Raw genomic sequence first — 71,007 nt, forward strand, 5'->3', positions numbered from 1 at the left:
CTGTCCTAGCTCTGTGGTGTTGTTTGTTGTTTTGTATTGTACTAGTAGTTGTATGTTTATGTAGCACCAGGTCCTGGAGAAACGTTGTTTCATTTCACTATGTACTGCGCCAGCTATATGTGGTTGAAATGACAATAAAAGCTTCTTGAATCTTGAATCTTGAATCTTGATTTGAGCGAGTTTGACAAGGACCAAATTGTGATGGCTAGACCACTGGATCAGAGTATCTCCAAAACTGCAGCTCTTGTAGGGTGTTCCCGGTCTGCAGTGGTCAGTATCTATCAAAAGTGGTCCAAGAAAGGAACAGTGGTGAAATGGTGACAGGGTCATGGGCGGCCAAGGCAGATTGATGTACATGAATAGCGAAGGCTGGCCCGTGTGATCCGATCCAACAGACGAGCTACTGTTGCTCAAATTGCTGTACAGTATATATTTATAAATAGTAAGGGGCTGGCCAAGGATAAAACAGCAAAGAAATAAGTCTAACAGCATGTCAACACAAAAGACAGTGACATTCTTATTTAATTTAGTCATACTTGAATATTAACATGTTAAATATAACATATCAGCATCTAAAACAGTATAAAACAGCAACATGGACAAAAGAATGACAGATTCAGTGACTTTATATTTATAGAATGAATAGCAGCCATATTGTATTAGTTACTGTGTTAGAGCAGCCATATTGTGTTAGTAATGTACTCTAATAATAAGCTGTGGAAAAAAATTTGCCAGTGTGTGGATGAACAAAACGGCATTCAGAAGCTGATACACGGAAAATAAATAAACTGTGTTTACGTCAATAAAGTATAATTTATATCAGTATAAACACCAAGATCAATTCAAAGGGAACGATTTAAAATGAAAGGAATTATTTAATATTATGAATTATTTTTTATTATATTAATTTTATTTATTTATTTATTTATTTATTTTTATTATTTTGTTTTTGGAAAACACACAAACTTTAACTTTGCCCATGCCATTGTTATGTGAAACCGCGGGGAAAATTTCACAAAAGACGGTGTCCTTTATACAACATCCAATCAAATTTCTTGACCCTTTGAGTGACATACATTCCAACCAATCACCTTTAGGCACCAACCATTGCAACCAATGTTCAGTCGCGTTTACTTTTAAGGCGTTGCTTACTGTTCAGGAAGTTTTCCCCTCCACTGCTGCAACTGCGTGGTAAAGTATCCGAGTGTAATTTATTTACGTAAATAAAGGCGATCAAAGCAAACTGACGGTCCTTAAATTTTACACTGTGGCATGTTTTCACGTCTTTCATGATTTGTTTTTAGAAGTCGAAATGGTCAGAGTTTAGGATCTAGCTAAAGAGCTAGCCCTGCTCGTGCTGCAGCTGCTACATTTTATCTGACTTTTTCCCCCACCAGTTTCTTTATGATCGCGGTGCACGTGCATTAAGTCAGGGTTTTAAAAAAGCTACGCTGTTGCCATGGATATGGCGATCTGTCTTTTCGTGATAGTTTCTTACTTCCCTGACTTTCTCGGCCTGCTTTAGAGATCAGTGCTCAGCTGTGAGTCGTGATTTGTTCCTGCACCTGCAGCTTTGGATAACGCAAAAAAGGTCCAAAATGCCTGATGAGTGTCCTTGTCTTGTCCGCAGGTCTGCATGGACGCGACCCAGCAGATCGAGGACTCTTTCTTCGGAGAGGAGGATGACTCGGGTGATGAACATGATCTGGCAGAGCTAAAGAGTCAGAGAGAGCCACTAGCTGTACTGAAAGTCTTCAAAAACAACCACATCCCAGAGACAGGTGAGTGAGTGAGCAGAGTGGTATTAAACTGACCCACAGAATCTTGTGGACCCTTTGCTTTGCAGTGTTCATGTCCTACGTTTCATATGCAAATGAGTGCCTTTAAGCTGTTACTCAAAGTAAAACTCCACTCTGAAATATGTTTGTGTTGAAATGTATTTTCTGATCGTGGTGCAGATTGGCGGTTGTGTATCGCTCTGACGTCACAGAGTGGCATTGCTAGTGCAGTTAAAGTGGTGTTTAATAGGAGAGAGCAGAGGTGGACGAAGTACACAACTTCCTTACTTGAGTGAAAGTACAAATACTACTGGTCTAACATTACTCCATTACAAGTAAAAGATGTAAAGACAGATTTTTACGTAAGTAAAAGTACAGAAGTACTTGTTTTTAAAAGTACTTAAGTATCAAAAGTAAATGTCAACGCATTGTTTTATTATTGTTGTATGCAATACTTACAGTACCTCTTGTAGCAACCTAGTGAATATACTGACCAGTTTGTAGTATCTATCTGTGGAATTAAGAGCTTTTAAAATGTTACCAAACCTATAGAAATTAAACAACTGAATTGACAAAAAAAGACAGGTATAATCATTTTCATTTTTAATTTCACACTCCTACCACCCCCAACAAAAAAGTACAGGTACATCTCAAAAAATTAGAATATGAAAAAGGTAAATATTTTGTCACTCAGTTCAGAAGGTGAAACCCATATATTATATAGATTCATCACACAGAGTGAAATATTTCAAGCCTTTATTTCTTGAAATTGTGATGATTATGGCTTACAGATAAGGAAAACCCAAAATTCTGTGTCTCAGAAAATTAGAATATTACATAAGATAAATAAAAAAAGGATATTTCAAAGAGAAATGTCAGACTTCTGAAAAGTATGTTCGTTTCTATGCACTCAATACTTGGTTGGGCCTCCTTTTGCATCAATACGGCGTGGCATGGAGGCAATCAGCCTGTGGCACTGCTCAGGTGTAATGGAAGCCCAGGTTGCTTTGATAGCGGCCTTCAGGTCATCTGCATTGTTGGGTCTGGGGTGTCTCATCTTCCTCTTGACAATACCCCATAGATTCTCTATGGGGTTCAGGTCAGGAGAGTTTGCTGGCCAATCAAGCACAGTAACACCATGGTCATTGAACCAGCTTATGGTACCTTTAGCAGTGTGGGCAGGTGCCAAGTCCTGCTGGAAAATGAAATCAGCATCTCCATAAAGCTTGTCAGCAGAAGGAAGCATGAAGTGCTCTAAAATTTCCTGGTAGATGGCTGCGTTGACTGTGGACTTCAGAAAACACAGTGGACCAACACCAGCAGATAACATGGCAGCCCAAATCATCACTGACTGTGGACACTTCACACTGGACTTCAAGCAACATGGATTCTGTGCCTCTCCACTCTTACTCCAGACTCTGGGACCTTGATTTCCAAATGAAATGCAAAACTTACTTTCATCTGAAAAGAGGACTTTGGACCACTGAGCAACAGTCCAGTTCTTTTTCTCCACAGCCCAGGTAAGACGCTTCTGACGTTGTCTCTGGTTCAGGAGTGGCTTGACACGAGGAATGCGACATTTGTAGGCCATGTCTAGGATTCATCTGAAGCTCCCCCAAATTCTTGAATGGATTTTGCCTGACAATCCTCTCAAGGCTGCAGTTATCCCTTTTGCTGCTGCACCTTTTCCTACCACACTTTTTCCTTCCCCTCAACTTTCTATGAATATGTTTGGATACAGCACTCTGTGAACAACCAGCTTCTTTAGCAATGACCTTTTGTGGCTTACCCTCCTTGTGGAGGGTGTCAGTGACTGTCTTCTGGACAACTGTCAAGTCAGCAGTCTTCCCCATGATTGTGTAGCCTACTGACCCAGACTGAGAGACCATTTAAAATCTCAGGAAACCTTTGCAGGTGTTTTGAGGTAATTAGCTGATTAGGGTGCGACACCATGACTTTCCAATATTGAACTTTTTCACAATATTCTAATTTTCTGAGACACAGAATGTTGGGGTTTTCCTTATCTGTAAGCCATAATCATCACAATTTTAAGAAATAAATGCTTGAAATATTTCACTCTATGTGCAAATGGGTTTCACTTTCTGAACTGAGCAACAAAAAATATTGACCTTTTTCATTATATTCAAAATTTTGAGATGTACCTGTACACATCTATGTGTATCCACTCATGCACATTTCAATCAAATGGTCTGTAAATGAAGACTGCTCAGAAAAAAAATCTAACCTGCTTTAAAACCCAGCTACACAACTGTAGCTGTACAACCACCCAACAGCAACACGGCTTTAACAAAGAGTTATATATATTTCCACCATTCATTTACACCGTTTTAATATGCATTTACACCATTGTCCAGGATCCTTCCTCCTGTGTGCAATACACAGCATACGTTTTTGTGTGTTAACTAACATCATTACCATTATCATTATACCTGGTGTATAATATACAAAGCATATAAACATCATTACCATTATCATTATACATGGTGTATAATATACAAAGCATATATTCGTCCATTTTGTCAGCAATTGATCAATTGAGCAATTGAGTTCAAAAAATTATGGAAAACCACTGAACTTTACATGTCATGCTACAAGAGTGAAAAAAATCATCCTATGATTAATGTAACTACTTTCTACTCAATGACCTTGATAGAAATGTAATGGAGTAAAAAGTAGAGTATTTGTCTTTCAAATGTAGTGAAGTTAAAGTAAAAAGTATCCAGAAAAAATAATACTCAAGTAAAGTACAGATACTCAAAAAGTGTACTTAAGTACAGTACTCAAGTAAATGTACTTCTTTACTGTCCACCTCTGGGAGAGAGATAACACATCAATCATAAGGGATAGTGATGGCTACAAACGGAAGCACTCACATAGATTATGTAAGGCAGGGGTGTCCGATCTTATCCACAAAGGGCCTGTGTGGGTGCAGGTTTTCATTCCCACCAAGCCGGAGAGACGCCTCAGGAGAAGTGGTACATCAGTGGTGTCCAATCATATCCTTACATCAGTGCTACTACTTTGCAGGAACACAAGCTGGACTCCTGCCATAAATGTTAAAGAAATGTCTCCTTCAAAAAAAAATGACCATATCAACGATAATACGTCTTACTCTGTTAGCCTTGGATTTGTTGGAGCATCAATCATACAGTCTACTGTTTATGAGCTGTTACTATAGAAACGATAACACACAGATGGAGTACATTAATATTATCCTATTGTACATGTTACAGTCAGAACTACTGCCCGAGTCGTGAGGTTACACAATAAAAGGCGCACCTTCAACCATGCTGTAGTAGAAACAGTTATATATAAAAAAAAAAGTCTGTTGCTTATTAAATTGAAGCATTACATTTAATTGTTTGATTACATGTGCCAGCATTCAGTAAGCAGCTTTGTTTGCCTGTGTACTAGTCATACTAGTTTAGTGAGTAGTGAGTTCCAACAGATGGAAGTGAACCCGGATGTTGTACTTATACACCCAAAAAAGCACTGGACGGTTCATGCACTCAACGCACTCAGCTTTGAAAACATAGTGGAAGAGGGTGGGACTTTGGAAGAGAAATAATTTTTCTCTTGATAAGATGGACGAGAAATTTTATAAAATGTCTTTTATATTAGCACAGGTTGTGTGATTTTATTTTATTTTTCAACATTTTAAAAATTCACTGTACTCTGCTAAAGCTTGTGCTGTTGTATTACATGCGTCTGATGTCATTTGGCTTCAACTAGGAAAAGGCTTATACTTTTGTTTAGGAAAAACGTGCAAGTTATCCATTTGAGATGATACGACCTTTCTAAATTCATACACTAGGTGCTAGAGTGCATAGTGTAAGTTCATAGTGGGTAGTATGTCATTTGGGACACGACTTATAACATAGTGGCAATGGTAGCTCAAGTGGTTGTTGATTGGAAGGGCTCTGGGTTGTTGATTGGAAGATAAGCATTCAAGCCTGCCAAGCTGCCACCATTGGGCCCTTGAGCAAGGCTCCCTCCTACAGGGGAGCTGCATCATGACTGACCTTGCGCTCTGACCTCAAGCCTCCAAAGATGGGATATGCGAAGAAAGAATTTCACTGTGCAGTAATGTATATGTGACAAGTAAAGACTAACATCAGCAATTCATGATACATTTGAAAAAGTTTTAGTAGTCAGTGAAAATTTGCCTTGGATTTCTTATACCATGTGAAGGCAACAGCAAGTTCAATATGCCATGTTAACTAGTTCAAAAACTGTGAATTATATATTTTAGTGTTTAAGTTTCTCTCTCCATCATGTATCCACAGAGGTGCCTCTCTACCAAGGAGAGAACATTTTGGGGAGAGACCCTACATCTTGCTCTGTGCCTCTCCAAGCCCGTTCCATATCAGGCCGCCATGCCATCATATCCATCTCTGTGTTTGGTCCTAATGACCGTCGAGGTCACAGTGAAGAAACAGAGGCCCTGCTGTGGGACCTGGGCAGTTTAAACGGCACCAGGAAGGGACGGCTTAAACTGAATCCACACGTACGCTACGCCCTGACTGAGGGAGACAGTGTGGTGTTCGCTGATCTCCCCTGCCAGTACGTCAGCCTGAAGAACACAGAGAAGAACACACACACATCCACCACTGAGAAAACCAAGCGTCCGACATCATCTAGCAGTAGCGCAGAAGGAGAGACTGAGAAAAGAGTGGAGAATGGCAGGAAGAAGAGTGCGCTTCCTCCTGTGCCAGTGTGGAGTGATGAAGAGAAAAGACTTCAGACGGCTCCCAAACAGCCAGAGACGACCCTGGTGCCTGAGTCTGACTCGGACTCTGATGGAGAGAAGCATGGAAGAAAAGAGAGGAGGAGGATTGTGGGTAGGTGAAGAGATTAGCAAACATGTATACTAGAGCTGGGCGATTAATCGTTATTATCGATTAATTCGAATTTATGGTTTATGTCGATGTTGAAAAAACGAAAATCGATTTTCCGATTTCACTTTGGTCTGGCAGAGCGAGCTTCCGTAGTTCTGCGACGCAAAGAGCTTGTTTCTAAGAGAGGCGCGGTTTCTTCAGTCGGATTGAAGAACGCTCTGAAAGACGGGGAGGAGCCGAAAGTCTGCCGCCGTTTTCATATGAGATTTAAAGGGGACTGAAGCGATCACGAATTTGTATAGAGTTTATGGAGAATCGCAGAATTCTTAGGGTGGCTGAATAGAAATGTTAAAAATGGCCTAGCAACGAATACGGCGGCAGACTTCGGCTCCTCCCCGTCTTTCAGCACGTTCTTCAATCCGACTGAAGAAACCGCGGCGTCGCAGAGCGAGGATCAGAGGACAAGTGTGTGTGTTTGTGTGTGTGTGTGATCAGGAAGACTCGTATTTGGCTTGTTCAGTACTCAAATGTTATAAAACACATTTATGCAATACAGCTACAATAAGTTTACCATCATACCCTTTAGTCAAACCTTTATTTTATTTTATTTTATTTATTTATATGTTTTACTATTATACCCTCATTGGGGGCATCTGAACCCCCCTTAAATGAAAATTCTAGACTCGCCCCTGATTGTGCCCATATACACACACAAACTGCTGTCTGGCTCCTGTTTGATTTTATTTAGCGTGTTAGTTGCATTTTGGTTTTATTTAGCGTGTTAGTTGCATTTTGGTTTTATTTAGCGCGTTAGTTGCATGTTGGTTTTATTTAGCGTGTTAGTTGCATTTTGGTTTTATTTAGCGTGTTAGTTGCATGTTGGTTTTATTTAGCGTGTTAGTTTCATGTTGGTTTTATGTTGCATGTTGGTTTTATGTAGCGTGTTAGTTGCATGTTGGTTTTATTTAGCGTGTTAGTTGCATGTTGGTTTTATTTAGCGTGTTAGTTGCATGTTGGTTTTATTTAGCGTGTTAGTTGCATGTTGGTTTTATTTAGCGTGTTAGTTGCATGTTGGTTTTATTTAGCGTGTTAGTTGCATGTTGGTTTTATTTAGCGTGTTAGTTGCATGTTGGTTTTATTTAGCGTGTTAGTTGCATGTTGGTTTTATTTAGCGTGTTAGTTGCATGTTGGTTTTATTTAGCGTGTTAGTTGCGTGTTGAACTGATTTACAAAATTGTTTTTCTTCAGGGATTTTTTTTTCAGGTGACAATTATTTATTTTATAAAAAGTGATTTAAGTTAACTCCGCAGTTTGCACTTTACAAATCCCTCATATTTGGTTATATTACTTTATTTTACTAGAATAATTAGAACTTGTAAAGACTGGTGAAAGTTTGCATTTTATAAATCCCCCAAAAAGGTATTTATGTTGTTGTACTGATTATTGTTTTTCTAAAATAACAAAAAAAAAAACTTGTTAGCGAAAGTAATTTTGCACTTTGCACTTTTAGTCCAAATTAGCGGTTCATATGTTTGGTTATATTGTTTTTGCTCAAATTAAAAAAAAATCTATTCTATAGTCTCTAGTGTTAAATTTTTTTAAAGAAAAAAAATCGAATTTTGTTTTTAAAAAATCGGAGATTCAATTTTTTGGCCATATCGCCCAGCTCTAATGTATAATGTACTGTAAACATACATGCACTCAGAGCACTTTTGACTCTCTCTATCTCTCTCATTCTGTTTTCACCATCCCCTTTTCATTTCAGCCTCAGAATCCGCATCTTCGGACCTTTCCAGCCCGACGAGTTCAACATTCCTGACCCCAGCAAACAAAATCATTCCAGAGAGGTAACTAGCAGATCAGACACTATATTTGCTGCAAACACATGTTCTCACTGTGTGTGTGTGTGTGTGTGTGTGTGCACGCTTATCTACATAAGGGCTTTTCACACTTGAAATAGTTAACTCTGGATGATTGTAAACAGAATCCTGGGTTATCTTGTTTCATGATTCACACCCTGCTCATACTTCACCCAGGATTAACAAGTAATCCTGGCTCTTCATAATCTGACGTTTCACCCTGTACATTCCTAAACTCTGGCTTAACCTTCTTATTTACATATTCACTGTGTCAACAACCAGTGGTGTCACTATCGATTTAAATAACGGCACATCTGTGAGAACTAAAACACTTGGCCTATCTTTAAGAACTGGGTCTAAAATGAGAAAATAAATTACAGGTCTGTTAGTGCAAAAAGCTGTAATTAAACATCTGTATAAAATATCTGTAAAAATAAACATTTGTATAAAATGTATCTGTAAATATATATAAACAATTTAAACATAAAAATAGGTACTGCTTAATAGCCGAAGCAAAAGAAGAGGAAGAAGAAGAAAGTAGAAGAAGGTGAAATGGAATAGAATAGAAATATAATTCTGTATTTTCAATCAGAATTCCTTAAATAAGAGATGAACATTCCTTAAAAACTCTTATATTATTTTTGTCTTCTTGTCTCTCTAATTCACTGTGTTTTATTTTTTTATTTTTTGCCAAACACTAAACAACACAAAGGGTTTCTGTGATCTGTGATCACTAACTGGGGTTAAAAGCAGGGTTTGGAACGATGATAACCTCAGATTAAGTGGAGTGTGTAAGGTTTTTTATGACATCGTACTGTATGGACAATGAGTGATGAGCTGCAACAACCGAATTCTCTCATCTTCACTCTTTTTATTCACAGTGAGGATGAGAGCTCTATTACTCCATCCCCAGCACTGAAGGGTAGATTTCAAAAAACAGGGAATGACACTGAAGTCTCGTCAGATTCCTCTAAACCTGATCCACTGCACTTCAACATAGACAGTGATACAGACGACGAGGACGACGATGTGGGAATGACGAAGGCTACGCCAGCGATCGAGGCTGCCGTCACGGCGGAAATGGCCGCTGTGAATCCTGCTGATCTGAACATGGACAGCGACACTGATGTAGAGGAGGAAGGTGTGGAGAAGGTCAAGAGTGATCCTGATGCACCTGCAAAACAAGACCTGGTAAATCCAGCTGCTCTGACCATGGACAGCGATACAGATGTGGAGGAGAATGAGCCTGTTAAAGCGGACACTGCTTCGCTTTCTGGACCCGTGGATGCTTTAGAGGTGAAAAAAGACACAGCAAGTTCTGCACAGATCCACTTGGAGAGCGATACCGATGTTGAGGATGAGGATGTTCCTCATATCCAAGACTCCAGACCTCCAAGCAGCCGTGTAGCCGAGCTCAACATGAACAGCGATACTGATGTAGAGGAAGACGAGGAATTGACAAAAGCGATCGAGCCGGTTTGTGACACTGACCGCAAGCATCTAGTGAAACAAGCCGGCGATTTTCCAGATGCCAAAACGTTACGTCATGAGTCAGACAGCGATACAGATGTGGAGGATGATTTCACCAAGATCAGAACTCCTACTGTAGTGAAGGAGACAGGGAAGGAGGGTCAAACCGCTGGGGAATACAGACCGGACACACAGCACGACAGTCCTGTTCGAGTTCAGCCTCCTGTTGAAGCTCTGAGGGATGACTTCAGGCTGGACAGTGACACGGACGTGGAGGAGGATGAAGATGAGACGCAGGAGAAAGAGCAGAAGTGTGCAGAAGGAGCAGTACAGATTGTCCAGTCGTCTACACCAATAGGAGCAGGTGGGTTTGGTTTATTATTATTTGCGTTAGCCTTCAGTTATGTGGCTCATCTGCCATACGAGTGCCTGTAAATGAACCTTTGCTATAGAAACACATTCTTATCAACCTTTACCTAGAAAATCAGTCACCAGATTCTGACCAGATGGATTTGTGAATTCAACATCCACTATGGTTTTAATTGTGTAGCGTGTGTGTGTTTCTCTCTTCTATAGGCTTGTCTGAAGAGGAGAAGGAAACACAAGTATTCCTCAATCCATCTCAACTGTTCAAACGTGAGTCGTTTATGTTCATCTCGGCCGATTGGACCGCATGCTGGCCGTGTTAATTTCAGGTCTGAAAGTGAGGACAACAGTGTCACGTGACCTTTTATTCACAAATCTGGCATTTTCTGTGGTAATGATAAAATGTTTCCACAAATCAAAAGTCGCTAGTGTTGAAAGATTTGTTACTTTAATGCGAAGAGTGGAAGTTATTAATGCCAAAGTGGAAGTTATTATAAAGGCAAAGTGGGGAAAAGCTTAGTGTTAACGGTATTAAATGGATCAACAAGCACAAGGGTGATCAGATGTCCATATACTGCTGGACATGTAGTGTCTTTAAGAAAAAGTGGGCGTGGTTTTAGATTGCTTCATTATAAACTACTGCATGAGAGAAGGCTTGAACACTAAAACATAATACAGTGATGGTCTTGATGTTAGTTTACAAGGTGTGGAATTGTCAGAGTGTATGCTCAGTGTCAGGGGGGTGTATGTTCAGGGTCGGGAGGTGTGTATGTTCAGTATTGGGGTGTATGTTCAGCTGACTCTGATATAGGAAGCTGTAGAACTTGAGATGTGTGAAGGCTCTTCAGACAGACTATTTTTCCAACTCTGTATGTGCACATGTGTGTGTGTCTGTGTGTGTGCACCTGTGTGTATGCGTGCATGCCTGTGTGTATGTGCATTCCTGTTTGTGTGTGTGTGTGCGCCTGTGTGTGTGCACTTGTACACCTGTGTGTATATGTGTGTCTGAGTGTGTGTGCCATCGTGTGCGCATGTGTGTATTGTGCACACGTGTAGGTCTGTGTGTGTGTCAAGTCTGTCCCTCTCTCTCGTCCACGGCATTGAGAATCCTCCAGTTTAAACCCTCAGTCACAGCTGACACTTGACCTTTTCCCCCACTGCCTATTTTGCACCACTGTTGTGAATTGTTCGATTATATACATCCCCTCTCTCTGTTTCTTTGGTCTCTCTCACTCTTCAGGCCCAGGTCTCCCCTCTCTTCTCCACCCTTCTGTCTCTCCTGGAGGTGTCAGTCTCACGGATGATGACTTTACTGTTGCAGAAACTCAGTCTTTCGTGTGTGATGCTGCTCGAGCTGATGCTACACTAGACGAGACTCCACAGTTGCTGGATGACCCCGAACCTCAGCGCTCAGCCGGAGCCTCATCTTTCCAGCTGGACCTTTCAGACAGCAGCCATCAACCTGCAGAAGCTGAAGAACACAATCAGGAGCCTGGAGAGGAGGACTGGCAACTGCAGGCAACTCAGTTATACGGTAACTACCACCATCATGCCATGCAGCTGCCATGGAAAACAGTACTGAAGCCAACTCTTCAGGCTTTTACTCAATTCTTTAAGCAGTTTTTTACATTTAACTTGCATAAACCTGCATTATACACAACATTTAAATTTCTGCCATGACGTACAAATGTGCTTTGGATACGATCGGCCTAAATACAGTATTGTGTTCAGAGGATTTTTTAAAAATATGTACAACGTCTGAAACAAACAGAAAGCTAATTTAAGTGTTTGAGGAAAAGGTAGGTTTGAAGATAGCCAACTGTTCGGACATCTAGGGACAGTTCATTCCACCACCTTGATGCCAAAAGAGAAAAGAGCCAAATCATGCACTTGACAACACATAATTCATTCATTTCAGCTCCATTTTTTTGTATAGTGCAGTTTAGCAATGGATTTTGTCACAAAGCAGCTTTACCTGAATTTAATTTATCTACTAGATAAATCTAGATGTGTTTTATAGAAGTAATATCTTCATTAGTAATCTAAAATAGAAGTAGAATAAAGAAATCCTTTAATTACTTTATTAATCATAAAGCCCAGTTTTCACACACCAGAGATTTGATCATAGGTAAATATTCAGCATTTTACTGGAAGGTAAATATTCCCTCGTACCAAGAAAGTCTCATCCTACCATGGATTTTAACATAAATTTGTTCAGCACATGCAGTTTCTCTCTACTTGTGCTGAATTCTTGGACTCTGATGGTGATTGGCATTTTAAAGCTGCATCCTGGAGTGTGGTATTTAATTAACAGCCACCGGTTTCCTCAACATAAACCGCCAAGAGCTCTTTCATTTCTCTGTTGCTCCAGTTTCCAGACATTTTCCTTGTTTGTTATTTGTTCTTTGTTGTTCCTCCTGCTGGTGCATCACTGTGCCAAAGTTTGTAACGCCTAGTCAAACAGTTAACTCTTGGTGACTCTGCTAAACAGAATCCTGGGTTAGATGTTTCAGGTAGCACACTGCTCATATTTTACCTGGGGATAACAATAAATTCTGTATCTTTTATAATCTGACGTTAAACACTGTATATTCCTAAACCCTGGATTAATCCTCTTGCAGCATCAACAACCATATAAATACAGCATGAGACCGCTTTAAATGACGACTTGTCTCATGTAGCAGTGAGAAAACTGGGTCTAAAATTAAAAAAATAATAATTACAGGTCTGTTTTTCTGCCCCTAAGCATGTATTGTCTTGTATTATCTTTCACAGTTTACTAATCCAGCCTTAATCCTGAAATTAATAAGTTCATATCCAACTGCTTTTTTAGTCCTTAAATACTCTTATCATTATCTCTGATTGTTTGCCTCGAACAGACTTTTCTGACCATAACTGTCAAATTAAACTGCCTCCTCTTCTCTCTTTAATTGATATTATTTTATTATATTTTTCCCCTCAAACGCGGCAACTACTGTAATACACAGGGTTTCTGTGACTGTACAGAGCACATGATATGAGGCACACACTGTGTCTGTTGCTGAGCATGTAGCCGTGACATTCTAACACCACATCATTTCACGCTGTAGACCTTTGTCACCACAATGTGGTATAAACACTGTAAAAGCACTTCAGAGCAGTGTTTCATAACCCTGTGTGAAAAGTGGTACTGACATCATTCTAAATTACCAGTGTGAAATGTTCCTCTACTCAGGGTTAAAAGCGAGGGGCAGAACAATGATAATCCGGGGTTAAGTGCAGTGTGAAAAGCTGCGATACATTTTCCTAATAATTGGACAATGGATGGGAATGTGGTAGCTTAGTGGTTAAGGTGTTGGGCTGATCAGAAGGTTTGAGTTTGAATCCCAGGTCCATCAAGCTGTCACTGCTGGGCCCCTGAGAAAGGCCCTTAACCCTTAAATAAATTTTAATTTTAAATTTTAAGTCACTCTGAATAAGTCTGCCAAATGCCAGAAATGTAAATGTAAATAATTCAATACAATTTGTTTTCATAAATTTCTCACCAAGTCGGCAGTAAAGTCAGCTAGTACTCTAGCCCTTTCTTGATAAAGCAGAGCTGTTCTTCTTATCTGTGTGTTACAGCAATGAAAAATTCAGAAGGCAGTACTAAAGCTGGGCAAACACAGCTGGATCTGGATGCCACACAGGCCTACACTGATTCCATAAGCCATGAGGAGGTGAAAGATGAAGGAAAAGATGAGGAAGAAGATGAAACGCAGCCCCGAGCTGCACCATGTTACTCCAACATCCACATTGCTGAAACACAGCTCATCGAACCCGGAGCCCAGAATGAAGATCCTAATGATCGTGACTCTAATGAGAAGGTTAGTGCTGGTGAACCAGAAAGAAAGGAAGAAGAGGAGGTACAAGCGGATTCGCATCTCTCTACCGCAGACACTCTGCTGATCATCAGGAGCCCGAGGCAGGAGGAGCAGACGCAACCCTATGCTTTCCTCGCTGAGATAATTCAGAAAGAACGAGAGAGCAAGGATGAAGAAAGAGACGAGGGACAAGGGGCTCAGAATGAAACGAACGATAGTGTGGGACAAGAGAATGACGGAAGAGAGATCAAAGGAACTGGGAGAATGGTGATGGAAACGAAGAATGGAGTCACTGGAGACTCTGCTGAAGATGTGAAGAAGGAAGGAGATGAGAATCAAATAGGAGGAAATGATAATGAAGTAGATGAAGTGCAAATGCAGCCTGCTGAGGCTGATACTATTATTGAAACACTGCCCATCTGTGAGGAGGAAGAAGAGAAGGGAAATGAGGATGAACCCAGCTCGAGCAGAGGAACACAGTCTGCTCAGTCAACACAGTGCATCGAGTCTGATCATCACACTAATGCTGCTGTCGCTATTGCTGAAACACTGCCTATGTGTGAGGAGGAGGAAGAGAAGGGAGATGAGGAAGAGCATGAGGTTAAACCCAGCTCGAGCAGAGGAACACAGTCTGCTCAGTCAACACAGCGCCTTGAGTCTGATCATCACACACATGCTGCTCTCGCTATTGCCGAAACGCTGCCTATGTGTGAGGAGGAAGAAGAGAACGCACATGAGGAAGAGCATGAGGATGAACCTAGCTCCAGCAGAGGAACACAGTCTGCTCAGTCAACACAGCGCCTTGAGTCTGATCATCACACTAACGCTGCTCTCGCTATTGCCGAAACACTGCCTATGTGTGAGGAGGAAGAGGGACGGGAGGAAGAGGAGAATGAAAACAGGACACAAAAGGAGGAGGCGCCGAAACAGTCTGTCGAGTCTGATAAAGTCACATGTGCGGCGGTTGCTGAGACGTTACCGTTGTGTGCGGAGGATAATGAGGGACAGGAGGAAGAGGAAGAGCAACTGAATGAAGTCATGTCTATCAAGAGATCCAGTAGGAGGAGACAAAATCCTAAGACAAAGCCAACCAAGCTTGTCATGGGTCATGTCGCCATTCCTGAAACCTCACTGATGTGTGATGAAGAGGAAGGACAAGAGGAAAAGCCACAAAGTGAAGTCAAGCCTGTTAGAAAATCCCACAGAGGAAGGCGGACTACTAATGTCGAGGCCACACAACCTCTGGAGGCCGATTCTACAGCTGAAGCTACAAAGATGGAAGAGGAAGAACAAGACACTAGAAGGAGCCTGAGAGGAAAAAGAGGGAGAGAAACATCTGTCAAGGGTAAAGGCAGAGGAAGAGCTCCTGTAGAGAAAGATAGGAGAGGAAAGAGAGGAAAAATAGAGCAAGACGAGGACAGGGATGAAGAGCTAGATGGCGGGAACAGAGAAAGAGGTCAAAAGAACCTGAGGCAAAAATCCAAAGATGACGAAAAAGCCAGACTCGAGGAGAAGGAGAAGAATGAAGAAGCTAGAGATCAACTAGAAAGAGAAGAGAGCATACGACTGGAGAAGGAGAGGAAGGAGAGAGAAGAACGTGAAAAGCAGGAGCAAGAAGAAAAGGACAGATTGGAGAGAGAAAAGAAGGAAAGAGAAGAGAAAGAACAGGCTGAAAGGGAGATGAAAGAAAAAGAGGAAAAAGAAAGGGTTGAAAGAGAGAAACAGCTGGAAAAGGAAAGGAGAGAAAAAGACAGGTTAGAGCAAGAGAGGATAGAGAGAGAAAATAAGGAAAAGGAGGAAAAAGAGAAACTTGAAAAGGAGACAAGGAAAAGACGAGAGCTTGAGGAAAAACTTGAGCGTGAAAGGAAAGAACAAGAAGAAAAATATAGATTAGAAAGAGAGAAAAGGGAGAGAGAAGAGAAGGAAAAAATGGAACAGAAGGAGAAAGAGAGTAAAGACAATAATGAGGGCGTGGAAAAAGAAAAGAGACAAGCACCAGGAAGACGGAAAGCAGAAAGAAAGGGGAAAAAGAGCAAGAAAGAGGAGGAGACAGAATTAGAAGAAGGAACGGAAGAAAGACTGGATAGCGAACAACAAAAAAAAGAATGTGAAGAAAGCAGCAGCAAAAAGCAAGAGAATGAACAAGCTGAGAGCGACTCCAAACCCAGACGAGGCCGACGCACTGCCAGGAAATCTCTCGCTCCTCCTGCTGACATGGAGGATGAAGGCGGTCCAGCTAAAAGAACTCGCTCGCGCTCCAACTCCTCCAACTCGGTATGTTCGGAGCAGTCCACTCAGGATAGCATGAACGAAGGAATAAGAAGAGGGAGAAGAAGAACTATCACAGCACCCTCTAGTCAGAAGGAGGACACAAAGCAAGCTGTTCACTCTCGCTCCAACTCCAGGAGTTCGGACAGATCCAGCGACAGTGTGGCCACTCAGAGCCGAGGCAGGGGAGCGAAGAGGAGGAAGAGCGTGAAAGCCGAAGAGCAGGAGGAGAAGGTGGAGGAGAGAAAACCGTCAGCAGCTGTGGGGAGAGGAAGAGGAAGAGGTGGGAAACGTCCTGGTGCAAATGACATTAAAGCAGAAGCAGCTTGTGAGGCAGAGGAGGAGGAGGAGGAGTCTGTACCTGCTGAGGACAGTTTTACGAGCCAAAGCAGCAGCAGGGGGCGGAAAAGAGGCGCTGATGTTTCTAAGACAGAAACTCCTCAGCCGACCCCTAAAACCCCTCGCCGCTCTTTAACTGGGCCGACACACAAGGTATATTTATTCTCATTACACTGAAGACAGAAAAACAAATTTGCCAACATTTCAGTCTATGATTTTATCAATTAGAAATTATAGATGAGCAAAAACATCATATAAGAATTGACACAATAGTAGAACTCTCGCTTGAGTAACAGTTCTGTCACACTTCCTGTCAGGTTCTGTTTACAGGAGTCGTGGTTGAGGACGGAGAGAAGGTGGTGATGCATCTAGGTGGAGGGCTGGCTAAAGGCGTGGCTGATATGACTCACCTAGTGACCGATAAAGTTCGTCGTACCGTTAAGTTCCTGTGCGCCGTGGCCCGGGGCGTGCCGATCGTTACCCCTGACTGGCTGAGCAAGGTGAGAAGTTTCAGCTTTAAAGTTAAGGTTTGTATTCAGTAGTCTACAGCAGAGTATTAGACTGCTTTAGAGGAGTTTCAGAAAGCTGATGGACATTAAATTTGGCAAAGCTTAGATTTTTCTGTGCTTGGAAAGATTTTCAGGCTCCACTGCAGCATAATGAATGAGCCTTGATGAACGGCTTCAAATGTGCAAGCAGGAACGAATATAAAGAAGCAAAACATCCTCACTCTCACCCACCAGAATCACAAGATCACTTTACTTCACTTTCACATAACTCACTTTTTCCTGGTTTGCCCCGTCACTCGCCCCACCCACTTTCGTTACAGCTCGTTACTTCACTGGGAAATTGCTAGCTCACAGCGAAAATAAATGACACGCAGCTGCTTTGTTGCAATGCACCACTGCTGGTGTGAACACAGCTCAGCATAATGCTTCATTTCAGACTGCTACTTCACAATGCTCACAGACGCCCACAGTTGTCCAGTGTTGCTTCAGTCCATCCCACCCAGAGATCAGGGCCACTTTATGTAGGACTACCAGCAAAGGAGGGCTGTGACATCATCACTATTCCAACTCGTGATCTCCTGAGGGTCATATGAGATATTCTCTTGTGGCATTTTGGTGTCCCAAGTTTAGAAATCAGATATGCCACAGTCATGCCACAAATATTCAACATGGTGGTAAAAACTGATAGAAGTGACACTGTCGCAGCAGAGAACGTGATTGGTCGTGCTCACCAGCATTGGGAACAGCATCCAGTTTCTGTTTAGATGACCTCAATAACATGCCTGCATATTGTAAATATAAATAGCCTCATGTTTCATCTATACAGTCAAGTCAAATTGTTGACTTGTATTGTTGCTTTACAATAAGAAATCATATCATATCTAATTGTACATATATAATTAAAAGTCTTAAGACTAGCTTTTAAATCATTTTGTGTTGAAGAGCCCTGATGTTTAGGAACAGCTACAGAAAAAGCTCTTAGTTCTTTTCACTCAGTTTTACAGCATGAAAGAGGAATCGATAAAAGAAGCTTGACTACTAAATAACTAATAGCAAAATAAGGTTTTGTTTTAGCTGGAATTGAATTGCACAGATCCACAACAACAGTGGTTTTAACAGTTATCTAAACAGTTCTCTCACTCTCTCTCTCTCTCTCTCTGACCCTTTATAGTGTGGTAAAGCCGGAAGCTTCCTCTCTCCTAATGGATTCTTAGTAAAAGATGTAGAGCAAGAGAAGAGATTTAACTTCAGTCTTCAGGATGCTCTGAGAGTAGCCAACTCTCAGCCGCTATTGCAGGTACTTTCTCTCTTTCTCTCATCTTCAACCTTCAGGCATAAATGAGTGTTGTGAACCATTTACACCACAAAGCTAGAACACACTAACATGGCAGTGTTTCATTTCATTTTCATTTCAGTGTGTGTTATGATGAAACTAGTGTATCAGATTTTTACACAGTGTATACTTACTGGCCACTTTCAAGCTGTTCATTTGCACCATTTCTTATATAAACCCTGATCAGCCATAACATTTAATATTGTGTAGGCTCCCTTGTGCCACCAAAACAGCTCTGACCTGTCGAGACATGGACTTCACACGTCCTCTGAAAGTATTCTGTGCTATCTGGGACCAAGATGTTAGCAGCAGATCCTCCTGGTGCTTCCATGGATCAGACTTGTTTGTCCAACACATCCTACAGATACTTCTATTAGATTGAGATCTCTAGGCCAAGTTAGGACCTTGAACTCATTGTCATATTCCTCAAATCATTCCTGAACAACCTTTGTAGGGTGCATTATCCAGCTGAATGATGTCATTATGGAATACTGTACTTGGTCTGCAGCAATGTTTATGTGGGTGGTGTGTGTCAATGTCACATCCACATGAATGCCAGGACCCAAAGTTTCCCAGCAGAACTGCCCAGAGTATTACACTGCCTCCACCAGCTTGCCTTCTTTCCATAGTGCTTTCTGGTGCCAAAAAAACATGATTCATCAGACGTGATTCTTCTTTTTCTATTGATCCATAATCCAGTTCTGATGCTCCCATACACATTATAGGTGCTTTCACCATTAGACAGAAGTCAGCATGGTCATTGTGAGCAGTCTGTGGCTACACAGTGACCATACACAACCAGCTGTGATGTACTGTGTGTTCTGACTCTTTCTATCACAGCCAGCATTCGCTTTATCAGTAGTGGCTCTTCTGTAGGATCAGATCAGGCAAGCTTGCCTTCACTCTCCAAATGCATCAGTGAGCCTTGGAAGTCCATGACCCTGTCACTCGTTCAATGGTTGTTCTTCGTTGGACCACTTTTGGTAGGTACTAACCACCAAACCTGGAAAACCCCACAAGACCGGACATGCGCTAGCCATCACTATTTGACCCTTGTCTGAGTAACTCAGATTCCTACACTTGCACATTTTTCCTGCTTCCTACACATCAATTTTGAGAACTGACCATCACTTGCTGTTTAATATATCCCACCCCTTGACAGGTGCTACTGTACCGAGATAATCAGTGTAACTCACTTCATCCTTAGTTTTAATGTTAAGGCTGATGGTGTATGGAACTTACTAATATGATATAGTGGTCATAATGTACATATTTCCCAACAGGGTTATGAAATCCATGTAACACCCTCTGTGAAGCCTGAGCCGGCTCAGATGAAGGAGATCATTACCTGCTGTGGGGCACGTTTCCTTCCCAAAATACCCTCGGCTGTCAAGGTAACATCACACACATGCATTTACTAACCCTGTACACACACACACACACACACACACAGCTATTTACAATTCATTCTGATATTTTATCCTCACTGTGGTTATTATTTTGGGTAAAGCTTTTGAGCTCCTCCCAACTGGCTGCATCTGGTAACCATCACAGCCATATTTCTCTTATTAAGCTTCTCTGGGTCTGTCTCAGTTTCTGGATTGTTTTCCATGAGACATTGAACCATATGCCTCTCTCTGTCTATGGCAGGCTCAGACAGTGGTGGTGGTGTCATGTGAAGAGGACAGAGCACTGTGTGAAAGAGCTCGGAGTTTGTCTTTTCCTGTGGTTAGCGCCGAGTTCCTACTGACTGGCATTCTGCAGCAAAAAGTGGACTTGCAAGCACATAGTCTTCCCCTTTCGCCCGCTGCTGCTGCAGCGCCCAAACCTAACGCCCGCACACGGGGGAAGTAGTTCCTGGGCATAAAAGAAAGACAGAGATTTCTTCTGAGTCTGCTTCTGTGAGGATTGGCGTGCGATGTGATTCCTTCAGCGCACTTTGGGGCCTTATTAAAAGCTGCTAAGAACTGTGAGACGTCAAGCAATCCTTCATACATCCGTCAAGAACTCTGTCTAGTCATTTTTAAGCTACACTCTTAGAAAAAAACTTGTATTTATCTGCACCTTTCCTAGTCGTTGGGTTGGTAGCCTTAAGTGTACATCTTTTGTTCAATTGATATGCAGCCTTCACTTGTGGAAATAGTGTACCTTTAAACATGAGTAAGCACATAAATGGACTGTGTTTTGTTTTTAGGATAAAGCTTTGAAGGTGCACTATTGGCATCCCTGGTAGGAATCTGATGCTGGCCATTTTACTGAACTAAGGTTGGGTGCCAGGGTCGACGATCACCTTTAAATCCACCTTGCCAACTTTTGGCCAGTTACATTTTAAAATCCACGTTATGAAAAGTATGCCTTCGCTAACAATGGAAGAAAGTCAGCAAGGTTGTTATGAAAACTGATCCATCAACCAGCAATGCCAATGTTCCTACCACACTTTTCCAGTGAAGAGACTTTTTTTTTTTTTTTTTTAATTCAGTGTGTGAAAAACAAACAATAACAACTGTCAACATTTTCAAGCCATAACAATACAGTCCATAACAATTCAGTCTATCAGTCCTTCAGTCCAAAGGAAGTGCAAAGTCCTTTAGCAAAGCCATCTTTTTATTGCTTTTAAGTTCTTAGAGAGCTCAATAGATTCAAAATACATTTTCAATTCAAGTTTAAATCTTATAAAAAGAGGTTTGCATTTAGAAAATTTACATTTATGAATATGATATTTAGCAAACAGGAAAATAAGGTTTATGAGATAAGTATCACCCTTTTTTCCACTTTCGTGAAAGCCAAAAATTACATTTCTGTAAGTAAACTCAAAATTAGCATTCACATAACATTTGACAAATTCAAGAATGTCACACCAAAATGTAAGAGCAATTCCAGAACAAATGTAAAGAAGTTTCAGGGATATCTAAACAGAAAGAACAGTTGGTATTAATATCATTCTTAAGTCGTTTAAGAGAGCACTTATCCGGGTAAATTCTATGAATCAACTTAAAGGCAATTTCTCTCATTTTCTTAGTAATTAAATATTTGTGAGGTAATGACCAAACTTTCTTCCATGGAATATCACTTACTAAACCATTCCAATACGAGATTACATAAGGCACAGAAATGGACTCCGTCTGAAATAACACTCAAATTTTCTTATTGTTTTTTGACTTGGATGATGAAAGGCACTGCTGAGATTGGAAAAGAAAGACCTCTAAAAAGCATGACAACTCCATGTGGCACTGCATCAGCAACAATTGCACTCTTTCAGACTAACAGGAATTCCACGCTTAACTAAAAACTCAGAGTAATTACAGATCGAACCATTTTGATTGAAAAGTTGAGACACGAAAACAATACCATTTTTAAACCAAATTTCAAAAAAGATAGATTTGTGTTTATACAGTAGATTCTTATTGTTCCAGATTAGATATGAGTGAGGTGTAAAATTGTGTTTAAAAATGAGGGACCAAGCTAATAACATTTGCCTATGAAAAAGAGAGAATTTGACAGGGATTTTCATGATGTTATAGTTACAAATTAATAAAAAAATGTAAACCACCTACTTTGGAAAAAAACAGCATTAGGGATCAGATTCCATATAGATGAGGGCATATTGATACAGATTCTTATCCAATTAATTTTAAAGGTGTTGTTTAAAGTGGAGAAATCAAGAAAGTTCAACCCGCCTTTCTCAGTGGTGTTCATAAGTACAGACTTTGTAATAAAATGAGTTTTATTCGTCCAAACAAAGTTGAGAAGCATTGTATCAATTTTTTTAAGAATGGCAGTGTCAACATTCAAAGAGAGAGAGCAGTATATGTTAATCTTGACAAACCTTCAGCTTTGGCTAGTAAGATTCTTCCCTTCAATGAGAGATCACGTTGGAGCCACATATTCAGTCTTTTCTGAGTACTTTCAATTAATGGATTAAAATTTAAGGAGCATCTTTCCAAATCATTTTTTGTTATAAGAACACCTAAATAAGATTACCTGATCTGTGATTTGAATATTACAAATTTCTGACAAATTACATTCTTTGATGGACATCAATTTGCACTTTGAGAGGTTCAAAAACAGGCCTGATGCTTTGGAAAATTGCTGAATATACTTTAGTGCTAAAGGAACTTGTTTAGCATCTTGCAAAAAAAAGTGTGGTATCATCAGCCAGTTGACTGATAAGTATTTGTTTGTCAGCAATAGAAACACCATGAAGACCACTATTAGAAATATAAGAAGCGAATATCTGGGGAAACTAGTAAAAATAAATAAGGGGATAATGGACACCCTTGTCTAATACCACGTGACAAGCAAAATCTAGGAGAAGTACCATATTTTAATTTAATTGTGCTACTACAGTTGTGATATAGAGTTCTCACTGCCTTACAAAAATATTCACCAAAACCAAATTTTTCCACTGATTTAAATATAAATTTATGTTCAACTGAATCAAAGGCTTTATAAAAATCCAGGAAGAAGAATGAAACTTATGTTCAAGCAAATCATTATAATCTAGTAAGTCTAAAACTAATCTAATATTATTCATTATGTGTCGGTCCCTCATAAATCCAGAGTCTCATCTATAACAGTATCCAAACAAACTTTAAGTCTTTTAGCAAATATTATAGCGCAAATTTTATAGTCATTATTAAGGAGTGTGATGGGTCACCAGTTGTCTAAATTGGTAAGCTCTTTCTTAGGTTTAGGAATTAATGTTATGATACCTTGCATCAGTGTAGGAGGTAAAGCCTCTTTTTCAATACTTTCTCTAAAAACCTGAGTTAAGAAAGGAGTAAGTTCATCAGCAAATACTTTGTACAGCTCAGTTGTAAGTCCATCACACCCTGGGGATTTATTGTTTTTCAAATTCTTGATTGCTCTTTGTACTTCCTCAGGAGTAACAATGCTATCACAAAAAAATCTATCCGTTTCAGAAATAACTTTAACATAATTAACTGAGTCTAGAAATGAGGACGTTGTCTGCTCTGAGTACTTGGAACTATAAAGATTCTTTATAGAAAAAACTGGCACTGTAATTTGCTATTTCCTTTGGATCTTTAACAATTTTCCATCAACACATAGTTGTTCAATTGTTGAGAGGGCAAAATTACGCTTTTCCAGCTTAAAAAAAAATATGCGGAATTGAGTTCTCCCTCTTCGAGCCATTTTTTCCTGGATCTTATATAAGCGCCCCTAGCTTTAGATATGTATAATTCATCCAATTTCATTTGCAAATCTGCAATTTCAGATTTTTCCTGCAGCGACAAGCAATCAAAATGATTAAACTGAGATAATTTCATGATTAGGTTGTCTTCAGGAACCCTTCTTTTTCTGGCTAAACGTGTTCCAACTTTTCTTAAATAAACACCTGTCTCAAACTTAAAAAGGTCCCAAATGATACCAAAAGAATTTTGAATTGTGGCTGCTTTCCAATTAATTCTTTAATTTTATCCTTTACATCTGGTAATTCTAGCAGTGAACTGTTAAGTTTCCACAAAGAAGCTCTGCATTGGGCTGTTACATAATCTGCCATTAAAGGGGTATTAATGAAGATAGTCTTGTGGTCGGTTAACGGGGTACATTGAATGCCGACACTCAGATCAAAATTTGACATACTTTTTGATATGAGCCAATAGTCAATACGAGATTGTCTTGATCCACTTTTATTGGCCCAAGTAAACTCTAAATTATTAGGGAATCTTTCCCTCCAAATGTCCACCATTTCAAACTTGTCTATTAGGTCTAAAAGTGCAAGGCTAGAACAAACGGTACTTTTTGGAGGATATCTGTCCAAAGAATTATTAAATGACACATTAAAGTCTCCTCCTAGAATGAAAAATGCATTAGGAAATTTATTAGACCAATATGTAAACTTCTCATCTAATTTGTTAAAAAAAGTTCATTATCCAAAGAATTATTGTACCCATATATATTTCCAAGAATTACAATTTGTGGGTTAAGTGAGATCACTAGTAAATGAAAATGACCCAAACTATCTGATTCTGACCCTAATATATCCCCACCAAATTTGTTTCTCAGGATACTTACACCAGCTGAGTGTTCAGTGCCATGTGAACTCCAAATATCGTTACCCCACTGAGATTTCCACCATTTGTAATCATCAATAGTCGAATGACATTCCTGAAGAAAACAGAAATCTGATTTGTGTTTTTTTAGCAAACAAAAAAAGAGCTTTTCGTTTCACACTTCATCCCTGAGGCCCCTGGCATTAAAGGATATTAATGACAATGACATGAACTACGAACAATAAAGAAAGGAACAGAACAAAGTTTAAGTAAATGAGTGAACCAGAAGAGTACACTCGTTCAATCACTATCCTCCAAAAAGAGCAAACAACCACAACAACAGCTCAACCGGGAATAAGGTGTTCTAATTTAAGTTCAGATAATAACAAAGACTACACTTAAACTTCTGCTTTCAAATAAAGATTTAAAGCCCAAAGAAAAGAGAGAGGAGGAAAAAAAAAATATATATATATGTACACACACACACACACACATACATACATACATACACATATATACATACACATACATACACTATATTGCCAAAAGTATTCGCTCACCCATCCAAATAATCAGAATCAGGTGTTCCAATCACTTCCATGGCCACAGGTGTATAAAATCAAGCACCTAGGCATGCAGACTGTTTTTACAAACATTTGTGAAAGAATGGGTCACTCTCAGGAGCTCAGTGAATTCCAGCGTGGAACTGTGATAGGATGCCACCTGTGCAACAAATCCAGTCGTGAAATTTCCTCGCTCCTAAATATTCCACAGTCAACTGTCAGCTGTATTATAAGAACATGGAAGTGTTTGGGAACGACAGCAACTCAGCCACGAAGTGGTAGGCCACGTAAACTGACGGAGCGGGGTCAACGGACGCTGAGGTGCATAGTGCGAAGAGGTCGCCAACTTTCTTCAGAGTCAATCGCTACAGACCTCCAAACTTCATGTGGCCTTCAGATTAGCTCAAGAACAGTGTGCAGAGAGCTTCATGGAATGGGTTTCCATGGCCGAGCAGCTGCATCCAAGCCATACATCACCAAGTGCAATGCAAAGCGTCGGATGCAGTGGTGTAAAGCACGCCGCCACTGGACTCTAGAGCAGTGGAGACGCATTCTCTGGAGTGACGAATCGCGCTTCTCCATCTGGCAATCTGATGGACGAGTCTGGGTTTGGCGATTGCCAGGAGAACGGTACTTGTCTGACTGCATTGTGCCAAGTGTAAAGTTTGGTGGAGGGGGGATTATGGTGTGGGGTTGTTTTTCAGGAGCTGGGCTTGGCCCCTTAGTTCCAGTGAAAGGAACTCTGAATGCTTCAGCATACCAAGACATTTTGGACAATTCCATGCTCCCAACTTTGTGGGAACAGTTTGGAGCTGGCCCCTTCCTCTTCCAACATGACTGTGCACCAGTGACCAAAGCAAGGTCCATAAAGACATGGATGACAGAGTCTGGTGTGGATGAACTTGACTGGCCTGCACAGAGTCCTGACCTCAACCCGATAGAACACCTTTGGGATGAATTAGAGTGGAGACTGAGAGCCAGGCCTTCTCGTCCAACATCAGTGTGTGACCTCACAAATGTTCTTCTGGAAGAATGGTCAAAAATTCCCATAAACACACTCCTAAACCTTGTGGACAGCCTTCCCAGAAGAGTTGAAGCTGTTATAGCTGCAAAGGGCGGACCGACGTCATATTGAACCCTGTGGACTAGGAATGGGATGTCACTTAAGTTCATATGTGAGTCAAGGCAGGTGAGCGAATACTTTTGGCAATATAGTGTATATATATATAATCATCAAGCATATCACTTTATACACTTTATATCAAGCTAGTCACTTAGAGGAAACAGCTGCTAGTTGAATAGGTATGGTATGAATAGGAAAGGTACATCTTTAACAGTCACTCTTTTACCCTCAATCACAGCAAATGGACCGTGAAAGCCAGCTCGCTTTCCTTCCCGTCTCGCCTTCTCCACTGTCGGCCACAGGAGAGACCTTGCATCCTTTTCTTTCTGCGAAAGATCCTCGAAGATCTTGATCTTCTTTTCCCTGAGAGGGACGGATGTTTGGCATCTTTCCACACTTTGTCCCGCCGGGACCGGGAAGAAAATAGGACAATTATTCGACGAGAGGATTTTTCCGCAGCAGAACGAGGTCCCAGCCTATGAGCGATGTCAACTCCACGGGGCAGATCTGCAGCGATGCTCGGGGAAACCTGGTTGCAAAGGTCGATGATCTGCTTTACATTCTCTCCTGCTTTCTCCGGAATACCAGCGACGCGAAGATTCCATCTTCTTTTGTAAGCCTCCAGATCACTGTACTTATCACGAAGTTTGACGTTGTCCTTCCCCAATCTTACAATTTTCTTTTCCAGTTCCTCATATTTTTCATTCAGATGCTTCACCTGTTCACCGTGGAATTCGAGGGAGCTGATTAACTGTTTAATAGAGTTTGAGTTTTCAAGTACCGTCTTTCCAACTCCTTGAATTCGGTGCAAAGTTTCTTCGTGCATGGCCTCCATTCGCTGCATGAATCTCATCAGCATAGCATCACTCACTGAAGGACTGTCAGAACTCGGTTTGCTTTTTTTTTTTTTTGCAGGGTTCGGTTCAGGTGAATCGGGTAAAGGTGCGAACTCAGGATGTCCAACAACTGCATCCAATTCAGCATTTAGAGTTCTCCTTGCATAGCTGTGCATAGCAAGGAGAGTTTCTTCTTTTTCGTCCATATTCAACACAGCGACTCGTAGCAAAAGCACGTGGAATATTATTGTTAGCGACTAGCTGGCAAAAGCTTCAGAAGTAGAGTTCAATTAACAAAAATACGCAAAGGAAAAAAAGATAATTAAAGGAGGCTACTTAATTCATAATATAAACAGTATCTTCCAGTTCTGAACATGAACTGTTTTAGAAAACCCGCGATCTGAGCAGATTTTCCCGTCTTGCTACGACGCCATCTTGGCCGCCCCGTGAAGAGACATATTACAAAATTTACAAAAGATTTTACGCATAAAGTCACCATCCCAATCAATACCATCCAATGTGAATAAACTTTTGATAGCTACCCAGCATGCTTTGTGTGACATTTCTTTGAGGCAGAAAAACATTTCACCAGAATCAATTTAAACGCTAAATTAATTCGGTGCTGTTTTTTTTTTTCCATAATTAATAATATAAACGTCAAAAAAAATTTTCCGTCAAATTGGTGCTGGGGGGCGGGAAATCCGGGCTCTTCCGACCTTGCGCGAGCTTCTCCGAGAAGGCGCGACGCGTGCCGAACGTCTCGCCAATGTGAGCGCGCGCTCCCTTCACTCCTCAAGTGGCTTTTCTCGTCGCGGGAGGCGGAGAAAAAAAGAGGAGGGAAAAAAATCGAAGAAGAAGGAGCGAGAATAAAACGATTAGAGCAGAAAAATTACAGCGTGCTTCACCTATCACGCTCACCGGACACGCACTCTTCATTAATGTGGATCTATTTACTGCAGTCACGGTAAGGAGAGGAGGGAAAAAACCGCCTAGGCATGCGGCACGTGAGGGGTTAAATTTTGCAGGGTTTTTTCCCCTCTTGCACCGTCTGGTAAATTTTAAGGGCGAGAATATGATTATTAGTTATAAGTTAGATGGGGGTTTTGAATTTTATGATTTCCCTTTTTTTGCATGGAGTGAGGCTGTGCAGATTTGCGCCGGTGCTGAGAGCCGCTTAATAACGCAGAGCATCACGCAAAACGCAGCGTCAGCACCAGCTCACGCCGGTGTGAAGTGCGGCGTTAATAAAGCGACATTTTTTGTTAAAACGAGTAGTTTTAAATAACACGGATACAGAGGTATAAACAGTGCTTGTACGCTTTGAACAGGATGAAAGCTTAGAATTAAGTGCAATAAGATAATGTGATTGTAATGTTAATGTGCACTGGTCAATGCCGGTTATTTTCTTCGTGCTATGTGGGCGCGCTCTCATTCATTTTCCTCTCACTGTGTCACTGTGTAGAAATGTGTAGGAATGGCAAATATTTCTAGCACAAGGAGGAGAAATTGTTCTGGTTCTGGTGAAAAAGAAACACCTCGCCTGCGCAGTGATAGATAGAGAGAGAGAGAGAGAGAGAGACGTGATACAGCACCTGACCGCAGATTAGCTGGAAGATGAGACGATGCCTGTTATACTATATTGTATTGTATTATTTTATGTACTGTCTATCACAGTAATGGCGATGTGCTTTGTATTTATATTTCTATTATATCAGAACTGATATCATCAGTGATAGCCGACATCATGCAGCATTTCAGAGCGCGAGGTTTGCTTGGAACGCTTCGATTCATCAGTACACCCACCTACAGGCCCCACCCATCGGCCCCACCCACCGGCTTCATTTTCATATTGTGCATAGACTTCTGATAGAACAATATCGCTGTAACGATTAAGAAGACGATAAATCAGGCTGCTCGTGCAACGGTGACGTCAGAGAGTCAATCACATCTCTGCAGTGACAGGCCGGCTGTCACGTTCAGGAGAGATCGCAGTGCGATTTATATGGAAAAAGTGCATTTATTTTTAATCTCTGCTTCGAGTTGAATGCTGGCCTGCGGTTCACACTCTTGTGCTTTGTGTTTCAGACATGCTTATAGAGCAGAGCGCACTGTGTGTGTGTGTCCGTCCTTCTGGATGGAGGGTGTCACCATGCCTTTAGTATATTATGGGATGTTGAGCGTTACATAAGGAGAAGTCTTATAGGGTGGACAGGTGGAAAAGGAGGTGGGGGGGATCATTCAGAAAGGAAGTAGAATTAGACAGAAGGGATCCAGACAATCACATCAGTGTATGTTTGTGGTCCGGAGAGCAAGACGGTATAAGTGCACATGCATGCTGTGTTTCATGTCTACATACCTGAGTACATTCCAAGAGGATTTGATGTCTGAAAGGCCAAAACAGAATTATATCACTGTATCAGATGGCTTCTAGACTTCTAGTCTCGCATGCCAACCGCTCTGACTCACTCTTATTTTGTCTTCCTATGGAAACCCACTTTAATGATATTAGGCATAAAGTATGTGTCTGGCTTCTGTTTTTTCATGTGTGTGTGTGTGTGTGTGTGTGTGTGTGTGTGTGTGTGTGTAGCCTGGAAAAGAGTGAAAAAGGAAATGAGAGCGACTCACTCTGCAGCTGCTACCACGAGCAGGTCTTCATCAGACTGTGGTCAGATGGTGCAATCTGTCACCTTGTACAACCTTATTCTGGGAAATAGCAAATAAGTATTCCCATGTTAAGCTGCAAATATTCCATGAATAGAAAGAAAGTGTGAGTGAGTGAGTGAGAGAGAGAGAGAGAGAGAGAGAGAGAGAGAGAGAGAGAGAGGGAGGAGAAGGAACATATTGGGTTTTATGCTCCTCACATTATTTAACAGCAGCAATGTTTAGATCTGATAAAGACCTAGAAAAAGCTAAAATATCATTGTAGTTAATAACTATTAGTTTTTCACTTGGGGAGCATCAAATCCTTCTTATTACAAAACCCTAACAAGCAAGAAATTACACGCAATATAACGCAAAAATTGTGTTGGTTTTTTTTTTTGCACTCTTCTCTCACATAAGACCCCCTTCTTGCTGTGAGGCAACAGTGCTAACCACTAAGCCACCATGCTGCCCTGCTGTACGACTAGCATATAAAAAAATACATATAACAATAAAACACAAATTTTATAGGTTATTAACTCTTTTACTACAGTTCAACTAGTTTTTCTTCCACATGGAGTGTATTACAGAACTTAACACCCAGGTGGAACGTTAACCTACCTTCAAAAATCTGCCAGAATAAAACGTTAAATAAATTCTTCGCCTACACTTCATTGGTCTGGATGAGAGGAGGATGAGATGAGATATCCTCCTCTTCATTTTTTCCATTACTCAGTGTCTGGCATAGCGGCTTATTGATAGTAGATAGATCATGATAATAAAGATGATCCAGTCAAGTTTATTGGCATGAAAACAAACCAAAGTGTATTCATGCAATAAATGAAAGGTAATGAGAAATATATTATGCTGATATGGGCATTTTTACATGACTGAATGAATGTTCCTCAACATGCAGAACAGTTCAAGCTCCTGTACATTTTAGGGGTTTGCATATGGTCTTTTTTTTTTTTTTTTTTTTTTCAATTCGCATTTTAGTTTATATTTCAGTTTAGAGTTCAAACCCTGAGACTGAGAAACTGCTTAAAAATAGTGATTTTTGTGTAGATGTATTTCTCTGATTTTTATGTTTTATTTTTGTAAGGCCCATTTACAGCAAATCTGTAACCTTCTGGCAGAGGCAACCTGGTGCAGGACTAAAATATCATAGTGCGTAGGGGAATTCATGACAGCCTTCTATAAAGACTGCTTCTCAAGAGCCCTGAAACAATAGTGGTTGTTTTTCTCCCCAGCCTTAAGTTTGAGATTACTGCAAAAAAAGGCCCAAATCCTATATTGTGATTGAATTACTTCATAAAGTAAATTAAACACGTTAATAAACCCTTGACGATCAGTTGCAGACATACAGGTTCATAGCATTATGTTACACATTCAGCAATATCTCTGAACATTGATTTTTTTGGACTTGGACATTGGACTTAAAAAGGAATTGGAAGATGTAAGATATATATATATATATATATCCGTGAAGTGGAGGATCCTCAAGAACATTTTTCAGCACGGACCACACCATAAACCATTTCTCATAAACCTTTCCATGTATGCTTTAATGGTTTTGCCTTATAAATCCCCATCTATCAACCCATTTAGCTGCAATGTAATAAAAGCAAGTCTGAGGCAGGCAATACGTCATGTAGCAAAACGGCTTTCCATGTAATGCTTCAGCTGTCAAGCCACACCTGAGTCCTATTTTTGGCACCGAATTCCTGCATTTTTAATCCCTCTCCTCCTTTATCTTTCTTCTTGTCTACTTCGTATTGTTTCTGTACCATTTCACCCTGCTCCACAACTCGTTTCTAGCACAGCGGTAATGATTCAATCCATCCATTTTCTGTACCGCTTATCCTACAGAGGGAACATGGAGCCTATCCCAGGGGACTTGGAGTGCCAACCTATTGCAGAGCACACACACACACATACTCATGCACTACAGACAGTTTAGAGATGCTAAACAGCATGTCTTTGTATTGGAGGAGGAAACCCTCTGTGGGATGTAGTGGCTTAGTGGTTAAGGCCTTGGACTACTGTGAGGTTAAATCCCAGGTCCACCAAGCTGCCACTTAAGGCTCTAACTTAACCTTAAATTGCTCAGTTGTATAAAAAAAATTAGCTAAATTGTAAGTCGCTCTAGATAAGGGCATCTGCCATGCACGCAGGGTGGTGGAAGGTATCAAACCCCCAGAGCCAGGCAAATCCACTAAGCGACCATATTGATGATTCTGTATTACTAAAAAGAAGGTTATAAGCTAAAATCCCCTGGTGAGCCACTGATAAACCATTGAACAAAAATTATTAACTATTCATTCTTGAGTTTCCACAAAAGCATCATAGCACAAACATAATTGTGCTGCCAAATGCAGTAAATGTAACTGTTCAATGCATCACACTGACCACTCTTCCCAGTTCGTAACATTGCAATGCTTTTGAGAAAGTCATCCTGAACAAGCAAACCAGAGGAAACCAGAGTAAGGGAAAAACTCCATGAGATGACATGAGGAAGAAACCAGAGGGAACCAGAATGAGGAAAAACTCTCAGAGACAACACGAGGAAGAAACCAGAGGGAACCAGAATGAAGAAAAACTCCCATAGATGACACGAAGAAGAAACCAGAATGAGGAAAAACTCTGAGATGACATGAGGAAGAAACCAGAGGGAACCAGAATGAGGAAAAATTCTCAGAGATGACATGGGGAAGGAACCAGAATGAGGAAAAACTCCCAGACATGACATGAGGAAGAAACCAGCATGAGGAAAAACTCCCATAGATGACATGAGGAAGAAACCAGAATGAGGAAAAACTCCCATAGATGACATGAGGAAGAAACCAGCATGAGGAAAAACTCCCATAGATGACATGAGGAAGAAACCAGAATGAGGAAAAACTCCCATAGATGACATGAGGAAGAAACCAGAATGAGGAAAAACTCCCATAGATGACATGAGGAAGAAACCAGAATGAGGAAAAACTCCCATAGATGACATGAGGAAGAAACCAGAATGAGGAAAAACTCCCATAGATGACATGAGGAAGAAACCAGAATGAGGAAAAACTCCCATAGATGACATGAGGAAGAAACCAGAATGAGGAAAAACTCCCATAGATGACGAGGAAGAAACCAGAATGAGGAAAAACTCTCAGAGACAACATGAGGAAGAAACCAGAGGGAATCAGAATGAGGAAAAACTCCCTAAGATGACATGAGGAAGAAACCAGAGGGAACCAGAGTGAGGAAAAACTCCCTAAGATGGCATGAGGAAGAAACCAGAGGGAACCAGAGTGAGGAAAAACTCCCTAAGATGGCATGAGGGAGAAACCTGAATGAGGAAAAACTCTCAGAGATGACAAAAGGAAGAAACCTTGAGAGGAACCAGGCTCAAGCAGGAACCCAGCTTCTTCAGAGTCAAAACAGATAGCGGGATTATAAATCATTACTCCTCCATTCTAGTGTATTATGAAGTCAAACGGGTCTAAGTGAGAATATTATGTTTTCGGAACCTGTCTCTTTAGAGTATTCTTGTAGAAGCATCCACAGCAGAAGGAAAGTTAGTCATGATTTTGTAAAACTCTTGATTAAAGTATGAGCTAAATTAATGAATGTTTAGTTTATCTTTTACATTTCCTGTTTCTACTCTTTCCACTACTTTGCTTATAGCTATATATCATGATCCTACTGCATCCTCAGTGGATCATCATGTCTTCCTCAGACTCCTTGTTTATAACTTTTAGCCCCTGTGATTGGTAAATAAAATCTCATACCAATCTCCTGACCCCAGCAGTTTGCTCTTTGCCTCACATTCACATGCTTGACATTTCCAGGAGACTCCCGTCTATTCAGAGTCGTAGATGCTTATGTAGGCGCTAATGACGCTCCGATTGCACAAGCTGAGTTTTTGGATGGCTGTGTAATAAAAATAAAACAAATGTTGGCTTTGTTATTTTTTCTTAAATAGCTAAATCACTAGGGTTTGTACTATTCTTTGCCAAATTTACCATTCTTTTTCCACAAAACATTATTAAATAAAAATAATTTACATTTTTAAACATTACATACAATTGTTAATACTGTAATATGTCCTTTATGATGTTACTCAAGTGATAGATGGTTATTTAAATCCTGCTTTCATATGTTTTGAGATCCTGAAAAGGAGTTAAAATCTAACCTTATAAGCTATAGAGCAAAGATGCCGGAAGATATTCACCAAATCGCAGCCTGAGAGTTAAAGATAGATGTTTTAAAAAGGAGTGGGAAAGCTGAATGTGGGTGATGTAGAGAAATTACTGGAAAATATATATGTATTTTTTTTAGCCCTGAGTTTTTAAGGCATTTTATCAAAGATAATACAGTATCAGAATAGAACAGTGTTGTAGATAAAATCAAATCTATGTAAATGAATCAGTTCTTTGGGGTTTCGTTAATATAATGTACGATTTAAAATGAAGTAGTGTTTGTTTATGACTATTTTAAATTCAAGACGCTAGAGAATTATATAAGCAAATAATATTCCGACATACATTTTTATAGCTTTTCAGTCCATTTGCTCATTTATAAAGTTTACACATGATATAAAGACTTTTAAACAACTTTAATACCTGTGCAACATATAACAAATAAATGAGTGCATACATTCAGATAGAGTGCAATATTTTCTATTTTTCTGCCAGTCATTTGTGGCAGCAAATAAACGATGTCATTTCAGTTTTATTTGGCATTTTAGTTTCTCTCTAGACATCATTGCTCAGAAAGGAGCATTTACAGAAATGTAGCCTTATATGTACATCCCTAACGAGCAAACCAGAGGCAACTACAGTGAGGAAAAACTCTCTGAGATGACACAAGGAAGGAAACCCTGAGAGCAACCTGACTCAAACAGGAACCCAGCTTCTTCAGGGTGAAAACAGATAGCAGGATTATAAATCATTACTCCTCTACTGTAGTGTACTATAAAGTCAAACAGGAGTAAGTGGAAATAATATGTTTTGGGCCGTTAATCTTTAGAGTATTCGTGTAGGAGCATACACAGCAGCAGAGGGTGAATCAGGATGATTGAGTCAGGATCCGGCAGCAAAATCACATCAGGAGGAAGGAATGTGTGCATCGCTCAGCAGAGAGAGCGAGAGAGAGTGGATTATTAGGTATGCACTTTATTCAATGCCCTATTGTTAAAAGCTCTGTCAAAGGTATTTGTTATGGTCTCAGATCTGTTCATTTCTTATTTTTATTTCCCTTACATTTGTCTGCACACCCTTTACATATGATTTGATTCGTGTCATTTCACACCAAAAAAACGTTCCCAGTATTTTCCCGATAGTGTATCGACGTTACACTTCGATCCTCTTCTAAGACCCATGATGATTTTATGCTCCTGTTAGCAGTGGGTGTGGCTGAAACATCTGAACTCAAGTATAAGGACGGGTGTTCACATACTTTTGACTTTTCAGATAGTGTAAGTGGAAGATAGGTGAATACTGTGAATATGGCAATAAAGGGCATTTTAACATTATCACTGAAGAATGAACCCTTCTTCATTTTACATACGTTACAATTCACACCTTCGATTGATTGATCAATTGATTGACTTGGCACTCTCATTGTTAATAAAAAAACCCTTCTCATTGTTAATATCAAACAGCATTAAAAACCAATCTGACAAATCGACTACGAACAAATTCGTTATTCTTCCTTAATCTCCGTGTCCTACACAGATGGCCGAATCGATATACAACCCCGGATCAGCAATAAATGCAGTGAGGCTCGGACTGCCATGACTCCACACATGCAGTATTGAGTTTTTTAATGAGCTATAAATCAGCAGCACTGCCCTTAAGCAACCATTACTGATCTCTAATTATGCAAACGGAACAAATTAGCTGTCTGTTTCAATGAAAAAGGGAAGAGAGAGGACAAACCTGCACCGGCGTACGTTTAACAACGGATGTGTTAACTGATTCGGGTGTGATCGCAGGATACTAATACAGTACATCTGTTCTCTTTGTATGATTATGTTTAAATTACACTTCTGTTCTTGTGTGCAGATCCAACATGGAGAGCCTGAGAATCGTGGGCTTCAGCATGCTGCTGTGTGTGGGTGAGAAATGCAGGATTATTGATTATGATAGCAAAATGATCGATCCATAGCAATGAAAAGTTTGGCTGTGCTGTGCTGAATATATATTTTTAATCATCTTCAATATATTTTGATAAACGTTTATGGTTAGAATGTTTCTCGAAGACATCGATAAACGGGAATGTTGAATGTCATTCAGAATTAAACTAATAAGAAGTTATAAGTCTCCTGATGGTTCAGAAAATGGCAGGATGTGCAAATCTGAAATCCTGTTATTAGTTACAATACAAACATTTTAGTTGTCTTCATTGTTATTCTAAACAGTAGGAAAATAGTGATGAAGAAAACCCTTCTGTGAGCATGCGTTCGAACATTTGATTGATTATTTAATAATGTAATTAAATGATTGATTCGGTCAGATTTGAGTAATAACTAACTCATTTATCTCACCTTTCAGCTTTCTCTGAGATTCTGAATGGTAAGCTTTCTGCCATAATAAACACTTTCTTATCAATCCTAAGCGAAATCACTACAATACACAGTATAATCCATCAACCTCCATGCGTTTTTTTCTCAGTGAAAGAGGAGATGGTGTTCCTGGGTGAGGATTATAACATCTTGTTGCCATCAGGCAGCGCTAGTGTGACCTTTAAGCCCAGTATCGGTCCAGCCCGGGATATAGAGCTGATCAAGGACGGGAAAGCGCTGAGCCCGCGCGCCACACTGAACGATGCTCATACTCACCTGATTCTGGAGAACGTAGGAGAAACCGATGAAGGAGCGTACATCATCAAATCTGAGCAAAACCCAGACGACGTCAGACAGCTCAATCTCATCGTCAGAGGTGACGCTCAGCTCGGCTTAATCACCTTCTTTCACTGTTTTCTTTCACAGTGGATGCTCTGTCCATCCCTTTTGATTTTTATAGCACTACATTTTGTGGAAAATAAATATTTCAAAAACATTCAACGTATCTATTAATACCTAACAGTGTAAGAAATATGTTTAAGGATGGATGGAACATGATGGGAACGAAAATCAACTTTTTAATGTATTTTTTTACTCAAAAAATTGTATAGAGCGTTACAGTCTTTTTTAGTGCCAAAATCTTTGGCAACTAAATTCTTTTAACAATTTTAATAACTTTTGTCTTGTAGGTTTCTTTTTTGGCATCCGCACTCTTCAAAAAATAATTTTTTTGATTTTCATATATTACATTTAAAAAAAAGAAAAGAAAAAAAAAAAGAAATATTACAAGTGTACCAGTCAGAGGGTGCGTCTCAATCAGCTCTCTAGCTCCCTTGGTAGTGATTCAGTGTATAGTGTACATGAGTTCACGCACTGGTCAGGTGACATGTCTACGTCCTCATGCTGTAAAACGTCATCACTGACATTTATCAACAACGGACACAACCCATATCTTTAACATAATTTTTTTTTCATGAAAGTCGTTAGACTCAAACAAACTGTATAACGTCAAATAAAGTTCAGACTCACAAGTAATTGTGTGAGAGTGACCTAGGGACTACTGACCTAGGGAGCTGTTAGAGAAGAACTGTGGAAGAATCTAGACGTGGCCTGGAAAAATCTGACAAGGTGACTTGTGGAAAAGTGTACCTGAGATTTCAGGTTTGTCACATCAAATATTACTGTTTACTGTCTTTATAGTTATAGTTCTTTATTTCCAGCATTTCATTACATTTGCCTAAAACCTTTGCACAGTACTGTATTTTTTACAAGAGAAACCATTTTTTGTTTTTGAAATGGATTATTTTTATCCAAACGCAAAGGCATAGTGTAGTATACAAGTATTGTGTAACATCCATGAATTGTATCCTGCTACACAATTGTAGTACATCTTATGTACAGTGTGCTGCAGTCACCCAGAAACACATCCAGCATGAGCCGTGAATAGTTCTCATTATTACAGGGTGCATGGAGTTAACAACATGGGGGTGTAATGATGCAGAAGCTAATTGCAGCTCTGTCAAACCACCCTTGGTGCTTTCCGTTTTTTCCTTTTTTTTTCCCCCTCTCCCCACATTTCTCTTCCTCTCATTCTCACCCTCTTCTCTTCTCTCCCTTCAGATTGCACAATGGAATCGAACGTGATATACGGAGGCGACTTCCACATTTCGTTGGTTGACTCCACTACCCCAGTAACCGTGGGCTTCCGTCCCAGTGCCGTGGAGGCCAATCAGACGTCTCTTCCCGCCACAGAGCTGCTGATGACCGATGGAAGTCTCAAGGAGGGTTACGAAGGTCGCCTCACCAGTAATGAGCAGCGGTTCATCCTGAAAGCCGTAACCAGGGCTGATGAAGGCAGTTACACCATCACTGACGCCGCTGGCAAAGAGAGCAAGAAGATCTGCCTTAATGTGAAAGGTGAGGAATAGAGGACGGTGGAACGGGGCAATCGTGTGCCTTGTATTATGTCCTGGAAGTAATATAGTTTGCCTAAAAAGGTCTTGATCGTTAACATAAGCGTAAGTGTGTAAGTTTCAGAGGTTAAATTAAGCACCACACACTACACAACATTCTGAAATTAGTGACCAGTAATGAATTAGTGTCCAGTAGTTGGAGTTCCTGCACATGTGGTTAATGCAGCTTGGCTTTTTTTCCACAGACACTTAATAGCTATAATAGGTTCCTTGGATGACTTAATCCTTGGCTTTGAAGTACCCATTATCACAGGCGTAATGATCATATAACATTAATCCAGCCCCAGTTGAGTTTTGTATTGCTTTTGTCTTTTTAGAGGGTAAGTCAGAGACACAGAAAGTCAGGGGGGTGATGTGGCACTGCGAGAATCGATTCTGGGTTTTATAGCACAGCCTGATGAGAAGCTAGGACAAGCGTAAGAATGACAGAAGATGCGGCACAAGGGAGTCAGGCAGGATTTAAAGCAGGGAACAGAGGGATGAGATCTTTTGCATCCATTTGAAGAAAGAGAAACAGAGCGCATGGCTGCAGTGAGATATTGAACAATGTAGTGAACTGTTTAGAATTACTCCTATCCTGACTGCACTATCAGTCTTATAAAATATTCATGCTCTCTCTCTCCTCCTTTCCTCCATTGACTTCATTCCCACTCTCGTATGCTTTGTTCACCAAACTCTCTCGCTTCTCTTCTCTCCAGTGATCAGTGATATTTCTGTTACCATTGAAGAACAATAACGTAATGTTAGGCTTTTTCTTTTTCTTTCTTTCTTTCTTTCTTTCTTTCTTTCTTTCTTTCTTTCTTTCTTTCTTCCTTCCTTCCTTTTTTCTGTCTGTTCTCTCTCTCTTGCTCTCTTTCTCTTTTTCCTTTCTTTCTTTCTTTCTTTCTTTCTTTCTTTCTTTCTTTCTTTTTTCCAACCACCCCTCCATTCTGTCTCTCTTTCTCTCTCTCACTTTCTCTCTGTCTATCTCTCTCTTTCTTTCTTTTGTAAATGCAGAGCATCACAACTTTGTCACAGTGCCATATGGAGGCAAGTTTAAGCTGAACCTGCACATGAACAGCTCCTCCGCCCGCCTGATCTACTCATCCGACTCCAGCGGCTCTAACAACCTCAGCTTCGTGATTATGGAGAAGGGCGAGGTAAACCTGCCGCCTGAGCGCAACCTGGAGGGCCGATTCACTCTGGAGGACTCAGTGTGTATTCTGGAGCAACTGACACCCAGTGACTCAGGACTGTATCAGGTCACTGATCTACAAGGCTTCCCCGTGACCAAAATCCATTTGGTGGTTGAACGTAAGGAAATCAAAGCATTCATATTAATTAAATTATGTGAAATGTTATTCTATATAGACAATACTATATGGGCAAATGTTTGTGGACATCTGAACATCAGACCTGTATGTACTGGTAAAACATCCCAGAACATCCAGATTAATCCCTCTCTGTTGTTACAATAAGCTCCACTCTTCTGAGGAGGCTTTCCACTAGATTATATAGCTTGTCTGTGGGGATTTGTGTTCATTCAGCCACAAGAGCATTAATGAAGTCAGGCAGTGATGTTGGATGAGGAGCACAGGTGTGCAGTCAATGATCCAGTTCACCTAAAAGGTGTTCAGTGCAGTTGAGATGAGTGGCAACAGTTTGGGGAAGAACCAGTACCTTCCGGATATGCAACTGAACACAAAATCAAGCACAATTTATGATATTTGGAGGAAGCTTGCAATTTTTCAAGATTTTCTGCAGATTTGGGCCATGAAGTGACATCATCACAACATACATTCAGCCAAAGCCCTCTGCCATTTACGTGCATCAAAGATATGTACAGCTATCGTAGAAAGTAATTACATACTGTATGTGTCATCACTGGTAAGAGTTTAATCCTGTTTTTGCCAATTCAATAGTTTTCTGGGAAAAAAGCACAAAAACCTTTGGCCACAACAATCACAAAAAACTCCTAAAATCCTGGCGGGACTAAAGAACTACATGTGTTTGATGGTCATTAATACATGGTCATAGGTACAATGCATGATCTGTGTATGAACAAGCCAAAAGGCAATTCCATACTTATAATCCAAACAACATGCAAAGGTTGGAATGAAAATCAGAATAAAAATTCCAGATTTACAGTCTCCTTCAAAATTATTGGAACAGAAAGACCAATTCTATTGTGTTTGCTACAAACTGAAGACATTTGGCTTTGCGATCAAAAGACGATAGATCCGAATTTTAGCTTTTGTTTCCTCATATTTCCATCCAGACATCCAACTTGGCACTTTTTGTTTGAACCCACCCATTTTTATGTGACCAAAAATATTGGGACATGTGACCGACAGGTATTTCTTGTTAGATTGATTGTTTAAATAGTTATTAATAATGATAGTTCTGAATGTCGGCTCTTTGTTTGAGCACTGGGCTTTGCCTGTGAAAACTATAATATGGTGTAAACCAACATAAAGGCCAGAGATCTGTTTATAGGAGAAAAGCAGACCATTCTGAAGATCTGGAACAATCTGGAATGTCCTGAAAAAAGAAAGCAAGCACTAATATACTAACAACCAGACCAAACAGCTTGAAAACAAGGAAAACAGAAGCTGAAAGAAACATTGTAAGAGCTGAGAAGAAAAACCGCAAAACAAATATCAGTGACATCACCAGCGACCTCCACAGGGCAGCGGTCAAAGTGTCACAATCGGCCATCAGTAAAAATCTAAAGCAGAGTGGTTTGGAGTAGAAAAAACTAAAAAGAGAGACTGTAATAATCAAACTAAAAACTTGTATGTATTGTTTCTGTTAGTAATGGATCTCTGTCTCTGTCTCTCTCTCTGTCTGTTTCTCTGTATTTCTCTCTCTCTCTGTCTGTCTGTTTCTCTGTGTTTCTCTCTCTCTCTCTCTCTCTCTCTCTCTCTCTGTGTCTCTCTTTCTCTGTCTCTCTCTCTCTCTCTGTGTTTCTCTCTGTCACTTTCTCTCTCTCTCTCTTTCTCTCTCTCTCTCTCTGTTTCTCGGTATCTCAGAGTACACGCTGCCTAGAGTCTTTGTGGCAGTGATTTCTCTTGTGGCTTTGCTGGTGGTGCTGCTGCTGGTGTGTTTGGTGTCGTGTTTGGTGAAGGTGCGCAAAAGGGCAGCAAAAGCCAGAGCCATCGAGAAGATTGCGAAAAACGCAGGCAAAGAAGAAGGAGATGCCTTTAGACAGGTAACCTAACATGAAATCCACACATTAAACATTCATACAAAGATATTAAGTGAAAAGCCTTCATGACTCCATGACTTGTATTAACCTCACTGACAAGAACATCAATGACTCGAATACGGATATATAGGAATATAATCTAGTAATGAGCCACATTAGTGCCTGGAGATCAGCGTGTTAGACAGTGATGTGCTGTGAATTTTAGCTCCAGTCCTTCAGTGTAACATTATAATATGATAGATCACATTGTAGACCTCACATGGTATACCAGTCAGGCTCTACAAGCAACTGGTGTAAAATAAAACAAGGTCTTTATTAACCTTTATTACCAGTACACTGGAGTTTCAGTGCGCCAACAGAATACCAGTACATTTTCAATCAGCATAAAAGAATGAATTATTTTATCACTGTAAGTCTGCTATAAAATGAGTCAGGACTCTGTGGGCTTTCAGTGCGAGATGTTGACGATAACACCTTTAATTTTTAGATGCTTATTAACAAGTACTTAATCTCAAAGAAAAGAAATAGTTTTGGTTTGATATCACCATTTACTTTGACGATAGAAACATTTGTGTTGAAAATAAATCATTTCTGTTTTTTTTCCTATGAATATATTGCCCCTAGTAGGGTAGGTAAATATAGAAATGCTTACGAATTACAAATTCTTAAAGCCCTTAGTGTCTGCTTTCATATGAGTCATTAAGCACTGCTGTGGAGTGTGACATGTTAAAGAAATTAGATGCTGAACTCCTCCAAATTCCATTTTTTTGGCCTCTGGGAAAAAGCTATTCATAAAATCATTTTATTTGAAAATTGGGCTTTGTGGTGAGACTCATGGAACATGGAAAAGTTTTTCCCCAGTAGCATTATGTAGGAACGTTAAACGACGCATGACTCAGCAATATTGACCCTCCAATGGGTCGATGCTTTTTCCCTCCCTCCCACTATGGGTCATCATTGTCAGTTCCTATCACCTAGCTAGTTTCTGCCCTATCACATGACAGCTATTAGCCCAGGAGGGTGATCTGATTCCTTATGCATCCTCACACATCTTTTCAAACTGCTTCTCATGCTGTTACAGTCCAGCTGAACACAAGTGTTAACTGCCCTCTTCCACATACATGATCAGTTATGCTCTCATGGACCCATTGGCCACTCGAGAGTCAAATAATTATTAACGGAAAATCCACAAACAAATCAAACTAAACTTCCCCTGCCAACACTTTGATAAAAATGATCGATATCGTTTTGATTTAATGGACACACACTACGGTTAATAGCTGACCTACTTTCTGAATCTCAAGACTCCTGCTCTCGTGTATTGATTATGTGATTGTTGTGTGAACCACATATTGATTTACCTCTAATGAATGCAAGTTGCATAAACCAAAGTTTTGAATTGTTTCTAATTAATTGTTTTTTTTATATATTTAAATTGAAATCAATTACTAATAAAATCTAAGAGCACCCTTTGCATTTAGCTAAGAGGAAATCATCCCATTCGACCATGCGGGCAGAAAATGCCAGACTTATGAACATATTGCTGACCATTAAATTGTATCTAATGAAGTATGTTTGCAGGTGGTAAAGGAAGCATGCTCTCGTCACAATGACGAGGCTCCGGCTCTCTCACAAAAAGAAGATATTACAGAGAAATCCCAGAGCACTGAAATCAGCATTAAGGTTTGTACCATAAAGATTAAGCCTAGAAATATTTCAGAATATCTACAGTATTTTTATGTGGACATTGTCAATTATGTATAATGTTTAGGGTCTGGAAGTTTCTGCCAAGGATACAAGCCTTCATGATAAGAACCTGGAGACCAGTGACTCAGGAGTAGGCTTCACCACCGCTGGCCTCCCACTGGACAGTGATACTGAGGCTCCAACAGTGCCCATTGCAGATTCTGATATTCTAAACTCCTCTGTTGCTTCTGATACCAAACCTACTGCCAAGCAAGAGTCCAAACTCACTGCGTCTTCATCTCCCAAACCAGCAACCACCCCTGAGGCTAAGCCAGCATCTGACACATCTCTGAAACCAGCACCATCTCCCGAACCCAAACTCTCTGTAACACCGACACAAGAAACAAAAACGACCCTCTCACCCACTCCCGAGTCCAAACCGAGCTTGAGTCCGACTCCAGACCCTAAGCTCGCAGTGACACCCGAGTTGAAACCTGCAGTTAGCCCTATTCCTAATGCCACACCGATCATAGAAGTCAAACCAACTTCCACTTCTGAAATCAAACCACCCCCAAGTCCTGAACCACCAAAAGCGGTGACTCCAACACCCGACTCCGAACTAGCTCCGACTAAATCCGCAGTCTCTCCAGCTTCTGATCTCACAGCAACCAAACCTGACGCCACACCATCTGCCGTGAGTCCATCAGCAGCAGCTACAATTGATGCTCCGGATAAAAAGCTTGGCCTCTCTCCATCTCCAGAACCCAAAGCGGCTCTCTCACCAACCCCCGATGCAAAACCCACCACCAATGGTACCCTTGAGCCCACCCCAGATATAGGATCTTCTGACGCAAGTGAAATCCCTGCAAAAACCCCAGAGACTGAGAAAAGCTCCGTCAAAGTTCCTGAGGTAATCTCGACCGGGGATCCAGCTCCAGACGCCAGCAAGCCAGACTCCGCCAGTGACGGTGCTCCTGCCTCAGGAGTGGCGGAAACGTCCTCCACCTGAGGTCCAAACCACTGCCTGATGGCTGCTCCCTCCACACGTCTTTTAACACCGCTGACAATCGAGATCTAACAACAAGCAAAAACTCAACAACTTATTATCAAAGGAGGGCAACTTTAGTCGACTAAATCTCACTCTTTACGTACGCATAACTAACGTCCACTGTATATTTAACCCGAATGAATTCCTAGTTAATCACTTTGTAAAAACACAGAGACGTACCACTACAGGAACCACTACAGGTATTCCATCGACTGTTTATCTAATGCAGGCTGAGAAAGGCTGCCTCTTACATGCAAACAAGCTGTACAGATGCAACATCCATATGATAACTAAATATAATTCCACTGCATGCAAAAAAAAAAATCAAGAGAATGAACTAACTTCAATTAATCTTTGATGTATCTGGAGATTGTGGTAGTGAACTGGGTGACGGTGACCATAGAACCCAAAAGAACTCTCTTCTTCTTCTCCTTCTTCTTGTTCATACCCCAGAGACATCAGCTCCGTAAGTTTCTTTTCAAGCATTAACGAATAACATCCACATCGATAGGAATATCAACATCAGTGCATTTAAGAAAAATAATCACTGAAGGTTATAAGGTATACAGATCTAAACATGTTTACCGAGCTGAAAAGATGAAATCGTTTACTGGGACTTGATGCCACTCGACAAATCCCACAACCTGGAACTTTCTGATGGACCTGTTTTCTGAGTCATTCCACTGAAAACAAAAAAAAATCCTGTTTCACAGACACCGTTTCATTGGATTCTTCTCTCCCAACGTCTACACACAATGCCACAAAGCTTTTCAACACGGGACTGACTTTAAAAAGGTAATCGAAAAAGAACAAAAAAAACATACTCTAATGTCATAACATTCCCTCCCTTGGAGTTATTTCTAGTGTTAGATACTTTCAATAATATAGGCAAAAAATATATATATTTAGATTTAGATCTATCTGGCATGAGTCTGTTACAGTATGTGTTTATGGCTGCCTATTCTTACTAGTTCTGAATTGTGTAACGTTTTATGAGGAACTGCAAGAACGCTCTCGATTGGGTCCCAAATAGTTGTAGATTGAGATGAAGGGCAGTTACTACAAGGTTTAGGTACTGAGCTTAATCTTGGACATAAATCGGTGCTTTTAAACCCGGAATCTTAGGGAGGATTGATTGATTGATTGATTGATTGATTGATTGATTGATTGATTGATCGATTGATTGATTGATTTGCAAAAAGTTTACCATCAGCTGTCAGAATCCGTTTACAGAGATTTCGGGTGCCTCTTGTGGAATCTGAACACCACTGCCCTTTTTCTATCGCACCTTTAGTGTAGAAAAGGAAGCAGTTCACCGGGTGGGATTTTCTTCAATTTGGGAAAAGGGTGTTGATCGTAGCTTGTTTACATGGCGTAACTACAGAAGGTCAGATTTTCGTAGCGGGCAGAATTCTCAAACTCAGAAGATTTCTCCAATGCCTCTACCTCGTATCAAACATCTAAGAGACACTAAGAAGGCTCACTTTACCGGAAATAAAAAGGTCTAGACTGAGTTTCTGATTAAAGCACAACATTTGATCTCGATCTGAGGCTTTACTACGTTTTTGAAAACGCCTTCCCTCCCTCCCTCAATCTTCTCCCAGTGAGAATGGCTTTGTTCTTTCTAAGTCTTTTACACTCGTAACAGTGTTACGAATTGAGATTTTAAAGCCATACGGTCTTGTAGTGTAATACGACATGGCACATAACGTGAGCGTGTATGTACAGTAAGCTACTTATATTACCCACTCTGGACACCTTGAGCTTATAAGTTTCTATCTGACTTTTTTTGAAATCACTGAATATACAGTATGAGAAGTTTTACACCAAACTGTTGCCTCAGTATCTTAAATAAAAGTCAGATAGAATCTTATATTTCTAAGGTCTCAATTCTCAAATGGCTCTGTAATACGATTTCTGATTCATGATTACTAGCTGTAGACGTAGCAGAGGGAAACGTTAGCTACCAATTTTACCAATATTAGAGAATAAATCTTGCAGTCACTCTTGCTTTTCACTCTCTCCCTCTCTCTCTCTATCTTTCTCTAACCTAAGTGCTATAGGCTATGAGCCACGTTCCTCCCCAAAACAGCTGGTCTGTCATTTCGAGATCGATTTTAGCAATACTTAAGTGCAAAGCCTATGCACATGTGCGCACATCAGTCATGAAGGCAGGAGTCCTGCAAGGCAATGACAAAGGATATGCACCATTGTTTTTTCCACATTAAAAAAAAGTATACTTATTAATAAGAATCGGTGAATTGCACATCTATTATATAAGCATGCTCTTATAACGATTTATTTAGTAAATGGAATCGGCTCCAGAATGCATCACTGATTTCCGTATAACTCATCAAGCGATCCGAAACGCTATATAATGAAATATAAGCTGGAGGAATAAACAGTAACAGTACAATAAGTGAAGACGTTCGGTTTATATGGCATGAATCCACTTGGGAACTCAGTGAGATTACTGTAGGTTTAATTAAAGCTTCTTACACAACTTCACAACTTAACCACCACACACCAAAAATATACATATATAAAAATATAAAAAAATAAGAAAAAAAAAAATCCCCAGTAAGTATATTCTGTACACTAAAGTGATTTTCTACAGCATGGTAGTACTAGTACACTGGAGTGCATCAGGGTCTACAGAGTGACAGGAAAAAGGGTCAGGCATGCGTATCGCTGTTGCCTCTGCACCAGATGAAGGTTAAGTGCCTTGCTCAGGGGCACAACCGCATCCAAACAAAGCGGAACGGGAGGTGACCGTTCTCTCAGACACCAGCTCTTAAAACTTTGTATGATTTCGCTGCAAATCCGTTCACTACCCTGTTAACTCTCCACCTTGTCACGCGCTTCACGACGACGCGAAGACACCTGTACACCACCGACGATCGCAACGCTAGTCTCAACAATTATCTAACCTCTAGACGAGTAGTAGTCATAGTATCTAAGTGTGTTTGCTAAAAATGAAAAAAAAAAAACAAAAACAAATCAAAAAAGATAGCTAAAGGTAGAGCATGAACTCAGTGAAATCATTTTTCGGAACAATTGATAACATGCATCCCTTTTGTAAAAAACAAAAATTGTATTAAAAAAGCAGTGCTGTTTTGTTTAATATTTAGTGTATGCCCAAAATATGGGCGATATTTTTTTTGGTTTTTCTCCACACATATTTGTAGTGTGTGCGCGGTATGTGTGTGTATTCCGTGTTTGGTACTTATATGTATTTACTATCAGCACCGTGAGAATGCATTAGATGGGTGTGCGTGTGTACGGGGTCTGTGTTTACAATAAGACTACACTGGAGAAACGATGGACGGTGAACGCCGCTGGTTGCAGGCATTTCATAAGGAAAGCTGCCCCCTGTTTTAATATCCCACTGCCCGATGCTGTTTCTGCTCTCTCTCTCTCACTCTATCTATCTATCTATCTATCTATCTATCTATCTATCTATCTATCTATCTATCTGTCTATCTACCTGTCTCTATCTATCTCTTTGTGTCTCTCTCTATCTCTACATCTCTCTGTCTCTGTCTCTTTCTCTACCTATCTATCTCTTTCTCCATTTCAACCTATCTATCTCTCTCTCTCTCTCTCTCTCTCTATCTATCTCTGTCTTTCTCTGTCTCACTCTCTGTCTCCTCTCTCTCTGTCTTTCTGTCTCTCTCTCCATCTCCTCTCTCTCTCTCTCTCTCTCTCTCACACACACACACACAAGCCCTCTCTTTCGATTTCTCTCGGCTAATCATTTGGACATCAGGAGTGACAGGATGTGATGTGATGTCATGGTGCAGATGGAGATGTTTGACCCGTGATGTGTCTGATTATAGATTTTAGAGGCTGGAGATATGCTTTCCTCTACAGAGAGAATAGTAGGTCAAAGAAGCAGCAGATCATGCACTCGAGCATTTCATTCGGTTTTGAACTAAAAGGATAATCGCTTAAAGATAAGAGACTCATGATAAGGGGGTAAAAAAAAGGTTGAGGCGTCTGTGCTAGATTGTGATTAGGAACTACTCCACAGTCCTGGTGGATTTAAGGTGAGGATGATTTATTAGTGTGTGTTGCTTTGATATGTTTCTCATTTTGAAATAAAAATTTGAGGAAGCAGATTTAGCTCACACTAAAACGAAAAAAAAAAAACCCAAAACACCAACAGCAATATTTTGATTGCTTTAACGTGTTCATCACACAGAATCTGGGAAATTAAATATTCATGAATCCAAATTTAGAAGGAAAAAAAATCAATCCACTGCAGTACATTACAGTGTGAACCAAATTGACCTGGAAATACAAGCAGGCTCTTTAACAGATTTTTCTCTAGAAATAGGGAATACGTCACAAATAATGTAATTATTGTTTTTGTTTTATTATTAATGTTTGGAATTTTATGTACCGATTCAGTGATACAGGAAATAAACCGAAAACAAAATAGGGTGCCAAAACTTTTGCACAGCATTATGTGGAGAAATACATTTCAGGCGATTAACGTATCCTTAAATTGCTATGCTTTAAGCTCTTTGTCATTATCTATTATTGTCACCCTCTTTTCACTGATATCAAGTCACAGGATCCAAGATTGTTCATTCATTTTAGCCTCAGAAAGGAATCTGAAATGATTAAAGCACGCAAAGGAGATCATTAGACAGCTTTGTGTAATATTTATTGTCTTAAATCAAGACACTTGTTTGGGTTCAGTGTATGATGAAAACAAATCAACGCAATACACACAGACAAGGATTCTTATGCCAAGCTTCTACCGACTTTACACACTTTTTTATTTCCCTTATCAGATGTATAAAAGTACACACAAACTCTTAGGCTTAATTCTCATCAATCCCAGTTATCACTGCAGAGTTATACGTGCTTTAGCTGCATGGGATGCTCAGTGTCTATGACTCATTGTGTGTGTGAGTGTGTGTGTGGTAAAAGCTTAGAAGATGGAGCATGACAACAGGACAGCGAGGTTGTTAGCACTGGGGAGTTACAGTTACATCAAAAGGTCCGCAACCGACGGAGTGTGTATGTGTGTATGTGCTCTAGTCGACGTCCTGCAGGACAACACACAGTTCCACCTGCCTCCGTCTCGTGTCCATCACACGGCCCAGGTTCTCTCCGATGACCTATTTCCAGTCTGTCCATCTCTGTAGTTTCGTTTTGCACAGACACAAATGCACACGTTTTGTGAAGGAACATGACGTTTGTTATGTTATAATAAAAAGCAAGGTCTAAAAAAAGGGTTCCGAGTTTTTCTTCTTTTGTAAAAATGTGCTTTGAAACAGTGTCAGTCATGCTATAAGACAGCACACACACACACACACACACTTCATCCCTGTGTATTGTTCACATAGTAGATGTAGCTACGTTGTGCCGAGTTCAGCAGGTGACTAGGATAATTATAGGCAGCATGAAGTGAACGTTATAAAACCCAGACACTGACTCAACATCCGTCCAATCATTTACATTATCTCTCTCTCTTCCTTTACTGCTCTTCCTCTCTTCTATCATTCATTCTGTCTGCACTAACCTTCAATCCAGAGAGATTTCATTTCTGACATTGATGATTATTGTTCTATTCATTTTTATTCCACATGAAAATTCTTGCAAGACATCAAACCTTTCATACACACACACTATTAAACAAATGAAAAGAAAAAGAAAGAGCCAACATACTGAATATCAACAGCTATTCTTGAGGTTTTTTTGTAATATACCATTTCTGAGAAATCTTAGAGATTAGAAGTCCATCTGCTCAATCCTCCTGTCAGAGCGAGGGATGGAAGATGGTGATAGGGGCGAGGTTCCTCCCATCATCTGTATCGCAAGGGTTGTAGAACGGGTAAATAGGCACGAGAATGGAATCCATAGAGAACGAGAAGAGCGGCATCATGGTGAGAGTGTCGTAGAAGGACACCTCCTCCTTGTCGCAGTCCAGGAAGACGCCGATGCGGACGGGCAGAGTGGCAGTGCGTATGATCGTAGGCTTGGGGTCAGTGCAGGCTACGATTGAGCTGTTCTTCAACGCCAGTGTCCACAACCCATTTGCTGTGGTGGATGAGTCCATCTCGCCACGGCACACGTCCTCCCTGGCCACGCCCAGGCGCCAGGCCGTCTTGCCTCGCACCTCCACCTCCCAGTAATGCCGACCGTGCATGAAGCCCTCTCGACCCATCACGCAGTAATAATAGTGGAAACGTTTCTTGTTGTCATCCGCAACTGTGTCCTTGTCTTCCTGGAAATGCACCGTTGTGTTGTTACCCGAAAGGGTCAGCAGCGGATGAGCGGTCTCAGGGTCGAAGGTCAACAACGATATGTCTGCACATGAGGAAGAGTTCACAACAAAGGTAAATCAGCAGAAGTACACAATATACACAAACATTAAATCACCAGTTCTGTTTACTGTATATCATATATACACACATGAGCATTTTATTAGGAACATTGATACACCTACGCATTCATGCAATTATTTAATCAGCCAATCATGTGGCAGCAATGCAGTGTGTAAAATTAATGCAGATAAAGGAGTCCATCAAACATCAGAATAATTTTGATTGTATCATGATTGTTGCCTATTTTGAGTATTTCTAGAACTGCTGATTTTGGATTTTGTTAACACACAACAGTCTCTAGAGTTATTAAGAATGGTGCAATGATGGAAAAAAATAACAACCAGTGATCAGCAGTATTGTGGAAAGAATAAGAACTTTGTTTGATGAGACAGCTCTATGGGGAATGGCCAGACTGGGCCGAGCTGACAGAAAGGCTATAATAACTCAGATAATCACTCTGTACGATTGTGGTGAGCAGAAAAGTATCCAGTTCTGTCAGCCAAGAACAGAAAGCTGAGGCTGCAGTGGGCACAGACTCACCAAAACTAGACGTTAAAGACTGGAAAAACTTATAGCCTGGTCTGATGAATCTTGATTTCTGCTGAGACACACAGATAATAGGGTCATAATTTGGCACCAACAGCATGGATCCATGGATCCAACCAGCCTTGTGTTATTAGTCCAGGCTGGTGGAAGTGGTGTAATGGTGTGGGGAATGTTTTTCTTAATGTCAATCCATCATCACCTGAATGCCACAGTCTATTTAAATATTGTTGCTGATCATGTGCATAGATTCATGTTCACAATTTATCTTCTAATAGCTACATCCAGCATGATGATGCACCATGTCACAAAGCAAAAATAGTCTCAAACTGGTCTAATGAGCATGACATTGAGTTCAGTGATCTTCAATCACCTTCCCAGTGACCAGATCTGAATCCAGTAGATCACCTTTGAGATGCAAAGTGCATAATCTGCAGGAATTATGTACACGATGCAATCATGTCAATATGGAGCAGAATCTTAAAAGCACATTTCCAACATCTTCTGGAATCCCTGCCATGAAGAGCTGAAGGTGTTTCGAGAGCAAATGAAGGTCCTACACAGTATTAATATAGTGTTCCTAATAAAGTGCTCATTAATAGTATAAATGTGTATCTCATATCTGTCTCTATTCCCCATGCCCTCAGCAGGCTAACACACAGCATTCACAAGCAGACAGAAACTGCACCATGTGTGCCATCAAGCATAGCAGATCTAGTTAAAGTGATATAATTCCATCGATCTTTTGCCTCAGCTATAAATTTAGACTCAGTGCCTGCTGCAATAATGATCAGTCCTAAAAATGAGACTTCAGGTGAAGTAAGGTAAAGTAAACAGTACTTGGGTAGAGAGAAGCCTTCATGTGTTTCCAGATTCTGTACTGAACAGGACCCAGAAACTGTCCTGAGCAAATCTCGCTGTCCACCGGAGCCGGACGAACAAAATTCACCTCACATCTGGAGGACAAACAGATAGACAGAGTAAAGCATTTAAGTGTGCTCACAGTGAAACATATTTAGGATGTTACAAGAACTAAAATTAGGTTTTTTTTAATTAAAACACAAAAACCATAAAAATGGCAGTGGTGTAGATCAGGCATAATAATGTAATGTAATAATAATAAAAATGAGCTCCTTTCCATCTTTGAGAATTTAATATTTAAATCTACTTTATGAGGAGAACCAGTACACCTGAACATTCATGCAGTTTTCTAATCAGCCAATCATGTGGCAGCAGCACAATGCATAAAATCATGCAGATACACGTCAAGAGCTTGATCGAAGCTGACAGGAAGTCTATAGTAACTTCACTCTTTACATCCATGATGAGCAGAAAAGCATCTCAGAGCATAAAAACATCAAGCTTTCAGGTAAATGAGCTACAACTGAAGAAGACCACATCAGGTTCCACTTCTGTCAGCCAGAATCTGAGGAGATCATATGCACAGACTCACCGAAACTGAACAGCTGAAGACTTCAGCTTCATCACCTGGTATTTTTCAAGTCTTCAATTGTCCATGTGTCAGTGAATCTGTATTCATGAGCTCCTCAGATTCTTTTTCTTGGTTCATGTTTTGTGTTTGCTGAGATGCTAATTACTATAGACTTGCTATAGACTTCCTGTCATCTCAGTCCAGTCTGGTCATTCTCCTCTGATCTCTCTCATTAACAAGCTGTTTCATCCTGCAGACCCTCTGCTCACAGGATGTTTTTTTACACCATTCTGTGTAAACTCTAGAGACTGTAGTGTGTGAAAATCCCAGACGATAGGCAGCTTCTGAGACACTCAAGCCTGTCCATCTGATGGACCAACAATCTGACCAACAATCAAAAACAACAAGATCTCATTGTTTCTTCATTCTGATGCTTGATGTGAACATTAACTGGAGCTCTTGACATGTATCTACATGATTTTATGTATTGTGCTGCTGCCAAATGAATTAGAAATCTGCATGAATGTGCAAGGTGTAGAGGTGTTCCTAATAATTTGGACGGTGAGGGTATATTATAGTTAATTGGCAAAAGGAGGTAAGAGGTTTAGTATTTGTGCACAAATAAAACAGAATCATCTGTAAGAGAAAGTGACAAAAAGTAAAAGAAAAAGAGATGAATGATGTTATTATTGGTCACAGATTCATAAAACTACTTACACAAACATACTCACCTCTTCAGGAGCTCTTTGATTTCCTAAAAGAAGGTTTAAAAAAGTAGAAATTGTGTCATATATTTTATTTCACAGACTGCTCCGGTCAGTATTAAGCGCTTTAGATTCCATTCACACCCTTTTAATCATGTGACGTGTGCTAAACAGTGCCAGAGAGCATCCAGCATGTTCCATGGATCTGTTCCAAACCCTCCTGTGGTACCTCCCCCTGTACACTTAACAAGCTGCTTGCAGAAATAATGCAGCGTCGCACACTTAAATCAAACACCCAATCCAGACCACATAAAAAAGACATACATTTCATGCAATCTCTTTAACTTCTACACAATCGAATTAGCTGAAGTGTTGTGCATAGAGGTTGTAAATGTATGTTATTGCTGGAAAGCCTATAATACACTCCCATGAGAAGCACCTTCAGCAGTTTAGGACTGTCGTCTTCTGCTAGCTTGCTGTTCAGAGTCTCGATGGCCCTCTCCAGGTCTCGACCCTGCATGGCAATCTTCCTCTCTCTTTCCTTCAGCATTTTCACTCGTCTGTCCCGCTCCTTCCTCAGCCGTTCCAGGTCTCTCTCTTCTTCCTCATACAGGAAGTTATGAAGGTTCTGGAATTCAGCTTGGATTTCCCGCTCCATGTCCTCAAACTGACTCTGCAAGGACAGAGCAGACAAAAAGAAATAAACCTCTAATAGTGAAGATGGAGTTTGTGTGCTGATGTATTTAAATGGCACTGGAAGTTCACTTTGAAGCTAAAGTTGTATTAAGAATGCAATTTTAGTCCTTTGTATTATGCAGACATGCTCCATTAGTGAAGTGTAGTGTAGATTATTAATAAAAAATGAACAGATTTCTCCATCATTTTTACCTCAGCTATTGACCAAAGTCAAGAAATTAGACGTGTTACTCGATGAATGTTACAATAATCATACAATAAAAGTTAGATATTATTATAAATCAAGAGTAAACAACAGGTTGAGGCTTGGGCTCAAAAAAATTCCTAATGTCCATTTGGGTCAATTTCAGTGCCTGTGTCATATAACCCTGACCTCTGTAAGAAAACAATTGGATTGTAAATGTTTCAGAGATCTAGACAAACAGATAAGTGTGCGATGTTGATACCAGGTTAATCCTATATTTTATCTAGTTTTCATGTCTGGAAATAAATAAATATATTTTAATAATAAATTTTTGCCTTCACCTCCACATCGATTGCATCTACAAAAGTGTCTTTCTCTGCTTCATGGCATTCATCCACTTCATGTTTAATCTTCTTAATCGCCTGGATGAGTTTCTCCTGTAACACCAGTGTAGAAATAAATAAACATTTATATGAAATTCCAGGTGTATTACAAAGCCAAAAACATCTGAACCACTATTAAACACTTATTTAATGTATTAGATTCTAATTATAAGCATTATCAATAATCCAGGTCACAATGTGCACTTCTCTTCCATGCCTTGGTGTGACCCTTCAAAAGTTTACTCTTACCTTCTGGTCATTCAGAAGAGACTTGTTGAAGTTGTTGTTTGAGTCCTTCATGTGATTGGTGTACATTCCAGTTTCCTTGTTAGAGGCAAGCGAAGGAAGATAAACCTTCAGGACGTCACACGAGAGAGAGTTTTTCGGTTAAAAAGAGGTGGGGGGGGCAGAGAGACAGAGAGAGAGAGAGAGAGAGAGAGAGAGAGAGAAAGAGAGAGAAGGACAGAGACTATGGAAGAGTAATAAATCAAAGGGTGCAGGAGCGAAGGATTGGTCAAAAATGTAACCGACTGAAAGCATATGTTACATGCATGGACTTTCAAAACACTGTACTGTCCCAGTCCATCATCATGATAAGACAGCAACAGCTAAGATAAAAGACGCAAACAAAGAGACTGGGTTTATATCTGTCACACAACACACCACATGCTCATGGGCATGAGAGAAGAGCTTTCTATTTTTGTCTCGGCTCTGCAACAAGAGACGACGTCAGAGGACAAAGACTGTGAGGTCTGTGTGTGTGTGTGTTTACAAGTGAAAACAGAGGAACATTATTTTATACAAGTAGAGCCCTGTCTGGTTAAAATTGTCGGAATATTTCCATAAATGGACCGATTGCGTGGTATTAGAACAGTGTACTGACCCACTGAGTACTGACAAAGGCATTTTTGGCACCATTACAAATCATGTCAATCAAAAGGTCAAATTGTCTGTCCTTGTTTCTCCGCCTCACATTCCCACCCCTCACCCATCCAAAGTCCACACCCCTCGCCCCATCCGTCTTTTGAGTACTGCTTGCTAGCCTCCTCTAACCCCTCTCTGCATCTCCCATGCCACGCTCCTGTCAAAGTCCTGTCAGTTTGCATAAATATTACTTAGCAGTACAGATGTATTATTCATCTAGTCTGGCTGCTTGTGTGTTAGTACTCTTCTGAGTCAGACTTAAGAATGAGATTAAAACCTAGCAATTGCCCTGGATTTTATAGATGGTTCCAGAACAAACGAGTCAGTATCTATTGACTCCTGCAGTCATAGCAGCATAGTTTCAGCATTTTGCATACAGGAATAACACAAATATACAAATATATATATCTATCTATTGTGGAAAATATTTTTGTCCGAAACTATAATGCTCTATTTAATACTCGATTAATACTTTGCTATTATCTGACTCCAACTCCACATTGACCCGACAGCTCAGTCAAGCAAGGCTCTAACTAAAAAAGCCAAATTGCCCAGACTGGATGAATGCAGATACAAGGTTTTATTTGCAATCAGCACTGGTTACAAGAATTGAGCTGCTCACGAATGAACATCCCAACAACCTCCGAAAAAATCTTTTTCTCTTATCTGTTCATAATATTCAAACCATGCCCTCTTTGTTGAGAAAGTCACTCCTATTTTCTTTTTGAAATATTAGGTTCTGTTTGGACACCATTATCTTTTACTTTTTAACTTTTCCACATTCCATTATAATCAGACTTCCGAGGTCAGTTATATATATAAAAAAAAAAAATAGGCTTGTTTGCTTTTATCAGTGGGGCTTTGTTTTCATCAACCAGTTCATTTTCACCTCCGAGGACAGCATGGGTACGTTTCAGGGCCACTGCTCTGTCTTAGACTAATTTTAATTCATTGCAAACAATGTTTTCTTTCACTTCTACACCTGCTGTAGTTTTAATTGCAGTTTCCTCCCAATTATTCCTAGCTCTATCTTGGACCTGGGGCACAGCTCCAACCGCAGCCATACCAAGATTGAAACTCCGTCCAAGTCTCATCTACTGTCAAAAAAGTCTGCCAGACGGACGTTACTCCCACTGCTACTGATTCTACCCAGGCCGTACAATCTCGCACCCAAACCTCGTAGTGTTAAACCCTTCATTGTTAAAACTGTAAATAGAGGTGTCCAATTAACTAAGGTGGTGCCTGACAACCCAACCATGCTGTTCTCTGATTACTTTATACAAACACAAACAAGAATGCATTCAAATACACTCTAAACACTCCAAAACATTCAAAAACACTTTAAATGCTCTAAACCATTCAAAAATTACTCCCACACTATCTATCTATTAGATAGATAGATAGATAGATAGATAGATAGATAGATAGATAGATAGATAGATAGAGGGGGAAGGAGGGGGGATAGATAGATAGATAGATAGATAGATAGATAGATAGATAGATAGATAGATAGATAGATAGATAGATAGAGGGGGAAGGAGGGGGGATAGATAGATAGATAGATAGATAGATAGATAGATAGATAGATAGATAGATAGATAGATAGAGAGTACAAATGTTAATTATTCTCGTTTAGTGGTATGATACACTAAGCTACGACGTTCAGTACCTTTACAAATGAAAAGTCTCTAAGAATTCTATTTTCATTTAAATATGGAAATAAACAAATGCTTTAATTACATTGATTGTGTTGCTAAATAGACTATAATTCCTACTTTAATTCCATATTAATCAATATTATAATGTTGTTATTTAGATATATAAAAGTTTGATACAGTTCATATCCGGCGCATGGTTATAGCGAAAGCGGAAGTAAACAATGTCTGTACCGTTTGTTCGTTTTGAGTTCTTCATGTGAAATATATATTTCAGCGGAGTTCATTTCTTACACGTCTGTAACTCAGGTCAGTGTCTCAATCTCCTGTCAATGTAAATGCATTTAAAAATAAAAAATAAAAGAGTCGTCGATACTTACAGGCTGCTGAGAGCATCAAACATCTGACCATGCTAACGGAGAGGATGGCTCTCAGGTTATTAGGTGCAGGGAATCTAAACAAATCTATAGTAGAATTAATCACCATCATACCATCTCAGGGTGTTTAATTACTAATGAGAGAAATACGACAGCTTTTACATCTTAAATATAGTACACTGTATTTGCTTTACAAATTTGACCTTTATTATTTCACTGTACCCTAATGTCATTTCCTCTCCAGACATGAACGGCCAAGCCGACTTAGATGTGGACTACAAGAGGAAATACAAGAACCTGAAGCGCAAGTTAAAATTTTTGGTTTATGTAAGTACACTTTCTTTTCTCTTTGTGTGCATTCATGGTGTGTTTTAGGATGTTTGACGAATCCCCACTTCATTTGGGTCTTGTTTCATTTTAGGAGCAAGAATGTTTTCAAGAGGAGCTGAGAAGAGCACAGAGAAAGCTCCTGAAGGTCTCCAGAGATAAAAGGTTTAACACTTTCCCTCAGCATCATTGCATATACACCGATCAGCCATAACATTATGAGCACTGACAGGTGACATGAGTAACACTGGTGATCTCATCATGGCACCTGTTAGTGGGTGGGATATATTAGGCAGCTAGTGAACATTTTGTCCTCAAAGTTGAAGCAGGACAAATGGGCAAGTGTAAGGATTTGAGCGAGTTTGACAAGGGCCAGATTGTGATGGCTAGACGACTGGATCAGAGCATCTCCAACACTGCAGCTCTTGTGGGGTGTTCCCGGTCTGCAGTGGTCAGTATCTATCAAAAGTGGTCCAAGGAAGGAACAGTGGTGAACCAGTGACAGGGTCATGGGCAGCCAAGACTCATTGATGCACGTGAGGAGCAAAGGCTGGCCCGTGTGATCCGATCCAGCAGACGAGCTACTGTTGCTCAAATTGCTGAAGAAATTCTGATAGAAAGGTGTCAGAATACACAGTGCATGACGGGTCAAGGCTGTTTTGCAGCAAAAGAGGGACTAACGCAATATTAAATAGGTGGTCATAATGTTATGCCTGGTCATTATACACTGATGGGCCATAACATTAAAACCCCTGACAGGTGAAGTGACACTGATTATCTCTTTACAGTGGCACTTGTCAAGGGGTGGGGGTTATATTAGGCAGCAAGTGATGAACAGTGTAGGAAGGAGAAAAAATGAGCAACATAAGGATTTGAGTGACTTTGACAAGGGGTAAATTGTACTGAGATGTGCAAAACAAAATAACAAAACCGAAAACACAAGGACAATTCAGACAAACAGGAAAAGGTAGGTATAGCTTGAGAAAGGAATACTTAATTCTTGATTGGACGAGGCATCTGTCACTCAAGATATACAAGAATTTGGATATTGTGTATCTAAAAAAGGTGTCATCTTTCTTGTACATGTGTAGAGTTCTGTCTTTACTTTAAACCGTTTTTTTTCTATTTAAATCTAAGAATATAACAAACCTATATATTTATGTTTCTAAGAAAATGGAACTCATTCAGTGCTACTTTGAGTAAGAATGCTTATATGCCCTGATTTTGGATATACTGATATATCATGGCATAAAGATTAATTTGCTTTGTCAGAAACACACCTAAAGAACGCAGGTATGCTTTGAAGACAAAACTATTTCAGATTAAAGGATGTAAGGAATGCTATAAGAGCAGAGCTGTGTTCATACACACACAAATCCACTTTCTACTACTGCAGTCAGCTGTACTTCCTGTATATCTCGAGTGTCGTCCAGTCAGCGGTGACAATTCCAGGTTTGTCTGAATTGTTGTTGTGTTTTTGTAGTTGTTATTGTGTTTTCTGATTTGTTATTTTGTTTTGCACTTCTTGGCCACCGTAAAATTGTGACAGCTAGACGACTGAGTCAGAGTGGTGTGTTTCCTGCATGTAGTGGTTAGTACCTATCAAAATGCTCCAAGGAAGTAAACCAGGGACAGTAAAACAGGGACATGTGTACACAAGGACTGATCGCGCAGAAGATTTGACTCCCTGTCCACTGCATCATAAATCACTGAAAAAGTGAATGCTGGCTATGGTCAAAAGGTGTCATCACAGCTTGCTGTGTGTGGAGCTGTGTATCCACAATCTGATCAGATGCTGACTCGTGTCCACTGCTTAAAGCACCTACAATTAGCATGTGACCATTAGAATTAGACAGTGGAGTAGAAGGTGACCTGGACTGAGGAATCAAGTTTTCTTTATAGCAAGGAGGGTAGTGTTCTACCAGGCAGGACTCAAGCTTCCCGTTCATGTGGATGTTACTTTGATGCACACCACCTACCTAAACATTGTTTCAGATTGAGGTGGCCTCTTTCAGCAGGATAATGCTCCCTGCCACACTGCAAAAACTACTCAGGAATGGTATGAGGAACATGACAGTTCAACATCAAATTCCCTGGATCTCAATCTGATCGAGTGTCTGTGGGATGTGTTGGATGAACAAGTCTGATCTATAGAAGCACCACCACACAACTTACAGGACTTAAAGGATCTGCTGTTAAAGTCTTGGTGTCAGATGCCACAGCACACCTTCAGAGATCTAGTGGAGTCCATGCTTAATGGGTCAGAGCTGTTTTTGCAGCCCAAGCAGGACCTACCCAGTATTCGGCAGGTGGTTTCAGTGTTATGGCTGATCATTGTGTATGTATTTGTAATGTGTGTGTACCATCTAGTAGGTACATGGTAACTAATCTGCCTTTCTTTTCTGTCTCAGTTTCCTGCTAGACAGATTGTTGCAGTATGAGCGGGTAGACGAGGACTCATCTGGTAAGTCTTCTTTCCAGAACTAGATTTCTTCTTACATATGTATGCTTTTAAAGGTCCCAGCTACGTCATGTTCATCCACTAGCCATTAGCATCAACTCGAGTGACTTAGATGGCGCTCCTCCACTTAGTCAGAGAACCACAGTTACGTACATATCCTTCCGGACCTAGTGCAGACTGCATATTAAAGCCATCGCAAGCATTTGTAACACCGACTCAGCAGTGCATTTCCTGCAGTACTGACTACTGTAAGTGCTGATTATTGCTCACAGCCTTACTATTATTTCTTCATGAGGATGATGGGCACTCAAGTGTGGTGCTCGTGTTTAATGATAAGGTCCACAGAAGTGCTGATACTGATCATATGTGAGAATAAGAATCACTTTAGTCCTAATGCTGTTCCTTCTGAGGATAAAATCACCCAATTGCTCTCAAATGACTGCTGAGTATGAGAATACTTGTAGGGTAGTGATACTGCTTTCTATTGACACTGAAGTGTAGATGTAGATCTTACTTGAGCGAATCGCAGCACTGTACTCTATTGAGGATGAGATCACTCATTATAGGGCTGTGTACTAATACTGTACCAGAACACACAGGGTGTGATGAGGTTGTTCAGTGTGGCAAATCCTTGACACCACTTCACAATGTCTGATGAATATTTACATTTACAGCATTTGGCAGACACCCTTATCTAAGAGCAGCTTACAGTTTATCTTATTTTACACAACTGAGCATCTGAGGGTTAAGGGTCTCGCTGAGGGAACCAGCAGCTTTTTGGACCTGGGATTCAAGCTCACAACCTTCCGCTCAGTAGTCCAATGTCTTAACCAATAACCACTACTATTAGTGCTGCACAGAGTTGGCCCAGGGCAATCTTTTTTTGTTTACCCATTGGGCTAACCTCGTTTTAGACAGCCATACCCCTCATTGCCTTTTCCTCCAGTTAATTTTATACATGGCTTTGAAACTAAGTGAGTCTTTAGGGGTTTGATCAGTCTTTGTATTGACCTCATCTTTATCATCATCCATTTATATACCCCACTTCTTCTGGACTGTTGTGATGGTGTGAAAGAGCTCTCGCACTGTTTAAATACTTCATTAGTTCATATTTGAGCCAAAGAGATTCAGTCACCCAGTGCTACCTGAACCTGTACAGCCACCAGTTGAGGATGGAGGTGCTGATATTTTGAGGAAGACAAACTTGCCTTCTCATTTGTGTCAATAAGACAAATCTCATTAGTTGCCCTATTGCTATTCCTCTCAGAACTTCCTGTCAGCCCACTTCCTCTTCTATTATAGGCATCATCTCCGTTATGGCCAAGCTTACCTAGTGGCACAGCTTACACTTCTATGTGATCCAATCCAATTCACAAATGAGCGTCAGCATTTTTCAGGTCGTGTACAGTGTGTTGCCCGTGATATTAACACTACTAAGGCTGCTGGTGTCTCTTCTGGCAGCTTCGACTTCATCCCTGTGGTTTCCACATATGTCACTGCAGCCATTACGCTGCATGTGCTCGTATACCAGGTCACAGCTTTCCTGTGCTCTTTCGAACATGGTTAGTGAAACCGGTACACTGTGGAGTGTAGCCTAGCCTCTTACTTGTGCTGAAGTACTTCAAAATGGGTCAAGCATCTGATCCAGTGTATTCGGTGTAAGATTTCTGCAGTAGTTTTGCCAAAGAGGCTTTGATGCAAATGATCTCCTGCTGTGTTGTGCTCCAGGGTTAAACTCTGACCTTTTTTAAATGCTCTATTGGCAGGTTATCAGTCCTCCAAGCTCAGAGAATGACATTTACTGAAAATACATCACAGTGTCTCTGTACATACGAGGCAGCTGTAATAAGTTCCAGCAAGCTTTGCAGTTTGGCTCGTGCCCTTTGTCAGATCATCGACTCTAGACATTCACGACGTTGTTCTTTCCTCCCTGCAGAGCCGAACGCTCGAACCATTTGTCAGCTGATTTGATCCATTTGATCAAGCTCAACTTCCTTTCCCTAGCAGACTGTCAAGAAGAGTTATGCTGCAATTAGGACAGTATCCATTATGCAGCAATTAGAGCAAGGATGTGTAAGTGCTTGTCTGAGGTTCTCTGGTCCTCGAGATGACCATCGTTGCAATATAAGAAATTAAGAAATCAGAGAAGATTCAACAAAGTCAAAAGTCGAGTCGTCAGTAAACAAATCACCTCAGGTGCCTGTCAATACACTCTCCATGACTGTGCAGATTTCACACAGGCCTTTACAAGGATTTCTGGTGACTTCTTAACATCTCGAATCTGCTTCGGCAGCAAGACGGGAACGGGAACATCCCGGCTGACCTCAGCTAGGGAGCGAGCTCACAGGAAACACTCCATTACAGCTTGAATGATGCGAAAGTGTCTTGAAGTAAGAATATATTATTGTGCTATACACCACTAATGAATGGTTGTGTTACAGACTCGGACGCCACAGCGTCCTCAGACAGCGAGGGAGAAGTTCCGAGGGAAAGAGAAAGAGAACCAGGAAAGAAGTGAGTCCAGGATATGTTATGAAGTGACTAGCCTTGTGTTTGTGTAGCTGGTTGCATTGTGTATGTGTTTAGCTTTTCGATCTGCCTTGGAACTTTATATGAAAAATGTGGAGTAACTGAACTGTGGAGTTATGTAAATAGTATTCCGAAGAGAGTTACAGTGGAACCTTGGCATACGAATGTCTTCCCTTACGAATTTTTGCCTTATGAATTGAAATTATGCAAGAATTTTGCATCGGCATATGTAGCATTTGCGACATACGAACAAACCAAACCTAAGTTGCACATATGTCTAGGAGCCTTTCAAAAGATGTTTGCGTCAGTGGAAAGCCAAGAGATGGCAACCAAATTTGCGAATTTTAGGAATTTGTTTGTCAGTGAAAGCTTTTTCGAAAGAGACAACCCACCATACCAACATCGCATTTGGCAAGCCACGTGATTTCTTGCGAGGTTTTTTGTTAACAGATTGGTAGCGTGGTGGTCTGTTCAATTTTTAGCCCAAGCTTGGTGGCACGACTTCCTGTGAGGAGCCTTGACCCTTGGAAATTGGTAATATTGGTAATATTTTTGAGCGGGTGGAACGGATTATCTGCGTTTACATTATTTCTTATGGGAAAATTCATATCACAGTACAAATTTTCGTCTTAAAAACTCTGAATTAAATTCCTATGCCATGGTTCCACTGTACTATGTTATATATTTACTTTATTTATTCCAAGTGCACTGTTTGATATGCAACTATATTTAATGAAGAGACATTTGGCTTAGATTGAATCAAAAACTGTCTCAGTATGATTATGCTTTGAAGCCAAGGATTATCAAATGTTACCTGTTTTGTATGAACTCATTTAACAGTTGAACTTTGTTCAGCAGCATTAAGTCTTAAGTCTTTGTGCATTCCTGCGTAACCTCAGTGATTATGTAAACCTCAGGAGGAGAAGTCCCGGAGGTCCGTCCCTCGCTTCGTCCTCGTCCCCCCAGCCCTCTCTCCTCTCTCGGCCCGGAGCGAACGCTCTCCAGGCTTCGGCACCTGCTCAGTATCTCAACGCGGTGAGGAGTTTCTACATCACAGTTTTACATCACTTACCTCATCCAGCATCGGCCTACTGCTTTCAGTCTGAAACACTGTTGAATTTGATCATATATTAGTTCTGTTTGTTTTTGTTTTTTGGACATTTTTATTCATTCATCCTTTTCTTTCTCTTTTCTGTTGTCGTCTCGTCACATCATCTGCTTATTTTCCGACCCATGTCTTATGGGGTGGGGACTGTGTGTGCGGACATGGTGGTGGATTGCACTTGTGTGTGTCTGGGACTGTGTGTGTGTCTGTGCGTGCATGTCTGTGTGTGTGTGTGTGTGTGTGTGTGTGTGTGGTAAGCAGTTACCCTTCCCACCTGACTATTTGGCTCCCTCTGCTGAGCGAGTGAGGAAAGAGAGAAAACCAAAACCACCAAAACAGAGAAAAGAGTCTGCAGGAAAGGTGAGAGAGAGAGATAATGAGAGGAAAAGAGGACAGGAAGTCTGAAATGGCTTCGATTATTTCTTGACTAACAGCCTTTTCTTTTCTTTTCCTTTTTTGTTGTTTTAAATCTTTCCATTTTCCTAAATATTGCTGCTGTCACTAGTGGAATCAAAAACATAATTTTTTACTGACTCATAAAATTCCAGTAGGAGGTTTAAATGTCTACATACTAAAGATTTGATGAATAAATGGCTCTGGTTATTTGGAAATGAATCAGCATCATGACATGGACATGTTAGAGTCTGAAAGAGAAGGAGGTCCTGTTTAGTTTATAAATTAACATACGATTATTTTGTCGTGAAGAAAAATATCACGAAAAGTTAATTTCTTTGTGTTTCTCAGTTCCTTCAGGAATTAGATTTTTTTTTTAATCCGAGATGTACTTTTTTGAGGATTTGTTTCGCTAAAACACAATAAAATCTATGACTTATTTATTATAAATAAACAGTAACAGTGTATAAATTATAATCTGTGTGATGGTGAATCAGCACCATTTCATAATACAGTGGCTAACTATTAAATAAGGAACAATCCAGGGACAGGAAACTGCATCACATGTTGTTAAAGCTATATATAAATAGTGCAGATGAATCCCTGAAGAGGGAAGTGATGGTCCATTAGTGCATTAGGCTGCATTAGAGACAGGAGTGTGGGTGTGGGTTTAAAAAAAAAAAAAAAAAAGGTGTGAGATAGAGAGAGAGAAAACAAACTGAATAGAGAGCAGCGAGAAGGCTGTACTGTATGTTCAAGCAGATTATTAATGTCTTAAATATATCATCAATATATGGTTCTTTTTGGTTAACATCATAAATATAATATTAACCATTATTTTAAAGAAATAATGTAGTTCAAATACAAAACACTGCGCTAACATGATGCCATTATATTTTGACAACACTACATGTAATAATTTTAGTCTTTATTTATCCATCTATCTATTTATTTATTTATTTATTTTCCCCCCAGGTGGTTCCTCCGTTAGCGTCTAACTACCCAGCAGGCAGTGCGCCGGGCGCGGGTTCGTTCAGCTGGGTCCCACGGCAGATGCTGAGTGGAGATGCTGCAGAGGAGGAAGGAGACAGTGAAGGAGAAAGCGATGGAGGAGAAGAAGAGAGAGGAGAGGCAGAGGAAGCAGAGCTGGTTATTGACATTCCTAACGAGTGAAGGTGAACTGGATAAAAAGACTTTAGCAGCAGTAAAAGGAAACCTCAAGGAAACGGCATTGATCCAGCTGTTGTCTTGCTGTCTCTTTTACACCATTTTTTAAAATAGTAATGCTACGGTGCATAGGATTTTTTGGGGGTGGGGTTAAGTCTGGAAAAATACACCGTGTGGTAGTAGGAATTCTGATTCGGTTTGGAGGGAAATTTCAGATTTGTGTCATACGTCCGCTCAGATACATCCCACTTCATCATGCCATGCCTGAAAGACAGAATCAAAAAAAGGAAGACGAAGCTTTTCTCTTTATAGAAAGCTTATGTCGCTAGATGTTTTGGCTGAGACACACCTGTACTCTATACACCCATTCAGGATCAGATAACCTTTATACGGTAGAATTATTTTAACCCTAATAAGCGTTTGCTAATTCGGCATTTCTGTCTGCAAGCTGTCTGTTACAGAACCTGTGTGTGGTGTCACTCAGTAAGGACATCAGATGCTTTTTAAAGTGTTCAAACCAATCATCTGGTCATTCTGACTAGAGTACATTTGTGGAAAAACAGAGACATGCTCTACAAGTTGATCTACTGTCATGTTCAACAGCCAGCTCTGAGATATAGATGTATATATTGTTTGTGAAGTAAAATGTTTCATATATGGTGAACTGTAAGCTGATTTTTGTTCACACTGTGAATTTTTTTGCATCAGTTCTGTAATAAACAAAAGAACTAAATCCTATTTGTGTCTACATTTTTCCCCCTAAAAATTGAGTTATTGGTTTAATCTACAGCCATACGTTAGAAAAAAAAAAGCCTTATGATGAGGTATAAAAGACAGTGGAAATCTCTGGAGAACTCCCTCTGTTAGAAATGATAGAAATTAGCGCACACAGATTCGGTTTGTTAGATAATTATACAAGACAATATAGAGCAGCAGTAGCTTTACAAAGGCTTTTAGTAGTACATTATCAATATAATTAACAATGGCACAAATTCCACCAGTCCATCAACTAAAGCTTGATGTAATTTGATTTATTGGAATATTATACACTCAGCTGTCACCTATGTGCCTGCCATGTCAGTGCCACTGGGGCAGTAGTGGCCCTGGGTTGTTGATTTGGGCATCGGGGTTCAAGCTGGACCCCTGAGCAAGACCCTTAACCCTCACTGCTCCAGGGGCTCTGCATCATGGCTGACCCTGCGCTCTGACCCCAACCTCCATAGTTGGGATATGTGACGGAAGAATTTCACTGTGCTGTATTGTATATGTGACAAGTAAAGGCTTCTGTATGTGTATAGAAGTATTCAGTTGAACCTCAGCATACTAATGTCCTTCTTTGCGAATTATCACCTTAAAAATTAAAAAAAGCAGTCAACCCACGATACCAACAATGCCTTCAGCAGGCGTTCAAAAGCTATGTGATTTTTCGGGCGAATTTATTTGTTGACAGATTGATGGCGTGGGTGGTCTGTTCTATTTTTTAGACCAAGCTTGGTGGAACGACTTCCTGTGAGGACCCTTGACCCTTGGAAATCGGTAATATTGGTAATATTTTTGAGTGGCTGCTACAGATTAGCTGCATTTACATTATTTCTTATGGGAAAATTCGTATCACAATAGAAAACTAGCCTCCAGAACAAATTAAATTTGCATGCATATGCTATATACTGGACAGAGTAGAGGGAGATGACAAATTGTGCATAACAGTTTTTAATTCTATACCTAGATACTACTACTATGTTGCGTAAGTGTTTACCCCCTTTGAACAAATCTGTAGAGTTGGAACTGAACATACTTATTTCCCATTATGTGCCATGAATCTATACAAAATAGCTCATAATACTTAAACTGGCGATAAAAAAAAAATTAATATAGATTGCAAAATTGATCAATTTAAGCTTAATTGTGATTAAATCAACACCTCTGTTGACAAAAAGTCCCTAAATCAGTTAAAAACAGTCGCCAATTATTATTAATTAACACGTTATTAATTGACAGCAGAGTATTTGAGAACAGTGACATGGTCTAGAGGAGGCCAAACACCAACAGCCAGTGACCAGTAAAGGGGCCAGAGATGCAACCAACAGATATATAACAGACGACATAAATGAATATGAGACTACCATCACCATGCTTTACTGTGAATACCTCTGCAATACACTTTATATTATTATTATTATTACATTATATTATTATTACTTTACATTGTTCTCTTAGTCAAGCAGATGGTATGTTTACATTACTGGCTACTGAGTGTTTATTTACTACACAAAGTTAACATAGAAAGTGTCCGAAATTGAGTTAGTTGTCCTTCAATCCATAGTCCAGTAGCTATACTGACATTGCCACTTGGGTGTGTGTTTTGTAGAAGACATCACAGGGAGTAATCAGAGTGTGAAATAAACACACAAACATGCACAGGATAAATAATATGGGAGAATGAATGTTGCAACCACACCTATCTTGCCCTGAGGCTCAGAGACCAGTTCAGGCAGGTAGCTTTGCAGTGTAGGGTTACAACACACACACACACACACACACAGCTTACTGTTGTCATACCGACAGAGCCTTACACAATTTTCACTGTTATTTGGAAGACAGGTTTAAAGTTGGTATGAAACATTAGATTGCTGTATTGAAGACATTTTTATTCTCTTTGTCTGCAAGCTTCTGCATAATTTATATGTTGTAAAAAGGTTGTTGCATGTTTCCTCTCACAGACAATTGTGTTGTCATGCTCCAACCTGGATGCTTTAAACACAGAGAACAGAACAGGTCTGAGCTTCAGTTTAGGACTACAGCTTGTTTTTCTGCATCCTTGAGAACCTGATATTCCATATTGATAGGAAAAGCGTGACAATTTCGATTCCTGCTGAGTTCATCTGAATACCTTCATCTGTCCATTTTCTTAAAACAGAAGGTTTATTGTAGAGAATAGAGGTTAGGGCTAGGTTAAGGTGTACACTGAAGTCAGAGATAATAATAGCAACATCTGTGAGAGGTTGAGAGAATATGCGAGAGAGAGTGTGTGTGTTCAGTAAAAGGGTGTGTGTGTGTGTGTCTGAGAGAATGCTGATTTACAGGTAACGCCATTAGGTGTGAGAGGGTGTGTGCACGGGTTTGTGTACATTACAGATGAAACACCACCACAACCAGCACCACCAGAGGAACTGATTTACTGCCATTAAAAAAAAAAAAGAAGAAGAATGAAACAGGAGAGCAGGAGGGGGTAAAAGCACCCAAGCTCTTAAGGCGTAGTCGAGAGAGCAGGAGCAGAGTGTAGAGAGAGTGGGAGGGAGAGGAAGAGGAAGAGGGGGTGACTTGCAGGATCGTATCCAGTGTAATTGCTGCCTCGGTGCTGTCATTTAGAGCCAGTGCCAGACTGCAGTGGAGAGGGTTTTGGCCATGCTGTGTGCAGCACGGAGGAGTAACGTGTGTCAGCCTGCAGCGCTGATCCTAGGCCTGCTCTCTCTGGCTCAAATTCTTCCAGCTTCAGAGCAACTCGAGTGCGAGGAAAGCTTCTACAGAAACACCCCCCCACAGCTGGTCACCGAGTCGGGCCTGGAGAGGAGATGCCACAGCCTGGGAGCCGGGCGCACTTTTGTTTCACTTTATGACCCTGGACACCAGTCGAACGTCTACACGGCTCTGCACCTGGGCCAGCACAATGTATGGGGCAAAGGAACAAGTGAGGAGTTGGTGAGAAGATTTGTTTTTCTAGTTCTTTCCATTGCTAAAATTGCTGTGAGGAGCCCAAGCTGTAACTGTAATTTAATTGTGCCTCCTCCTCCTGCTTGGTGGTAAATCACATTTTGTTGCAGATGGCTTTATGATTGTGCCTGATATGAGTTTGTCCTCTGGATGTATAGAAGCAGTTTAATATAGAGAGAAATGAAGCTTCTAGAGAATTCCATGGCTTCCAAATGAAGCGTGTATATAAAGATATTTAGTGTGCTTATGAAAAAGCTGACTAGGGAATCGATGTGAAGCTTAGGCTTAGAACAAAACACAAACTACAGCAAAATTTCTTAATGACGCTTCACCCGTTTAATGAAAGGAGCCATTTAGAGCCATTGCATACATTTGTGTCTCAGAACAGCTTCTTTCTTCTTTCATTCAGCCACAAAGGAAACTTTTCTTTTCTTGCTGCTATGTAGCAATGCTGGAAGTGCTAGAAAGCTGTACAAGAGAAACAATGCATGGCATGATTGGCCTGATCTTTTCTATTATTGAGATTTAAAGAAAGATAACATATTTTTTGTGTCCTCAAATGCTCTGCAGGACAAACCGAACGAGACAGAAGACATCCCGGCTTTGTACAAGAAGACCCAGGATGTAGCTTCATCGCAATCAGCTTCTCCTTTCCACAAACTGGATGCTCTTATTGCAGAGGTGGTAGAAAGCAGGACCGTGCCACGGTGCTCTAAAGCAGGAGGAAGCGTGTACGTTCAGAGCGGCATGGGTGGGCTGAGCCAGACGAAGGCAGATGTGCTGTGGTCAGCGGCGTGCTGCGATGTTCCCAGTGGACAAGGCAGCTTTGGTATCGGAATGGTCCAGAACGGTGAAGGAGAGCTGAAGCTGATGAGCGTGAAAGAGCTGGAGGAACTGCTGGGCGTTAAGGAGCTTTTCTCAGGTGGGTGTGGAGAGGCAGGAAGTCTTGAAGAACATGCACTAGAAATCAGTGAAGTTTCTGATGAAGACCCAGACGCAGACGCAGACAGAGCTGAGACGGACAAAAGCACCAAAGAGGACAAGGTGACCCACAGGACAGCAGATAGAGCCAAGTCTGATCCCAGCCAGGAAGAAAGCGCTAATGAAACAGAAAGCTCAGAGTCTCAAGGGGACAGCGTTATCGTCTACGTCCTGTCTTCTGTCATCCGTCTCCTGTACGCCCCTATCTCTCCGGTTGTCTCCACCCTGACCAACCTGCCCTATCAAGTCTGTTACGTCTTGCAGGAGGACGCCGCTGTCCTGGCATCGGTTCCCCGCGACAGCTTCAGTTTGGTTCAGAACCTGGGATCTGGTGTAGTTTCGGGTGTTGAGAACGTAGGCAGCGTCGCGTATCAAGTTGGGGAGCATAGCGTGTGCTCGCTCTACACGTTTATAAGCACGTTAGTAGGCACTCTTCTGCTCTCATGCCAGGAGGGACTGGCAGGTACAGGAACGCTAATGGGTGATGTTCTGGGGCTGGTGATCGGTGCATTGGGTGAGCTCGGGGAGTTTGGCACTGAGGTTATAATGCACATGTGCCAGGGGGTTGGTAGGTACGCGGGTGCAGTGGGTTCAGAGATGGGTGAACAGGGCATGTCAATAGGCCAAGGGATAGGCAACCTGGCATGGAGGGGACAGAAGGGAATTGGGCATGTGATTAGTACGGTGTTGGGCATTGTTGGGGGAATGCTGGGAAACACAGTGGAAAACATACAGGAAGCTTTCAGCAGGGAGTGAGAGAGCAGGAGGTATTTTTGTTTTGTGCATGAGTGCATGGAGCTGGTGCGAGCTTATTTATACTGCATTACATCATAGCCAGAGTCTTACTG

At 40.5% G+C, this 71,007-nt stretch overlaps 5 protein-coding genes across 7 annotated transcripts in view; 4 read left to right on the plus strand and 1 right to left on the minus strand.

Moving 5' to 3' along the window:
* The first annotated feature begins 1,149 nt into the window (after nt 1-1,149).
* On the plus strand, nt 1,150-25,077 carry mdc1 (mediator of DNA damage checkpoint 1). 2 transcript variants are annotated; one of them, XM_058393467.1, is made up of 12 exons: nt 1,150-1,191; nt 1,631-1,781; nt 6,086-6,640; nt 8,403-8,484; nt 9,378-10,330; nt 10,543-10,602; nt 11,573-11,866; nt 13,936-16,934; nt 17,099-17,281; nt 18,462-18,587; nt 19,907-20,017; nt 20,274-25,077. In XM_058393467.1, exons 2-12 carry the CDS (start codon nt 1,637-1,639, stop codon nt 20,475-20,477), a joined length of 5,712 nt encoding a protein of 1,903 aa, XP_058249450.1. In that variant the 5' UTR covers nt 1,150-1,191; nt 1,631-1,636; the 3' UTR covers nt 20,478-25,077. The 2 variants fall into 2 exon arrangements, with proteins under 2 accessions (XP_058249450.1, XP_058249445.1); XM_058393462.1 differs by lacking the exon at nt 1,150-1,191 and adding an exon at nt 1,237-1,541.
* A 2,803-nt stretch (nt 25,078-27,880) lies between these two features.
* On the plus strand, nt 27,881-48,286 carry si:dkeyp-77h1.4 (uncharacterized). Its single transcript, XM_058393477.1, has 9 exons — nt 27,881-28,123; nt 35,853-35,905; nt 36,342-36,362; nt 36,462-36,728; nt 37,973-38,269; nt 39,322-39,618; nt 41,337-41,515; nt 43,094-43,195; nt 43,284-48,286. The coding sequence occupies exons 1-9, from the start codon at nt 28,098-28,100 to the stop codon at nt 44,205-44,207; spliced, it is 2,166 nt and encodes a 721-aa protein (XP_058249460.1). The 5' UTR covers nt 27,881-28,097; the 3' UTR covers nt 44,208-48,286.
* Nucleotides 48,287-48,725: 439 nt separating this feature from the next.
* si:ch73-54f23.4 (zinc-binding protein A33) lies at nt 48,726-55,205 on the minus strand. The gene is made up of 6 exons (XM_058393498.1): nt 54,779-55,205; nt 54,488-54,583; nt 53,706-53,939; nt 53,294-53,316; nt 51,971-52,086; nt 48,726-50,570 (listed from the first exon to the last, which is right to left on the minus strand). Exons 1-6 carry the CDS (start codon nt 54,842-54,844, stop codon nt 50,020-50,022), a joined length of 1,086 nt encoding a protein of 361 aa, XP_058249481.1. The 5' UTR covers nt 54,845-55,205; the 3' UTR covers nt 48,726-50,019.
* A 2,096-nt stretch (nt 55,206-57,301) lies between these two features.
* Nucleotides 57,302-66,205, plus strand: ino80e (INO80 complex subunit E). Of its 2 annotated transcripts, XM_058403142.1 has the most exons (8): nt 57,302-57,417; nt 57,730-57,812; nt 57,907-57,977; nt 60,224-60,276; nt 62,715-62,787; nt 63,720-63,837; nt 64,169-64,267; nt 65,276-66,205. In XM_058403142.1, the coding sequence occupies exons 2-8, from the start codon at nt 57,732-57,734 to the stop codon at nt 65,471-65,473; spliced, it is 693 nt and encodes a 230-aa protein (XP_058259125.1). In that variant the 5' UTR covers nt 57,302-57,417; nt 57,730-57,731; the 3' UTR covers nt 65,474-66,205. The 2 variants fall into 2 exon arrangements, with proteins under 2 accessions (XP_058259125.1, XP_058259132.1); XM_058403149.1 differs by lacking the exon at nt 64,169-64,267.
* Nucleotides 66,206-68,600: 2,395 nt separating this feature from the next.
* LOC131359974 (uncharacterized) overlaps nt 68,601-71,007 on the plus strand; it is a 2,801-nt gene continuing 394 nt past the window's right edge. Inside the window, exons 1-2 of the mRNA XM_058400125.1 lie at nt 68,601-69,166; nt 69,749-71,007. The exon at nt 69,749-71,007 is cut by the window's right edge and continues 394 nt beyond it. Coding sequence (XP_058256108.1) covers nt 68,873-69,166; nt 69,749-70,915 — 1,461 coding nt within the window. The 5' untranslated portion in view covers nt 68,601-68,872 and the 3' untranslated portion in view covers nt 70,916-71,007. The remainder of the gene's footprint in view (nt 69,167-69,748) is intronic.

Source organism: Hemibagrus wyckioides, linkage group LG01 (assembly GCF_019097595.1).
Source record: "Hemibagrus wyckioides isolate EC202008001 linkage group LG01, SWU_Hwy_1.0, whole genome shotgun sequence".
Taxonomy (NCBI): Eukaryota; Metazoa; Chordata; class Actinopteri; order Siluriformes; family Bagridae; genus Hemibagrus; species Hemibagrus wyckioides.

Coding starts and splice junctions, on each gene's coding strand:
- mdc1 (XM_058393467.1), top strand. CDS start 1,637: ATGGACGCGACCCAGCAGATCGAGGACTCTTTCTTCGGAGAGGAGGAT. Junction 10,331..10,542: donor GTCTACACCAATAGGAGCAG/GTGGGTTTGGTT, acceptor TCTCTTCTATAG/GCTTGTCTGAAGAGGAGAAG. Junction 17,282..18,461: donor CCCCTGACTGGCTGAGCAAG/GTGAGAAGTTTC, acceptor GACCCTTTATAG/TGTGGTAAAGCCGGAAGCTT.
- si:dkeyp-77h1.4 (XM_058393477.1), top strand. CDS start 28,098: ATGTGGATCTATTTACTGCAGTCACG. Junction 36,363..36,461: donor TTTCTCTGAGATTCTGAATG/GTAAGCTTTCTG, acceptor TTTTTTTCTCAG/TGAAAGAGGAGATGGTGTTC. Junction 41,516..43,093: donor AAGGAGATGCCTTTAGACAG/GTAACCTAACAT, acceptor GTATGTTTGCAG/GTGGTAAAGGAAGCATGCTC.
- si:ch73-54f23.4 (XM_058393498.1), bottom strand. CDS start 54,844: ATGTACACCAATCACATGAAGGACTCAAACAACAACTTCAACAAGTCT. Junction 53,317..53,705: donor ACAGTCCTAAACTGCTGAAG/GTGCTTCTCATG, acceptor ACCTTCTTTTAG/GAAATCAAAGAGCTCCTGAA. Junction 52,087..53,293: donor ATCAAAGAGCTCCTGAAGAG/GTGAGTATGTTT, acceptor TTTGTCCTCCAG/ATGTGAGGTGAATTTTGTTC.
- ino80e (XM_058403142.1), top strand. CDS start 57,732: ATGAACGGCCAAGCCGACTTAGATGTGGACTACAAGAGGAAATACAAG. Junction 62,788..63,719: donor GAAAGAGAACCAGGAAAGAA/GTGAGTCCAGGA, acceptor TGTAAACCTCAG/GAGGAGAAGTCCCGGAGGTC. Junction 64,268..65,275: donor GAAAAGAGTCTGCAGGAAAG/GTGAGAGAGAGA, acceptor TTTTCCCCCCAG/GTGGTTCCTCCGTTAGCGTC.